At 47.6% G+C, this 52,957-nt stretch overlaps 1 protein-coding gene and 3 long non-coding RNA genes across 10 annotated transcripts; 2 read left to right on the forward strand and 2 right to left on the reverse strand.

The window, feature by feature from the left end:
• Window positions 1-17,248: 17,248 nt before the first annotated feature.
• On the forward strand, window positions 17,249-18,877 carry LOC147996019 (uncharacterized). The gene is made up of 2 exons (XR_015670564.1): window positions 17,249-17,440; window positions 18,374-18,877. It is a non-coding gene; the product is annotated as an uncharacterized LOC147996019 (long non-coding RNA).
• Window positions 18,878-19,507: 630 nt separating this feature from the next.
• On the forward strand, window positions 19,508-22,993 carry LOC108349927 (uncharacterized). 2 transcript variants are annotated; one of them, XR_015670566.1, is made up of 3 exons: window positions 19,508-19,558; window positions 20,317-20,362; window positions 22,794-22,993. It is a non-coding gene; the product is annotated as an uncharacterized LOC108349927 (long non-coding RNA). The 2 variants fall into 2 exon arrangements; XR_015670565.1 differs by having other exon boundaries at window positions 19,544-19,651.
• Window positions 22,994-24,954: 1,961 nt separating this feature from the next.
• On the reverse strand, window positions 24,955-38,006 carry Tmem171 (transmembrane protein 171). Of its 4 annotated transcripts, none has more exon segments than NM_001401800.1 (4): window positions 24,955-25,237; window positions 31,137-31,272; window positions 35,236-35,952; window positions 37,973-38,006. In NM_001401800.1, coding segments are annotated over 3 exon segments (969 nt in total). In that variant the 5' UTR covers window positions 35,873-35,952; window positions 37,973-38,006; the 3' UTR covers window positions 24,955-25,041.
• Window positions 38,007-40,631: 2,625 nt separating this feature from the next.
• Window positions 40,632-46,427, reverse strand: LOC147996020 (uncharacterized). 3 transcript variants are annotated; one of them, XR_015673800.1, is made up of 3 exons: window positions 46,349-46,427; window positions 44,310-44,447; window positions 40,632-41,204 (listed from the first exon to the last, which is right to left on the reverse strand). It is a non-coding gene; the product is annotated as an uncharacterized LOC147996020 (long non-coding RNA). The 3 variants fall into 3 exon arrangements; XR_015673799.1 differs by having other exon boundaries at window positions 46,300-46,409; XR_015673801.1 differs by lacking the exon at window positions 46,349-46,427 and adding an exon at window positions 45,469-45,861.
• Window positions 46,428-52,957: the final 6,530 nt, after the last annotated feature.

The raw sequence follows: 52,957 nt of genomic DNA on the forward strand, positions 1-52,957 counted from the left end.
CCAGCTTAGCACTGCAAAACTTGGAGTCAGCTCCACGTTCAGAAACAAGAGGAGCAGGTGGAAGCTGTCGGCCACCGTTGAAGTGGCACGGTGTGAAAAGGAGCCAGGATTGCTGGAAGTAGCCATGTTGATCCTCTGAAAACAGAAGCTGGTAGAGCCATGTGTAATATGCCCATGCCTCTAGTCACCCAAAGCTTCCGTCAACAATCCTAATTAAACCAATTGGTTAACACACACTCATGTGAGCGCACACACACACACACACTCACATGTGCATGGACTCACACATGCATGTAAAACAAACACACATATACAAGGCGCACACACACAGGCACACACATGCATACACATGTACATGCACACAGGCTCGCACAGTATGCAAGTGCAAGGCGCTAGTTAGGGAGAGGAGAGGGTGGGTGGGAATGGGAAAGGACACGGGAGGATAATGGGGATGAATATGACCAAGACATGATTACATGTGTGAAGTGTGGTCATGAAAGCCATTGCTGTGTGTAATTAACATATGCTAATAAACAAGCCCAAGGGCAGAAACTTTAACAAGAGGACACTAGTAAACACAGACCTAGTTTTGTTCAGGAACTAGCTGTATGCCTCCATGAGTGAGCGTGCAGCTGACAGGCTACGTCTCTCCAGTTCTCCTCTGTGGCCTGCTCATCACCTCTTACACGGAGCATCCGCAGAAATGCCACCATTGTTTTCCCATCTTTTGGCCCAAACAAGGCTGAGCAGCGTGATTATATTTTAGGAAAGCTGGCTTTCCACTACCTAAAGACTATACATGGACTGACCCTGGACTCTGACCCCATAGGTAGCAATGAATATCCTAGTAAGAGCACCAGTGGAAGGGGAAGCCCTGGGTCCTGCTAAGACTGAACCCACAGTGAACTAGTCTATGGGGGGAGGGCGGCAATGGGGGGAGGGTTGGGAGGGGAACACCCATAAGGAAGGGGAGGGGGGAGGGGGATGTTTGCCCGGAAACCGGGAAAGGGAATAACACTCGAAATGTATATAAGAAATACTCAAGTTAATAAAAAAAAAATAAAATAAAAAAAAAAAAAAAAAAAGAAATACTCAAGTTAATAAAAAAAAAAAAAAAAAAAAAAAAAGAAAGCTGGCTTTCAGTAGCATCTTCCTTTAAACCACCGTGGCCAATTTCAGATCCTTACACAGACACTTTCCAGACGCTTCTGTTTGCCATTGCCACACTCTCTCTCCCGTTGCCAAGGGAATGGTCACAGGGGAAGGCACTTCTTCTGGGAGCACAAGAGCTCTCTGATGCTTCTTATTTTCCAAGTTAAGAAGAGGCATAGGACAAAGTCCAGCTTCCTCGGGAATTTTGAACTGGAAGACCCAAGAGTGACCTCAGTGACCTCTGTGAGTCTTTGATGGTCATGTGGCAGCCATGTGGGGAAGGCTGTCTGTCCCTCGTGGAGGTGCCATGGAGAGGCACATATCTCTGGGCATACCTAGGGACTATCCTGTTACACCACAGTAAACTTGATCAATTCTGTTCCATCTAGTGTGTGTGCATATTTTCCAGGTTTTGCTCTGGCAGCCTACAAATGTTGGTAACAAAGTGCCTACTATGGCAGCCACCAAAAGAACTTGCTATTGGCCCATGGCTGAAGTAATGATGGGTCCCTTCAGCCTTCAATCTGTGCCATCTCCAGATTGAAAAGCCTTGGTCCAGAGTACATGTTAGAGCATCCTATCATGGTGGCTAGAGCACAGCATACTATGCTAGTCCGCTTTCCATCACTGTGACAAAATACATGGGATGAGCAACTTAAGAGGTGAAAGATTTTGTTTGTGCCAGTTTCCGTCACAGTTGCTTGCTTGTATTGCTTTTGGTCCTGAGGCAAGGCAGAACTTTGTGACTGAAAAGCGTGGTACAAGTGACCTACTCATGGGTAGCTGAAAAGGAAAAAAAAAGAGAGAGAGAGAGAGAGAGAGAGAGAGAGAGAGAAGAACCAGGTACCCAAAATATCTTCCAAGAACACCCCCAATGACTCCCTTCCATTGATCCTCACCTCCTAAAGTTTTCATCAACCCCCTCCCAAAAGTGCCACAGGTTGAGGATCTTGTCTTCGACACATGGCCATTGGAGCCATTGGATGGCCCTGGGGACCATCCAAGAAGGCCATGAGGTTAAGCACATTCCAGCAAGGTGCTTCACCACAGCCCAACCTGCCTGCTCATATGCCTTCTGTGTTTTGTCCCTTCCACTCAGTGAAGATGGAAGAAGAGGAGGAGAAGGAAGAGAGAAGGTAGAGGAGGTGCTGGGGGAAGAAGGAGGAGGAGGAGGAGGAGGAGGAGGAGGAGGAGGAGGAGGAGGAGGAGGAGGAAGAACAAGGACAAGAACAAGAACAAGAAGAGCAAGAAGAAGAAGAAGAAGAAGAAGAACAACAACAACAACAAGAAGAACAAGAAGAACAAGAACAAGAAGAAGAACAAGAACAAGAAGAAGAACAAGAAGAACAAGAAGAAAAACAAGAACAAGAAGAACAAGAACAAGGACAAGAACAAGAAGAACAAGAAGAACAAGAGCAAGAACAAGAAGAAGAAGAAGAACAAGAACAAGAACAAGAAGAACAACAACAAGAAGAACAAGAAGAACAAGAACAAGAAGAACAAGAACAAGAAGAAGAAGAACAACAACAACAACAACAATAACAACGACAGCAACAGCAACAAGAGCAGCAACAAAAAGGAGGAACAGGTTAGTAGTGAGGAGGCTTTGAAGAAATTTTACATTTAGTCGCACCTTTGTGTCATCTTTGGAGGGTGAACTTGTACATACATGGTGAGCAGTAACGCCTCAATATTTCCTTCTCCCACTTATTATCTTGGGATGTTGTGAGGAGTCGTTGAAAAAAAAATCAGAAACATTAAAAGTGTAATCAACACTTATATTCTACCATCTTGAACTTACCACACTTGTTCCGTGTGTGTTTATGCACACAGCCTCCTTGGTATGGTACCACTTTATGTACGAAACTATTTCCAAGTAGCTTGCAAGCGTCTTAATATTTTATTAAGTTGGATCTTAATATTTTATTCCTGAAGATGGATCTACCAACAGTAGAAGGGAGATGCTTCTATTTAACCCACTACCATTACCACACTACAAAGGTTAATAATACGTCTATAATATTATTTAATAACCATATCACATTAAAACATTCTCAGTTGGGCCTGGAGAGGGGACTCAGTAGTTAAGAGGATGTGGTGAATGAGAATGGACCCCTTAGGCTCATGTGATTGAATGCTTGTTCAGAAGTTGGTAGAACTGTTTAGGAAGAATTAGGTGTGGTCTTGATGGAGAAGTGTTGATGGGCTTTGAGGTTTTAAAACCTCGGGTCATCCGTGGGATGGATATAATCTCTTAGCCGCTACTCTGCTGCCATATTCCTGCCATGATGGTCATGGACTCACCTTCTGGAACTTTGAGCCCCAAATTAAATGCTTTGTTTTATAAGTTTTCTTGGTCACAACATCTCTTCAGAGCAACAGAACAGTAACTTAGACAGAGTACACACTACTCTTGAGAGAACCTGAGTTTGATTCCCAGCACTCACACAAGGCAGCTTACAACCATCTGTAACTCCAGATCTCTCTCCTAACACTGAGGGCCCAGGCACTCAAGGGCAAACACTTATAGATGCATAGTTAAAATGTAATGAACTTAATCTTTAAAAAAAATTCCCAAGCACCCTAGGATATGTATCGATTTGTTTGTACCAAAGCAACATCAATTAGGGGCCACAAATTGCATCAGGCTATTTTCTCTCGGTCTATTAAGGTTTTCTTATCAGCCAAAGTCAGCGTTCCGTTTAAGGTAGTAAATTTTAAGTGTATGGTTCAGTGGGTTTAAAATTCTCTTATCATCTTTATTACTACCACCTTCACCAAAATATAGAAAAAAACTCATTCATTTTCCTTTTATAACCCACTACTCCCTCTCTTCCCACACTCCCACCTTAGGCAAACACTTACTGACTTTGATGACTTTAGATAGCTTTGCCAGCTCAGAAGCTTCATTAGTACAGGAGTATAGGTTATACTTAAAAAGGGAGGGAGATCTATTGTAACCCTGGTCTACAATTTGCTAGTAGTCTAAGATGACCGTGAACTTCTGGTTCTCCTGTCTCCACCTCCAGAAGATGGATAGCCAAGGCTTACTATATGGGTAAGCATTGTACCAACCGGGCTGTAACCCTGGCCACAGGGTCCCCTTTTAGGCCTTCCTTTCATCTCTCGTCATATTCTGGTGATTCATCATTGTTACTGCGTGCAAGTGGTTCAGTGTTCCATCGTATAGAGAGACCTGTCACCATGATTGATGTTTGGATCGTTTTCTACTTTAAACCGCAAGGGACTACATCTGCTAGGAGAAGTCTTTACTATATAATCCTTTCTGTAAAGCTATCTTTCTATTATTCTTTTTTTAAAATATTTATTTATTATGTAGTTATGTAGAAGTACACTGTAGCTGTCTTCAGACACACCAGAAGAGGGCATCAGATCTCATTACAGATGGTTGTGAGCCACCAGGTGGTTGCTGGGATTTGAACTCAGGACCTCTAGAAGAGCAGTCAGTGCTCTTAACCGCTGAGCCATCTCTCCAGCCCCTTTCTATTATTCTTAAGTAAAAATTTGGAAGATTTCTGGATTACATAAGTGTATTATATGGGTTAAAGAGTAAACACACACACACACACACACACACACACACACACAAGGAGGGTCTATTTAGGAAAGGGGACAAGCGAAAGGAGAGTAGGGTAGATGTGTGGATAAAGACAAAGCATGATGTGTGTGTGTGCCTTTAATCTCAGCACTGAAAGTCAAGGGCAGGGGAGCTCTCTAAGGACAACATCACCCCCATCTCGGTAGCAAGATACAGCCTGTGTTAACACACACACACACACACACACACACACATACACACACACTATATATGATATATGATATTACTATAATTCATATAATAATATCATATGTCATATATCATATATTATATATTTACCTATAAGGATATATATATATGTGTGTATGTATGGAAACATAACAGTAAAATCTATCATTTTATATGTTAGTTAACAATTTTTAAAAGGGAGAGCTGGAGAGCTGGCTCAGTAGTTAAAAGCGTGCACTGCTCTTGCAGAGGATCCAAATTTGGTTCACAGCACCCATGTCAGGTGGCTCACAACTGTTTGCAACTCCAGGGGCATAAACTGATTCTGGCCTCTGTGGGTACCTGCACTCACACGCACACACCCACACAGAGACACACATATATGCATAATTAAAAATAAAAATAAAATCTCTTTTACACTGATAAAATGAATATGTATGCTTAACATGTTGATCTTGAGTATTGAAAACAACATTCTTATGTATTTCACATTGCAATCCTATATACCAACACCCAGACAAGAAATACTTGATTTATGTGTGTCAGTTTTATAATCTGTATCTCCTTTGTGTTCACTCTCTCACCTTTTTTTGGTTGTTGTTTTTACTATAATGAAGCACCTGATGCTAAATACTTCTTAAAGCAAAGGTTTGCTTATCCGACAATGCTGGAGGTACTGGCACCGGTTTTTGGTTAGGGACTTATAGTAGATGGCATCATATGGTGGGAGCACATGAAATGGAGGGGGAGAGGTGGAGGTCACATGATGAAAGCAAGAACACCAAACTCAGCCTGCTCTGAAAGTGACTGAGTTCCAAGGGCTCTTTCAGCTACTCCAGCAAATAGTCACTAATCTGTTGCAATGGTTATGGCCCAATAACCTAATCACCTCCCATTCACCCTCTATTACCTTGGGGGCCAAGCCTCCAGCACATGAGTCTTTGAGGAGCATGTATTGTTACTTTGGTTCTTGCGGTGACCAAATGCATGTCAAGAAGCAATGTAAGAAGGGAATGGCTTGAGGAGGCTCACGGTTTGTTGAGGTACAGGCTGCAAGGGAAGCGGAGGGAAGGGAAGGCAGTAGGGAGTAGCCCAGAGCTCTGTTGATGAAGGTTTACAGCATGCTCTGCTCACATCTTGGAGAGCCAAGCCAGAAGCACATAGTGACTTAGGTGAGAGTCAGAGCCAAGATGTAACCCTCAAAGCCCGTTCTATCTGCAGTCTCACTCCGTTAGGCAAGACTCTACGCCCTAAAGTTTCCACAGCCTTCCACAACAACGCTACTCAGCTGGATAACAGTGAATAACAGGAGAAAACGGTCTTCCTGGTTTTAGTAGGAATTTAGTAGAATTCCTGAGATTGTTACGTGTTTGAAATCACACCCTACAGCTTTCCAGAGTGAACATTTTTGCTTTCTTTTTACTGGCTCTTGAGACCATAACCCAACATTGAACTGGACGGCAGAAGAAGACCTCTTTCCCTGCCTTGACCTGGAGCGAAAACATTCAGCCTCTCACTAAAGAATGTGAGGTTAAAGGTTTGGAAGAACAAAATTCAACATGCTCTTAGACTCAAACATTGAAGGCTTCTATTGTTCCCTTTGAAGAGGGTCTTGTGTTGTTCTGACAGGCAGACTATGGACATGTGGTTCTTCTTAGCCCTCGGCAAAGCAGCTCTAGAATGGTCTTGATTCCAAGCTGGTTTAATCCTGACCTGAAACATGGTCTTTTTTGTCACTCTACTCAAAGCTGTTGGTGTTCAGTGAAGTCTATTGACTCTGGTGCTTAAAACACAGGAGTCTCTCTGCTTTTGAGTCTACACAAGAACATCAATGGGCCCACTGACAGTCAGGCATGGAGGAAGGCTTAGTGGCAGGTCCAGTCTCTCACTTTGAACTATATTCCCTCTGACAGATTCTAGGGAAGGGGGAGTCAGTGCCTTCAGATGTGTGCCCACTGGTAACTCTACCAGACTCCAGTGGAGAGTTCCAATCCAACGCTCACAACAGATACTGAGGTTTGGTCTTCTGCTATCTATTATAATGGTCAAGTGCAGGCCCCCAAGACCCAGTTGTCCCAGAGAGTCTTAACATTCACCTTGGCCAAGGTATTTCTGATTGGTAAATGAAGATGCCAATAGCTGGGCAGGAGAGACATAGGCGGGGTTTAGGTTGGAGGGGGCAGGGGTTGGAGGAGAACCACGAGAAGAAGAAAGTGCAGGTGGAGGAAGGAAAAGCCGCCATGGGTTAGGTGAGCCATAAAAATGTAGCCCTGAGGGCTGGCCAAAAGGAGTTAAGAGCAGCCAAGATGAAACATAGAAAGTAGTAAGTAATAATTTGGGGTTATCGATAGGAAAGTAGATTCTAATAGCAGAGAGGGTAGATGTCTGCCCAGCTCTTGTGCTGCTTAAGGCACAAGATAATATACAAAGGTATATATATATATATATATATATATATATATATATATATATATATATATATATATATATACCTTTAAAATCCTATATACCTATATACCATATATATATATATATATATATATATATATATATATATATATATGGTTGAATATATCTTTTGTTCGAGAACTAAATGATCTAAGGCAGGGTAGAAAACCTGGGTCAGGATTAACAAATTTCTACAACACAAAGATGGCCCCAATTAAATTAAATGGGCCACAAAACAAACCCAAGTTCTGAATGTAGGGAAGGGATTGGTAGGAATCTGGTGGTGTAGTGGTGGTGAGGTAACAAGGATAGGAAGGAAGATAAGAAAGGATGACTGTATGAGGAAATTGTCTGCTTCTGGAATAAAACATCATGGCTAAGACTTACAGAAGAAAGAATGGATTTGGACTTACGGTTCCCGATGGATGAGAGTGTGCCTTGGCAGGAAATCATGACAGCTGCTACAGCCAAGAGCTCACCTCTTTAACTGCAAGCAGGAAATAAGAGAACTAGCTAGGAAAGGCAGAGAACTTGAAACCTCAAAGCCCACCCCCACCACGTGCTTCCTTTCAGAAGGCCACACCTCCTAAACTGACCAAACAGTGCCACCAACTGGGAATATTCAATATTCGTATTCAAATGCCTGAGACTATGGGGAACATCTCATTCAAACCACCACAGTGTAAACAGTAACAATCAGCATATATTATAGATGTGCATGAAATTATCAAAGAACAAAATTAATCAGTAAAAACAAAATCCAGACTTTCTCGACCCCTCGTGAGCTCCGTGGCCATTCAGTTTCCTGGCTCCTGGAAAGTTTCTTCCCTGACAGTTGTGGCTTCATCGACAGGTCTTGTGGTGTCTTGTCCTACAGAGCTTGGTTTAACTGGAGATTTCATGGGAACCCTGCAGTTCTGAGTTCTTTTGCTATGTAGATTCCACTTTAGCCTCCCTGCCAGAGCCACCTAGGAGAAGCTAAGAGCTGGCAGGTGATTTTCCTGAGCTGGGTCAACCATGGACTAACGCCTATGATGGAATTGCTTCTCTAGGCAAAGCTGACTACATTACATCTGAGGAAAGATTCCTACTATCGATACGCTTTTCCTGGTATTACTAAATATATAACAATCGCTAGCTATTGACTCTCCCTTTTGAGCAGATATCTGCAGATCTATGAAAATGTACTGTTTGGTATGTACTGTTTGGTAGTGATGCCATATAGACAGATAGATAATAATTCTATAGGATTCCTGACTCAATTCAAATAATTTTAGGAAGAAAGTTTGAGATGGTCTTAGTAGCTAGAAAGATGTAATAAAGTTAGAATTTGCCCACTCCCCAGAATAGTAAGTAAAGGCTGCATAATAAGGAATACAGGGACCTTTCATAATTACACTAAAAAGACAAATAGACTTGGGACAAATTTGCGCTCAAGAAAAAAAACATTCAGGTGCAAGGATAAAGCCACGGGTGTGCACTAAAATAAGGCAAGACCCTGTAAAAACTGTGGCGGAACTTACAATGAGCATATTATAATCAAACACTGCTTTGAACTGAATATTAACATCCTTCTGTCACTCCATTCTGTGTAACATTTTATCTACATGCTATTGTAGGTAATTTTCTAAAGAACTTTTTGTTTAAGAAAGTATAAAAGACCAGAGAAAAGAAATGAAGCTGTTGGTTGGATGGTTTGGCTTGGGGAGTTTTGCCCCATCCACCCACCCATCCATCCATTCATCCACCCACCCATCCACCCATCCATCCACCCACCCACCCATCCATCCATCCACCCACCCACCCACCCATCCATCCATCCACCCATCATCCATCCATCCATCCACATACCCACCCACCCATCCATCCATCCATCCATCCAAATGTGTATGTTTTTTTGTCTATATGTTTATGTGTAGGGTATATTATGTAAGCATGCATGAATAACTTGTGGTGTTGATTGTTACAGAGGGTCTGGCCCAGCCAGAGTGTGGATGTATGAATGTTTGCATGTATGTGTCTGTGCATATTTGACTGTATAAAGCATCTTAATTCTTTTCTTCCCTTCCTCTCTGGTTCACAAAGAGTTAACCAGCTTAGCCAGAGAGGCTTCTGACTGATTCACCACAGAAAGGAGCACCAGCAATAAATCCCTTTACTTAATCCCCAGCTGTTTTACTTTAAGGTACTAAACACCAGAGACTGAAGTTTCTGGCCTTAGAGGAACTCAGGCAGGTCAGCTAACACTGCAAAGTAACTTAGACTTAAGACAGGTAACCCCTATATAAAAAAGGAAACCCTAAATATCTCACAAGACCAAGTCTCACTGCTGCCTGCTCTTCCCCCTCTGCTTACCTCAAGAGAGAACCAATAAAGATGATCTGCCAGAGTTGGCTCCCCAGAGATGGTTTAGATAGGAAACCGCCAAGGACTGATGCAGGTGAATATTTGACCAATAGGAAATGGCACTATTAGGACATATGGTCTTGTTGGAGTAGGTGTGGCCTTGTTAAAAGAAGTGTGTCACTGTGGGAGTAGGCTTTGAGGTCTCCTAATCTCACACTACAGTCTCCTTCTGCTGCCTGAGAATCAAGATGTAGATCTATCAGCTCTTTCTCCAGGATCATGCTGCCCCCATGCTGTCAAGCTTTCTGTAGACTAAACCTCTAAAACTATAAGCCAGATCCAATGAGATGTTTCCCTTTAGGGTTGGAGAGATGGTTCAGAGGTTAAGAACTCTGGCTGTTCTTCCAGAGGACCCGGGTTCAATTCCCAGCACCCACATGGTGACTTAAAGCTGTCTATAGTTTTGGTTCCATGGGCTCTGACACACGGGCATGTTGTATCATGCAGATGTGTGTGCAAACACCAATGCACATAAAATAAAAATAAATCATTAAATGTCGTCCTTTATAAGAGTTGCCCTAGTCATGGTGTCTCTTCACAGCAATGGAACCCTAAGACATCTCCCTCCTTCCCTCCCTTCCTCCCTAAACCCCAACATCTGTGTTTTCAGTCCAGTGAGACCACTGACTGGTGTCTCTTCCTTGTGATGGAATAGGCATGTGTCTCTAACAGAGTGCGGATGACTGAAAGGCTCACCTTAATTGTAACCTTTGGCCCTGTGCTGCTGAAAATAGTTATTTAATGCGTTAATATTCTATTAGGTTTCTAGATATGTACATCTAGTACTACTCATTATACAGAGAAGGAAAGTTCTTTTTCCCACTTGTTTCCCACAACACAAGCCTTTTTCCACCACCCCCTATCTTCTTCTTCTTCTTCTTCTTCTTCTTCTTCTTCTTCTTCTTCTTCTTCTTCTTCTTCTTCTTCTTCTTCTTCCTCTTCTTCTTCTTCTTCCTCTTCTTCTTCTTCTTCTTCTTCTTCTTCCTCTTCTTCTTCTTCTTCCTCCTCTTCTTCTTCCTCTTCCTCTTCCTCTTCCTCTTCCTCTTCTTCTTCTTCTTCTTCTTCTTCTTCTTCTTCTTCTTCTTCTTCTTCTTCTTCTTCTTCTTTGAAACTGGGTCTTTCTCTCTATAGCCTTGGCTGTCCTAGAACTCATTATGTAGACCAGGCTGACCTTAAACTCATAGAGATCTATCTGCCTCCGCCTCCCAAGTGCTGGGATTAAAAGTATGCACCACTGTTGTATGTAGTCTCTAATACCCCTCCTCAAGCTCCAAGCGGACCACACTACCAGCCCTATCCAAGTTCCCTTGGATCCATGGATGAAACACATACACACACACACACACACACACACAGAGAGAGAGAGAGAGAGAGAGAGAGAGAGAGAGAGAGAGAGAGAGAGACTAGCTTAATTTTAATATGCTTTTAGCTCAATGACCGGACTCTTCTAAGTCTCTCTCAGCTAGTGTGCCCTTCTCTTCACTCCCAGCTCAACTCTAAATCTACCATCAGCTCAGCTGCCCAGTTACCTTCTCCTACTCAGCACCCTAAATCTGCCCTCAGCTTAGTTATGTTTCTAATTTCTAATTTCCCACCTGCTACCCCAGGTCAAGTCTCACATGCTCGGTGGCTCTCTCCCTCCAAAGCATGGGGGATGCTCTCCTCCTGCTGCATCTGCTAGCCTGCCTGTGGGAACCTGGAAGTTCCAACTCTTCCATCCAGTCATTGGCCTCTAGCATTTTTATTGATCGATCAAGAACCAACTGGGGAACAGGACCTTCAGTGTTCACATGCCGATTCCTGACCAGAGCATCAGAACCACTCCTTACACACCACCAAGCCTAGCATCAAGCTTTTTTTTTAGAAAGTAGATAATACCCAGGGTGAGAGCTAACCTTGGTTGTCAACTGACTGCATCTGGAATCAAAACTGAAGCTCCGAACACTCCTGTGAGGGATTTTCTGGATCAGATTATTTGAAGCAGAAAGATTCCCCCTAAATGAGGGCAGTACTCTCTGGTGGCAGCACAGATAAAAGGATGAGGAAAAAGGAAACTGTTTTGCCTACTTGCCCACATGCTCACGGCAAGTTCATCTACTGTGTTGCCAAAATATTCCTTCACTAGTATTAGAATCAACTTTTCCAGGATTCTGATGTAGACTGAAGCCAGCCACTCTCCAGGAATCTTCTAGAACTCTAGTGGTGGACTGGGGCTGCCGTGACACCCAGCCTCATGGACCACAACTGTCAGTCAGAGTCATATCCTTTTCAGTGTGAGCCGGCCACTATTGGACTACCCAGACCACATTCTGTAAACTACTCTAATAAATTTAAATCCCTTTTCTGTTCCTTTAGAGATGAGTATGCCTCTCCAGTACATCCAGCTTCATTGACTCTGTCACCATACACTTGAGAGGAGAAGTCATTACAGACACACCTAAGTCATTACAGCTCAAATGCTCAGTGCTGACTCAGACGACAGCACACCTGTGAGCAGGACTCTTTTAATCAAAACTATTTGCATAGACAAGCAAATGACCTGCCAACCGTAGTTCACCAGCTCCTTCTACGTGACAATATCCTCGCCCACTTTTGCCTTACAGAGTGACTATTTCAGGACTCAGGCACCTCATGGAATCACCCCAATTCTGGATTAAATTAATCCACAATTTATTAAATCTGGATTATATCTCCAAGATGATGTGTAGTATGCCTCTTAATTTCTGTGTTGAGGTTTACCGGAGAGGTAGACATGCCTCAGCAGTTGGGTGGGGGTGGGGGCGGGGGCGGGGAGGGGTAGGCTGGGGTACCCTTTGCTTTCAAGAGGGAAAGCACCATAGCTGCAGAGTCTGTGCTGAGTTAAAAAAGTGTTTGTGAATAAATTCCTTGTGACATTGGCCTTCTAAAGATAAGGCTAACTCCTCCTGACTATGAGCCGGATTTTACCTGCTTCTAATAGACCATAGAAACAAGGGAAGGTGAGTGATGCTAAGACTAGATCTTAAAAAGCAATGCAGCACCACACACACACACACACACACACACACACACACACACACACACACACACACTCAATCTCTCTCAAGTCTCACTCAGGAAATCAGACACCCTATGAAGATACTGCAATGACTGGAATAGAGCGGAGAGCCTTGCTACCAGCCAACACCAACTTGTCAGCCATGTGAGTCCCTTCAGGCTTCTATGACAAACACACCCGGACTACTGGCTTTCCTCCATGTCTGAAGACTAGGAAGACCACTGTCAAGGTGCTAGAAACGTCAATGTCTGGTTGGGACTCCCTTCCTGGGTCAGAGGCGGATGACTTTATATTTTTGCATAGTAAGAGAGGTGAAGGACTTCCACCCCCATGACTAAGCACTTCCAAAGATGACATTTTGATTCAATCCTCATCATATTGCGGATTAAAACCCAACAAGGGAAATTACAGAGGAACACGTTAAGTCAAACAGAAACTCTCTTGGAAGTAGGTCTCTGTTCTCACTCATGTCATCGGACAACAACGTCTTGGCTGATATCTCTCACACCCTCACCACTTTCATGAAATATCCACCCGTCAAGCAAGTCCTGAATTCCTGAAATTCGAGAGATAACAGTCTACTTCCTTAAGCCCTCCTTTAGAGAACAATTTTCATGCAACAGTAGATAACTAACAGGGACTTTGCACCCTGTTAGAGTTGTGGCTGGGATCACATGGGGAGGCTCACCTCCCTCCATTTGAGGCATCTGGCTTGAGATGAGCACAAAGCAAAGGTCTGCTCCGTTTCCTGCTTGGCACATGTGTCTGGCTGATGGCTGCTGACCTCATAGAGAAATTCCCATGCAAAACTTAGCATTGGACCCCTAAAGAGCCACAACCTGGGACACCCACCCCCTGGGTAGACAACATTTGGAGATGACGCCACAGCCCATCCCTCCCCACAAAGTATTCTTTTGAGACCTCTGTCTGCATGTGAGACAGCTGGGGGGGCCCCACTACTTGCCATGGAACAGCCTTCCCCATGTAGCCAATAGCACATGTGGCTGTGCAAACTGCAATCTTTCTTTCATTAACACCATGTTCCAATGAAACCAGGGGATTGGCCAAGATTCTAAAAACATTAAGATGGTAAGTTGTTGCCAAAATGCTCCAGTTGATTCAATGGGACCTATAGAGAAAAGTTAAATATTAGGAGCTTTCTAATAGACAAGAACTTTCTGCTAGACAAACTTTAAGAGGGAGGGCTCTGTATTTCCCTATTGATTTTGATTGGCATTTGATATATATTACATATATTATATATTACATATTATATATTATATCTATGGCTACCAGAAATACATTAGAGGGCAGAGGCAGAGGCAGAGACAGAAGAAGAGGCAGAGGCAGAGGTAGGGGGATTTCTTTAAGTTTGAGACCAGCCTGGTCTACAAATCAAGTTCCAGAATAGCCATGGCTATACAGAGAAACCCTGTCTTGAAAAATAAAACAAAAAAAAAATAGGCTATAACTTAGTAAACTAATTAGTATAACTAATATACAATATATAAGTAACCTGTTAGTCAACTAACAAGTAGTTCACAGAAGAGTCAAACAACTTTTAACACTGACAAAATAGCTTAGTCTCATAAGAGTTAGACAATTGTCCATTAGAAGTCTCTTGAACTGTGGCTTCTTAATTGTAACATTGACAGAAACTGAAGCTACGAAAAAGTAGGCACTTGGAGTTGGGGATTTAGCTCAATGGTAGAGCGCTTGCCTAGCAAGTGCAAGGCCCTGGGTTTGGTCCTCAGTTCTAGAAAGAAAAAGAAAAGAAGTAGGAACTTGTACATATTTCTAGTAGAGATACAGAAATGGCCCTCAGGGATGGAGCAGTGGTCTAGAAGCCGAGAGCATTGACTGCTCTTGCAGAGGACCTGAGTTTGGTTCCCAGCACCCACATGGTGGTCCCCAAACTGTAACTCTACTTCCAAGGGATTTGATATCCTCTTCTGGCTTCCACAGAAACCTGCATGCACATGGAACACATACATACATTCTGACACACACACACACACACACACACACACACACACACACACATTTAAAAAACGTAAATCTGGGCTGGAGAGATGGCTCAGTGGTTAAGAGCACTGACTGCTCTTCCAGAGGTCCTGAGTTCAATTCCCAGCAACCACATGGTGGCTCACAACCATCTGTAATGAGATCTGATGCCCTCTTCTGGTGTGTCTGGAGACAGCTACAGTGTACTTACATATAAATAAATATTAAAAAAGAAAAAAAGGGGGCTGGGGATTTAGCTCAGTGGTAGAGCGCTTACCTAGGAAGCGCAAGGCCCTGGGTTCGGTCCCCAGCTCCGAAAAAAAGAACCAAAAAAAAAAAAAAAAGAAAAAAAGTAAATCTTTCTTTCTAAAATGGCTTTCAAGGAGAAGTCATTCACCCTTTAAGATAGCAGTGGTGCGCAGACAGGAACCTAGAATAACTCTTCACGTCATAGCCACACAGCGGGGCGACTACACCATCATGCAAAAGAAACAGGGAGGTATGTGGAATGATGGCCAGGAGATAGTATTAGATTGAAAAGAAAAAGTTAGACCAATGTGTATGTATACATGTGTGCATGTCCAGAAGAAACACAAGGGAAATAACCTATGTGAAAAAAATAAACAAAGTAATGATGACCGACTGAGGGACAAGCAATGGGTAGAGTTCCAGAAGCAAATGGAGCAAGACTTCATGTATCCTCTACTCTGTGTACTCAATGCCTTACATGTTCAAATTAATCCAAACTCCAAAATTAACCTTAGCAGGTTATTTAAAAGAACCAAATGGCTCTAACTGTGTGTCACGTTATTAATGTAAAAGCAAGCAAACAAAATTACTCCTCCGGGGCTTGCAACCCAATCTGATGATCTGAGTTTGATCCCCATGTCCTCGTGGGGACAATCCCAAGATTCACAGGGTGGGAGGAGAGAAAGTTGTGTTCTGATCTCTACAGGTGTGCTGTTCACCATTCACATACATATGTATGATGGACAGACAGACACACACATGTGTGTGTGCTCAGGTGGAATAGAATGTTTAAATATGAAAAAGCAAAGATGAATAATAACGGAAACGCTTTGGGGCGTATTATATTTACTGTATGAGCATAGTCAGATATTTTAAAGATGCTTTTAAAATCCAAAACAATAGTGCTTAATCCAATAGTTTTATTGGCATTAATAATATTAGACTATGTAAATAGCAAGACTCTTTTGTGTGTTGTATAATAAATCAGTACGTAAATGAAATGGGCATTTTCTTATTTAGGGTTCCCATTGCTGTGAGCAGACACCATGACCAAGGCAACTCTTTATAAGGACAACATTTGACTGGGGCTGGCTCACAGGTTCAGAGGTTCAGTCCATTATCATCAAGGCAGGAACATAGCAGCATCCAGGCAGGCATGGTGCAGGAGGAGCTGAGAGTTCTACATCTTCATCTGAAGGCTGCTAGCAGAATACTGGCTTCCAGTTTGCTAGGATGAGGGTCTTAAAGTCTACACCCACAGTGACACACTTACTTCAACAAAGCCACACTTCCTAATAGTGCCATTCCCTGGGCCAAGCATAGAAACCATCACAATACACACAGAAGAAAACAAGCAAACCTAAACACAAACAAGAGTTAAAGGGTAAGAGACAAGCTATAAACACAAAGCCAAGGCGAAAGAGAACGGGCTCCTCCTTAAATCAAAAGTGGGAATGCTAACATCAGCTGTGATTATAGGAAGCCCTGGTTCTACTGACCTGCTGAGCACAGGAGTCTGTATGTCTCCAGATTGTAGCCCAGCCCTGAAGAGATGTCATTCCTTTGGCTCTGGGGTGGGGGAGGCACAGGGGGCAGTGTGGGTAGCGGGTGCCAAAAAGCCAGGGAGCTAGCAAAGACACTATGGAGACATAAAACATCTCAAAAGATTGACCAAATGTGGGACTATTTGAACACACAATTAAGCATTGAATCAATTAGAAATGAGCTCCACAGGTTGGTAGGAGACACATGGAGAGGGAGTGAGGGTCTCATTTGCTCTTATTAAAGAGATGTTTGGGCTGGAGAGGTGGCTCAGTGGTTAAGAGCACTGACTACTCTTCCAGAGGTCCTGAGTTCAAGTCCCAGCAACCACATGATGGCTCACAACCATCTGTAATGGGATCTGATGCCCTTTTCTGGTGTGTCTAAAGACAGCTACAGTGTACTTGTATAAATAAAATTAAATAAATAAAGAGATGTACACACAAGTACACACAAACATTTGTGCAATGGAGACAATTGTGTCCCAGAATTCGCCAGTTTCACAGGTTGGGACCTTAACCTCTATATGGCTGTGGGGGGAAGGGTCTTGGAAGACACAATGATGAGGAAATGAAATCATAAAGGGGGTGACCTTGCAATGCTACAGGTCATGAGAACTTCCCAGAGGAGGAAGCAATTATCAAGAGTGTGATCACGAAGAGAGGCCATGTAAGGACACCATGACACCATGAGATGCCAGCTACCGCAGCCATGAAGAATTTTCCTAAAACACCAGCCCTGCCAGCCCTGGACCTTGGACTCAGATCTTCCAGGGTCATGAGGGGGAAAAAAATGAATTTCTGTTGTTTGAGCAGGTCCGTGTGGGGGATATCCTGCTTTGGTAACTTCACAACTCAATACACTCCAAGTCTACCACTGCAAATAAGGAATGGGTCCTTTATCTTGTCTCTGGGTAGGGGGACAGTTGAGACTTAACCTCTGGCTGAGCAAGTCATGAAACTACCAAACAGGTCGAGCAAGGACTATGGATGGAGCCATTAGGTAGAGCTTTGCTGGGGAACCACAGATTTGCCCTGTCCCAACTGTTTTTCCAAGCTTTCGCCACCACCATCTTAGGATTCAAACGTCAGATACCTAAGATGATCCCACCTAGGAAGGTGATGAAGTGTGTAGCCATCGCGGCCCCTCTGAAGTGCTCTTGTTTCTGTTTAACCGCAATCTTTTCTAGCTTCTAGTTCCAGTTTCCAGGAACACGGGAAACCATAGATCATATCAACTAAGACTACACATAGACAAGAATACAAGACAACAGACCACTGGCCAGTCCGTTAATGAAAAAACCAGCTGAATTTTTTTTTTTTTTAAGAGTGATTTCTGGGCCAGTTACAAGGTTCCGTGGGTAAAGATGCCTGCTTCCAAGGCTGGCAACCCGAGCTCCATCCCTGGGACCCATGATGGGAGGAGGGAACCAAGTACGACGCACAAGCACAGTCCCAAGCCCCTAAGTTCTCAGCCAATCATATCTCACCACACCATCACCATGCCCCAATGAAAGCCCTGACAAATGAGGTTCCTCAGAAGGAGGTGGCGGAGGTTGGCGGTGGGGGAGTAACATGTTAGAACTTCCGTGAGGATGGAGGAAGCAGTCACCACCCTGGCCTCGGTTCCTTTATGTGTCTCACCCGCGTCCCGGCAGCCATCTTAGATCTACTGTGTATGACAGACCAGGACTCTCCGAGGAAGAAGCCTGGGGCGCCTCGCTCTCCATCCCACTTTTTCCTTCGCAGGGTTGACCGCCACAGGAAAGAACATGACAAGCGTCTCTGATGATCCTGATCCTTGTGCGGCTTCATGAGCCTTTGTGTTTGGCGAGAGGGATCCAACAACTGAGGGAGCTTTGCTGGTCTCCCTTCAATGCTGTCTGTGTTTGCCAATGTGCTACATCAAGAACAACTCCGTGTGAGAAGGTCAGGCTGGAAAGGCAAGCGGCTTGACCTCCCATATGTCAAGAATCGTGGGGTTGGGGAGTTAGCTCAGCGGTAGAGCGCTTGCCTAGCAAGCACAAGGCCCTGGGTTCGGGCCTCAGCTCCGGAAAAAAAAAAAAAAAAAAAAGAATCGTCTGTGCAAGGTGGCCAGGCGGCGGCAAGAACTCACGACTTCTCCCCTTGCTTCCCACCGTTTATTTACAGACAGCAACCTAAATGTCCCAGAATAAGAGAATGGATAAATGTCATTGAAACCCGAACATTGAATCACTAAACTTTGACTGTCACTAAACATCTCTCAGCTAACTAAGCTTCCCAGAAGGTTTTTACTTCTCACACAGCCACAGGCCATCCCTTCTGTGCTGCAGGAGGGGCCATGTGCTAGGGACTGAGTGGACTCCCATGAGCATCTGGTACTCAATACATTCCCACAGGGTGTTACTAGTATAGCGAGCTCTCTTCCCATAACAGAACCCCAGAGTGCCTTCCCAGTAGCAAAGGTGTCCTTGGCAGCTTGTCTTAAGGCCTGGAACTGGACCTGAAACCTGCCTCTGAGGCCCTGATGTCCACATTAGCCCTCACACTGTTCTAGCTCCATCCAGCCTGATGGAGCTCAGTTCAGCCAGGATTCCAGAGAGGAAGTTTCCTCAAATCAGTAGCCTACTCTGGAAAAAGATGAGGGACCCTCTTACAAATCTAGGCTGTAATTCTCATCCCTTTCCAGAGTCAAACGGATGGACAGACGGCTGCCTGATGGGAGAGTTGCAGTTTTCTGCTCACACAAACTTACAACTTGCATAACAGTGAGGATCTGGTCTCCTCCGGGTTATGCAGGAGGCAGTGCTGTGATTGGTGCTACACGCCTGGGCCATCCCAGCACATCAGGAAAATGCACAGAGCTCACAAAGAGGCTTTGTAGCACCTCAGAGCAGTGTGGTCATACCATGGACCAGGCAGGCTGCACCTCAGAATCCCTGGGCAGCAAAGGTATCACAGCAGCGGGGTGGTCCCCAAAACTCTACCGTCCTCACACTCAAAGGAGGAAAGGAGACCTCGGGCTTAAGAAACAGACTCCACGAGGTGACTTAGCACCCTTGGGTCTGACCGAAGGGTCCTGTACCACAGCAGCTCCTGAGGGAAAGCAGTACTGCCTGGGCAGGGTCTGGAGATGCAGGAGGATGCTAAGCTTGAGAAAGGGTCAGCCTGCACAGTCTGGCCTAGGGAGACCCTAGACACCACCCTCGTCCCTCATGTTTCTCCAGAAAAGAGCCACCCTCCCCCTTGGTGATTAGATATGCTACCTGGTTCAGCCAACACCAGTAGGCAGGACTCGGTGATAAGGTCAATGACCTTTAAGGAACTGCCCTGTGAGTACTTTGGCATGGCATTGGGCAGCTGAAGGAACTCAGCCATCCATTGTGGCTTTCTAAGCTGCTCATAGCCCAGCGCTTGCTGCCTAGCCCAGTTTCCTGTCTGTCACCTCCATCCATTCAACATTCCCACACCACATGCTATGGGTGGCCCCACCTCAGGCAGGGCAGTGCTCTGGTGTGGGGTAGAGAGCACAGTAGAGAGCCAAACCACACAAGCTGCATCTAACCAGAAACTCAATATCCCTTTCCCTGTTCCCTCTCCTTCCCTGCCCCCTTCTGCTTTGTGTGTATGTGTGTATGAGAGAAAGAATGCATTCCCAATTAGTGAAAGCTTCATCCTTCACTCTCTTCCTTCACCATTGCTCCTCCCAGGGGACTTGGGCTGGTGGCAGCAAGCTTGATACTCCAGGAATGCCAGGTATGCAAGATCAATCCCAGGAGGGCTTCTAGGCAACCATGCATGGTTCCCCTCTGAATGTGCTTACCTCCTCTTACCCACCGCCTCCACGGTGTGCCTCATGACCTCACCCTGCTCACTGCCGCTGTTTGGGAGGCCCAGAATCAGGGTTCGACCAGCAAAACCCAGCCCAGCTCCTTGGGAAAACTCATCTACCTGATTCACCAGGGGCTGGCAGGGACAGGCCGGCCGGAAGAAACCCTGCCTGGGACCTTTCCATGCTGAGTCCCACTTGGGCAACCTCAGGTTGTTTTCATTTGAATCCATTTCATTTCTCCACCTCTGCTTTGACCAGCTCTTGGCCTCATAAGAGATGAGAAAGATGAAACTACGCCTTCCATGGTGGAGGAGCCCAGGGTTTCCTACCTGGGAGGCTGAAACAAGGAGAGAGTGGGAAGCCCCCCAACAACCCTGGGGGCCCGTCTCTGACCCCACAGACCTCCCCTCAGGGTTCCTCAGTACCAGCTGGGAATGTGAGCAAGACTTCCCAAAGTCAGAAGAGGCAGGAGGAGATTGTCCAGATGTGTATTGTCTCTGCTGTGTCTAAGAGGCTGTCTTCAGCCTCTCTCACTGATAAACATGGCTTGCGCTCACTGGATGGAGGGACTTTACGCCGTAGCAGCTGTTCTAGGTGGCTCTTGCCTTCCTGGACCTGGGGACACACAGCGCATGCTGCTTCTGCTTTAGTCCTGAGAATACTCTGTCTCCTGCTCTCTGTTTCTGAGGCCCACTCTAGAATGATGGTCCTCTCAAAGGAGAAAGGCCACCAGGGCCTGAGCCCCCTGTGCTACATCTACACAACAAGGTCACACTCATAGGGGGACATCAAGGGACCCCCATAGGGCTTCCCGCCCTCTCGCCACCCCACTCTAAATGCTGAGGTGGAGATTAAGGACTCTCGTTCTCTGAACTCCTTCTTCCCCTGGCTTCGCCCATTCTTCCTCACTCAGGTGTTGAAATACCAAAAGGAATGACTACCTAATGCCTTGCCTGGCTCAGTTGCACTCAATCCTGTGTCTTCCACAACCCCAGAAAAGCAGCTCATGGACCATGAAGCCAAGTTCAGCCACCGTCTCAGGGTGGAGCCTCTAAGGTGTGATTTCACCCTTAGGACCCAGGGCAGTTCAGGAGAATCTTCTATGATGGTGCTGATCAACTGATTTCTCAGTCACAGCTGTGTAGGATGATATCATCATGCAGGTGAAGGCCTGTCATTGGATGAGAAGGAAGGGTGGGCGGGAGAAAAGTTTTAGAGAGAGAAGAAGCTGCCAGGAGAACATCGAGGCTGATGTTAAGATTTCTGTCTGCACATTTACAGCTTGTTATGAATGTTCTTAAGGGATGGATTGTACAGGGCTTTGTATGTCTAGGTGGGCAATTGTATCTTATCAATTGGATCAGAGGTTATTGTGTTGTGTGTCTTTCATGTGGCAATTTAAGTTCAAGAGAGTTCGTGGTGGAGAGACACTGGTCCACCACAGAATTGGGACGTATATTTCTGGCATGGTGGCAGCCTGCCTTGGGAACTGGATGGGTAGAGAGATTGCTGCCAGGCTCAGAGAGAAGCCTTTGGCAGTGTGATAGGGAATGGAGCACAGCGGGTGAAAGGCTTTGCTGACTGAGATGAAGACATCTACCAGATATCTTCGGGCACTACCATGCTGGATCTAGAGCAGGATAAAAGACAGCATTTTTTTTAATAAATTTACAGCAACACAGCTGCTTCTTCAGCAGCCTAAACCCTATCCTGCCTTGAAATTGTCCAGACAAATCAATCCGTCATCTTCAAATTCATCTTTGTTCAAGTTCTCATGGCAGGAGCAAAATGAAACCATATTCTTGGCCAAAAGTTTACTTACAAATGGCCTCTAGCCCAGATCCTGAAAGAGCCCTCTGTCCCCTCTGAAAGGTCACTAGCCAGACCTCCACAGTCTGTAATTCTCTCAGCATCTTTCTCTCAAGCTCCCACCAGAAGGGGCAGTTAAGCTCTACTCCAGCACACCGGAACTTTTCTGTCCCAGAGAACCACATTCTTCCATATTCCAGCCACAAAACAGTTTGAAAGACCAAAGAATCACCCACTCGGGTTCCTCGCAGCAGCAACCTCCCTTCTCAATATCAACGACCATCATAGTTCCTTGTCCTGTGATAAAACATTCTCACCAAATCAATTTAAGGGAGAAAAGGTGTACCTGGCCTATGGGTCGGCTCACCACAGCAGGAGGCACAACTGTTGGTCATAGTCAGACAGCACGGGGGTATGCATCTCTGTGTTCCGCTCACTTACCTTTCCATTCCATTCACAGTAACCGATACTACGCATATGAGTTTTCTAACCTCGATTGACCCGATTAAGACAACCCCTCACAGACATGTCTGACTCCCTTCCCAGGTGACTCCATATCCTGCCGAGATGACAACCGAAATCAGCCCTCACAGGACTCAACATCATTAGTCACTAGGGAAATGCGAGTCAAAGCTACAGTGAAATACTACTGTACGTCGTGGGCTGGAGATTGGCGTTAATGCTTTGACTCTGCATGTCCAGATGCATGGTTTTTGATCTGTCAATAAAGATGTCAGCAGCCAGTGGCACTAGGTGGGACACTGAAAGTTTAGAGGGTAAGATACAGGGAGAATCTGGAGACTCGGGAAGAAGAAAAAGAAGGGGATGTGGTAGCCACAGAAGATAAAACCAACCAGCCATGGGAATTTTCAGGGAAGTGGCCATTGGACCTGGGGTTGCAGGGGAAGGTTTAGGGGTGCACAACTTTGAGATATTTTAAAATTAACTGGCGTGTGTGTGTGTGTGTGTGTGTGTGTGTGTGTGTGTGTTTTCCAGTCATGGATCCCAGGTAGCTCCTGGGTGGGTACCTGGGCAGGTCTGTGTGTGCAGCCAGGCAGGAGCACAAAGCAATGCAGCCAAGACTCACCCCAACAGTCACGTTGGAAAGCTGTAGTCTATTCTTTTTAAAAAAGGAAAACAAGCATTGGTGAGGATATAGAAAACCTCGAATTCTCATACCTTGCTGGTAGTAGGGTGAAGCGGCATGTCAGTCATACCCTGTAACTGGTAGAAACTGGGATGCTGGGAGAACCTGACAGCCAGGTCCACTCTGATATGTTAAAGAGTCACCTTAGCCACTTGTCCGTGTGTTTGGGACATGATCCAGCCCAACTCTCCCCGCTGCCTTCGAAGTTCTGCAGTGGGATGCTCACCTAAGGCCAGGCCTCTGCTGGGAGGCCAGAGCCTCTGGCTTCACTCCCCAAGCGACCACAAGAGCTGACGGGTTGGAACAGACCTCCATGACCACGAGGTCAGACTTACTCCTGACCATTCCTAACCATTTGCCTGGCTTTACAACCACATAAAAACAAAGCCCTCAATCACAAAATCCAACTTCGAGCCATTAAACGGGCTCCGGGTTATAAATAAAGACTTGTAACTGGAGTAATTCTACCTAGAAGTCTCAGCTTGGCCATTTTAAACAAATAACCACAGAAGGAAGTGGCCATAATTCATGCTTTGTTCTGATTTTAAACTGTGAATAATTAACTTTACAGGAGGAAAAAGAAAAACGCGGACTTTTAAGAGCAGTTCAATCCAATAAATGTCCAATTTGAAAACAGATTACAACTACTGGCCCAAAAAGCCACCCTGATTTAACACTGTGGCAATTCACAGGTGATCAGTCAGTAAGGCAGACAAACTTCCCAGGCCCACACCCCTGCCCTCAGTCCTCAGACACTTGAATGCTAGATGACACCAAGGCTTGCAGGGTTTGTAGATTATAGAGAAGGCACGAACACACACATACACAGAGAGAGAGAGAGAGAGAGAGAGAGAGAGAGAGAGAGAGAGAGAGAGAGAGAGAGAGAACAAAAAGCATGGTGGCCTATAATCCCAGAACTCTGAAGGCTGCGGCATAAGGAACACAAGTTTGAAGCTAGCCTGGGCAACATAGCAAAATCCTGTCTCAGAAACAAAGCAGATCAGAGCCTCTGAGGAAATTACACACGGGCTTATTCAGAGGCTTCAGTGTGAGGCTTCTGAAGCAGGGAGATGGTGTGGGAAAGGGGAGAGGGAAGGAATAAGAAGGAGGAGGTGTGGGCTGGGGATTTAGCTCAGTGGTAGAGCGCTTACCTAGGAAGCGCGAGGCCCTGGGTTCGGTCCCCAGCTCCGAAAAAAAAAAAAAGAACAAAAAAAAAAAAAAAAAAGGAGGAGGTGTATACACAGACAGACAGACAGACAGACACACACACACACACACACACACGCGCGCGCGCGCGCGCGCGCGTTCACAGTTCCTTCATTAGAAGTTCTGTGACCTTGAAGACAGCCTTTAGTTTCTCTGAGTCTCTGGTTCCTTATCCACCAGTACAAACAAGGCCACCAGCTCCCAGCATTGTAGGTCTCAATAGGCAAATCCCAGGTTGCCTGACAGGATCATGTCACACCTCCCCTGTGGCCTGAAGCACAGACAGTAGGGTCTAACCTGAAATGTGACTCACTTCCTTTTGGTGTGATAGCAGAAAAATGGAAACACAGAAAATGTTATTGTATTTTTTATTAAAAAAATTAAATAAAAAACAATCCATGATATATATAAAACTGTCCATCATCTGCCTGAGTCCATAGCTCACGGTGGGGATGACTCAGAAGGGGCACCCAAGGGTGTGGCTGGAGCAGTCTCTTTTTCTTCATATCTCGGGGGCAGGTCCAGCGGAAGATGCCCAGTGTGTGAACTCTCGGAGGATGAACCTGGCCCAGAAATGGTGTATATGACTTCCCGATCTCTCTCAGAGGCTGCTCCCTGGTTCTCAGGAGTTGGGGTCCTGCTGGAGAGAGAGAGCAAGATCATGAGGGGATCTGATGAAAATGTGCCAGCCCCTAAGCCCTGGGCTTTTCTGAGTGTCATTCTCCCAGGAGCCTTGGCCTAGGCTAGCTGCCTCCTGGATTGGCTTTGTTGTCACTGCTGTTGTTGGACAGGTTCTCTCCATGTAGTAGTCCCGGTTGGCCTAGAACTCACAAACATCTGCCCATCTCTGCCTCCCGAGTGCTGGGATTAAAGGTGTGCGCCTCTGTACCTGCCTATCTTGCTTTCCTTCCTTACCTCCCCCTTACTTTTTCTTTTTAAAAGGCTGTGTGGGGGTGGGTCATGGTGCATGTGTGGAAGTTAGAGGGCAGCTTTCAAGAGCCGGTTCTTTACCATGTAGGTCCCCAGGATTGAACTCAGGTCATTGGCTTGGCAGCAAACATTTGGACCCAGTGAGCCATCTTGCCAGACCCTTATTCTTTATTCTTCTTTATTCCGGCTGAGACCTTAAGACAGCCTGTTTCCTGCTGTTGTTGCCTTTGTCAATGAAAAGGCTCTAAGTGGAAAGGTACACACATCATATCTGTCAGCACCGGGGCACACATCCTATGTGCCAGCACCAGGGCAGGCACAGTCACTGTCTTCCAAAGGGGATACAATAAGGTATGTGAATATGCAAATAGATCATTAAAGCCCTAAACCAAAAGCTTGACAGGAACACTAGTCACCGGAGAGGCTCCAACGGCAGGGGACTGACATTTTCATTCCACTCTGCTGCTTCCTCAGTGGGCAATCTTAGACACACAATTCGCCCCTCCTGAGCCTCTGCTCCTTCATCTACAATATTCTGATGAAAATCAGAAAATAACACAAGCCAAGCCAGATCCAGAGGTACACTACACTACAGCAGCTGCAAGCCAGATCCAGAGGTACACTACACTACAGCAGCTGCAAGCCAGATCCAGAGGTACACTACACTACAGCAGCTGCAAGCCAGATCCAGAGGTACACTACACTACAGCAGCTGCAAGCCAGATCCAGAGGTACACTACACTACAGCAGCTGCAAGCCAGATCCAGAGGTACACTACACTACAGCAGCTGCAAGCCAGATCCAGAGGTACACTACACTACAGCAGCTGCAAGCCAGATCCAGAGGTACATACACTACAGCAGCTGCAAGCCAGATCCAGAGGTACACTACACTACAGCAGCTGCAAGCCAGATCCAGAGGTACACTACACTACAGCAGCTGCAAGCCAGATCCAGAGGTACATACACTACAGCAGCTGCAAGCCAGATCCAGAGGTACACTACACTACAGCAGCTGCAAGCCAGATCCAGAGGTACACTACACTACAGCAGCTGCAAGCCAGATCCAGAGGTACACTACACTACAGCAGCTGCAAGCCAGATCCAGAGGTACACTACACTACAGCAGCTGCAAGCCAGATCCAGAGGTACACTACACTACAGCAGCTGCAAGCCAGATCCAGAGGTACACTACACTACAGCAGCTGCAAGCCAGATCCAGAGGTACACTACACTACAGCAGCTGCAAGCCAGATCCAGAGGTACACTACACTACAGCAGCTGCAAGCCAGATCCAGAGGTACATACACTACACTACAGCAGCTGCAAGCCAGATCCAGAGGTACACTACACTACAGCAGCTGCAAGCCAGATCCAGAGGTACACTACACTACAGCAGCTGCAAGCCAGATCCAGAGGTACACTACACTACAGCAGCTGCAAGCCAGATCCAGAGGTACATACACTACAGCAGCTGCAAGCCAGATCCAGAGGTACACTACACTACAGCAGCTGCAAGCCAGATCCAGAGGTACATACACTACACTACAGCAGCTGCAAGCCAGATCCAGAGGTACACTACACTACAGCAGCTGCAAGCCAGATCCAGAGGTACATACACTACAGCAGCTGCAAGCCAGATCCAGAGGTACACTACACTACACTACAGCAGCTGCAAGCCAGATCCAGAGGTACACTACACTACAGCAGCTGCAAGCCAGATCCAGAGGTACACTACACTACAGCAGCTGCAAGCCAGATCCAGAGGTACACTACACTACAGCAGCTGCAAGCCAGATCCAGAGGTACACTACACTACAGCAGCTGCAAGCCAGATCCAGAGGTACACTACACTACAGCAGCTGCAAGCCAGATCCAGAGGTACACTACACTACAGCAGCTGCAAGCCAGATCCAGAGGTACACTACACTACAGCAGCTGCAAGCCAGATCCAGAGGTACATACACTACAGCAGCTGCAAGCCAGATCCAGAGGTACACTACACTACAGCAGCTGCAAGCCAGATCCAGAGGTACACTACACTACACTACAGCAGCTGCAAGCCAGATCCAGAGGTACACTACACTACAGCAGCTGCAAGCCAGATCCAGAGGTACACTACACTACAGCAGCTGCAAGCCAGATCCAGAGGTACATACACTACACTACAGCAGCTGCAAGCCAGATCCAGAGGTACACTACACTACAGCAGCTGCAAGCCAGATCCAGAGGTACACTACACTACAGCAGCTGCAAGCCAGATCCAGAGGTACATACACTACAGCAGCTGCAAGCCAGATCCAGAGGTACACTACACTACAGCAGCTGCAAGCCAGATCCAGAGGTACACTACACTACAGCAGCTGCAAGCCAGATCCAGAGGTACATACACTACACTACAGCAGCTGCAAGCCAGATCCAGAGGTACATACACTACACTACAGCAGCTGCAAGCCAGATCCAGAGGTACATACACTACACTACAGCAGCTGCAAGCCAGATCCAGAGGTACACTACACTACAGCAGCTGCAAGCCAGATCCAGAGGTACACTACACTACAGCAGCTGCAAGCCAGATCCAGAGGTACACTACACTACAGCAGCTGCAAGCCAGATCCAGAGGTACACTACACTACAGCAGCTGCAAGCCAGATCCAGAGGTACACTACACTACAGCAGCTGCAAGCCAGATCCAGAGGTACACTACACTACAGCAGCTGCAAGCCAGATCCAGAGGTACACTACACTACAGCAGCTGCAAGCCAGATCCAGAGGTACACTACACTACAGCAGCTGCAAGCCAGATCCAGAGGTACACTACACTACACTACAGCAGCTGCAAGCCAGATCCAGAGGTACACTACACTACAGCAGCTGCAAGCCAGATCCAGAGGTACACTACACTACAGCAGCTGCAAGCCAGATCCAGAGGTACACTACACTACAGCAGCTGCAAGCCAGATCCAGAGGTACACTACACTACAGCAGCTGCAAGCCAGATCCAGAGGTACACTACACTACAGCAGCTGCAAGCCAGATCCAGAGGTACACTACACTACAGCAGCTGCAAGCCAGATCCAGAGGTACACTACACTACAGCAGCTGCAAGCCAGATCCAGAGGTACACTACACTACAGCAGCTGCAAGCCAGATCCAGAGGTACACTACACTACAGCAGCTGCAAGCCAGATCCAGAGGTACACTACACTACAGCAGCTGCAAGCCAGATCCAGAGGTACACTACACTACAGCAGCTGCAAGCCAGATCCAGAGGTACATACACTACACTACAGCAGCTGCAAGCCAGATCCAGAGGTACATACACTACACTACAGCAGCTGCAAGCCAGATCCAGAGGTACACTACACTACAGCAGCTGCAAGCCAGATCCAGAGGTACACTACACTACAGCAGCTGCAAGCCAGATCCAGAGGTACACTACACTACAGCAGCTGCAAGCCAGATCCAGAGGTACACTACACTACAGCAGCTGCAAGCCAGATCCAGAGGTACACTACACTACAGCAGCTGCAAGCCAGATCCAGAGGTACACTACACTACAGCAGCTGCAAGCCAGATCCAGAGGTACACTACACTACAGCAGCTGCAAGCCAGATCCAGAGGTACACTACACTACAGCAGCTGCAAGCCAGATCCAGAGGTACACTACACTACACTACAGCAGCTGCAAGCCAGATCCAGAGGTACACTACACTACAGCAGCTGCAAGCCAGATCCAGAGGTACACTACACTACAGCAGCTGCAAGCCAGATCCAGAGGTACACTACACTACAGCAGCTGCAAGCCAGATCCAGAGGTACACTACACTACAGCAGCTGCAAGCCAGATCCAGAGGTACACTACACTACAGCAGCTGCAAGCCAGATCCAGAGGTACACTACACTACAGCAGCTGCAAGCCAGATCCAGAGGTACACTACACTACAGCAGCTGCAAGCCAGATCCAGAGGTACACTACACTACAGCAGCTGCAAGCCAGATCCAGAGGTACACTACACTACAGCAGCTGCAAGCCAGATCCAGAGGTACACTACACTACAGCAGCTGCAAGCCAGATCCAGAGGTACATACACTACACTACAGCAGCTGCAAGCCAGATCCAGAGGTACACTACACTACAGCAGCTGCAAGCCAGATCCAGAGGTACACTACACTACAGCAGCTGCAAGCCAGATCCAGAGGTACACTACACTACAGCAGCTGCAAGCCAGATCCAGAGGTACACTACACTACAGCAGCTGCAAGCCAGATCCAGAGGTACACTACACTACAGCAGCTGCAAGCCAGATCCAGAGGTACACTACACTACAGCAGCTGCAAGCCAGATCCAGAGGTACACTACACTACAGCAGCTGCAAGCCAGATCCAGAGGTACACTACACTACAGCAGCTGCAAGCCAGATCCAGAGGTACACTACACTACAGCAGCTGCAAGCCAGATCCAGAGGTACACTACACTACAGCAGCTGCAAGCCAGATCCAGAGGTACACTACACTACAGCAGCTGCAAGCCAGATCCAGAGGTACACTACACTACAGCAGCTGCAAGCCAGATCCAGAGGTACACTACACTACAGCAGCTGCAAGCCAGATCCAGAGGTACACTACACTACAGCAGCTGCAAGCCAGATCCAGAGGTACACTACACTACAGCAGCTGCAAGCCAGATCCAGAGGTACACTACACTACAGCAGCTGCAAAAGAGACTTATTTGAAACCTCTAGACAATGGTGTTTAGGTTTGGGGAAGGAAAAAAAAATACAGCACTCATTATTAGATGTCTGTCTCCAATTGTCTGGTCTTTCTCACGGTGCACCAACATGTGCACTAAACACCCTGGTCCCCAGCTCCCTATGTGACACGAGCCTGCTCTGTCCTCTGTCCACCTCCTGCCCCCTCTAATTAGAGGACCTCTCCCCCGACTTTTGTGGCAAACAGGGAAAACTTCATGCTTTTCTAGAACCTTGAGGAAGGGTACCTGTCTTTGGTCCCTTCACACCTGCTCTATGTGAATGTTAAGGCTCTCTTTGATCCTAGGGGAGGAGGGGGCTCTTGAGTGATGACAGCTATGGGCACCAAGTCCCTAAGGTCTAACTTCTCCTCTAAGATAGCCAGGGCTACACGGAGAAGCCTGCATTGTTCTCTTCGGTGGTTCTTCAAAGCTCTGAGGCCCAGAGGCAGCTGAACATGGAGGAAGGAGTCTGGCCAGGCCAGGTCAAGGCCTCCTCCGTTGGAATACTGAAATCCTTCTGAACATGTTGAAGGTCCTCTGGGGCCTTGAACCTCTCCACCATTGGGACCATCAAAGCTCACAGAGCTGAGGCCTCCAGTCCTTGTTGCAGCTCCCAGTGGACAGCGGACAGAGGGGAAGCTACAGGAATGATAAAGATGCTCAGAGGTGTCCTAGCAACCCCTCATCACTCAGCCTCCGAGCTGTCCAAGGTTTCCTGGCTCAGTGTGAGCGGCAAGGCAGGCTCTCTGACATGCCACCAGATATACACAAGCCTTAAAAGTGACACTGGCCTGGATTCACTGGCCTGGGATGACTACACATGCCCGCAGGTGACAGTTGAAGAGGAGTCTTACCTGAGATTAAAAAGACTGGAGTAGGAAGGTGGGTTTTCGATCCGGTGCAGGCTGTTAGCCCCAGGAGAGGGAGCTGCTGCTGAAGACTCAGCAAAGTAAGGTGGTGGAGGGGGCGGGAATATTATCACTGAGTCACCTGGGGAAACACGCAACCGCAGGTTAGAAAACAAAATAAAACAAATTTAATGACATCCTTCTTGCCTCCCCCATAAAGGTCAAAACACTCTTAGTGCGCTGGGATAAAGAAGTGGGCCTGTGACAGTTCCATGTCAAGTAAAACAGGCTGTGGCTGGGAGGGGACTGCTGTCTAACAGGTGTTTCGGTTTGGGGTGATGGGAAGGTTCTGGAAGCTGATCTTGATGATAGTATTACGGTATTTTGAGTATATTTAACAATGTCACATTGCAATTTTGGGGGGGTTTTTTGTTTGTTTGTTTGTTTGTTTGTTTGTTTTGTTTTTGTTTTTCCAGACAGGGTTTCTCTGTGTAGCCTTGGCTGTCTTAGAACTCACTCTGTAGACCAGGCTGGTCTCAAACTCTGAGATCCGTCTGCCTCTGCATCCTGAGGACTTGGATTAAAGATGTGGGGGCTGGGGATTTAGTTCAGTGGTAGAGCGCTTACCTAGGAAGCGCAAGGCCCTGGGTTCGGTCCCCAGCTCCGAAAAAAAGAACCAAAAATAAATAAATAAATAAAAATAAAGATGTGCGCCACCAACTGGCACATTTATAAAGCAGTTAACATAGGGCTGGGTGCAGGGGGTGGGGGGTGGAGAGGGTAACTGGGATGGCTCAATCAGTAAAGTACCAGCCTCAGAAGCAGGAGGACCTGAGTTCAAACCAATCCCTGGACCCCTGCAAGACACTGGGCAGATGGTGTGGGGCTGTGATCCCAGCTCTGGAGCAGTAGAAACAGGAGGATTCTTGGGGTTTGTGGCTGGGCAACCTAGTCAAATCAGCAAACCTTTGGTGGCAGCTGGAATCCTCATCTCACGTCGTATGACTGAGAAAGATACCAACATCAGCTTCTATCCCACATGTGCGCGTAGACTCACACAACACAAAATACATGCAAATTAAAGACGGTTAAGTGAGTATGTTTTTTTGTTGTTCTGTTTGAGACAGGGTCCCACCATGTAGCCCAGGCTAGCCTAGAGCTTGCTGTGTAGGCCAGGATGGTCTCAAACTCACAGAGATCCACCTGCCTCTGCCTCTTGAGTGCTGGGATTAAAATATGTGGGATTAGAAACTGGTCCTAAACTTAGTGGTTCCTACAGGTCACCACATTTTTAAACAAGCTGGTCTATAACTCTGAGTTTTCTCCAAGACAAAGTAAAGCGTCTGCGAGAGTCAATTCGCCACAGATTCCCAGTGGTATCTTCTGCCAAGAAAGCTCCTCTTGCTTTCTCTTGAGAGTCTTAATTCATCAAAAGTCAGCTGCTAGATAAAGTGCAGAGTTGCTCAAAAACCGGACTCATGGCCACATGCCACACTGTGTCCGTCCTTTACCCGAGCTGCGTGGGGGGCGGTCAAACCAAAAGAAAGTTTGGGGTTGTATCTGCTTACTCTGAGCAGAGCCCCTGTATTTCAAGGAAGAGGGACAAGGGACCAGAAACCAGCTCCAATTTGTCCCCAAATTCCAACCCCTTAGAATTCCAGCTCATAGCACCATGACTGCCACCCAAGAGTGATCTAGACAGGAAGCAGCACTCCTAACATAGGACTGGGGAAGGGAGGATTCTGATAGGCCAGCCCCACCAGTTAACAGTGGGAGGAAGATGTGGAAGAGAGAACTCTACTTCCCTGTAGGGAGGAGACCAGTTCACATTAGTGGCAGGGCCTTTAAAAGCCATTTGCCAGGAGGCGGGTGGGTGCAAGCCCGTGTGGCCCCAAGCAAACCCAGAATTCTCTGGCTCCAGCTCCTACAGCCGTCAGCTGCAGCTGAACAGCACCTGCCAGGAAGGACAAAAAGGACAGGAAGTAGCCACTTGTGTCCAGTGTTTAAGCACCACTTCACAGAGCAAACCGCTCAGCCTCTCACACCTGGTGAAGGTATCTTCATCTTCATCACCAGCTAAGAGCGTTTATTTGCCTAATGAAGAAACGTTTCCGACTGGTGCTCTCTGCCCTGGCTTCAGCCATCCCCCAGAGGCCACAGCGATGCCCAGAAAAATGAATGAATCCGTGAAACCCTGCTCTCCCTCGCTTGTTTATCACTGGTGGGAGCCGACCCACGGGAGAGGCTCCCTTTGAACTCATCTTGTTGTCAGAGGATATTGGCGGTTGGCTGCAGAGATGGCTCAATGACTTAGGGGAGCGTACTGCTCTTTCTAAGGCTCCTAACACCAGCGTCAGGAGGCTCACAACTGCTTATAACTCCAGCTCTAGGGGGTTCAACATTCTCTTCTGGCCTCAGGAATTCCTGCTCATGTATATATGTACACACACACACACACACACACACACTTAAAAATAAAATATATCTTAGCTGGGAGTAATAGTGGCACACGCCTTTAATCCCAACACACAGGAGGCAGAGGTAGGCAGATCACTGTGAATTTGAGGTCAACCCGGTCTACAGAGTGAGTTCTGGGACACCCAGAGCTGCAGAGTGAGGCCATGTCTCAAACAAACAAATGAACAAAATCAATAAATGAAAAAATAAATCTCATTTTTTTATACAAAGAAGATCTTAGTGGACCTAGGAACTGGAATTGAATATTCACTTTAACTATATACTACAGTATATAGTAGAAGGCCTGTAAAGTAAGCCCACAGTGCATCCTGTAACGTGCTTTCACTAAAAACAGGCCTCTTGATGTGTGCTCACGTGTCCAAGATCTAGCATTGAGCATGTCTACAATGGAACAGTGTCAAAACCTGTAGACCCTCTTCCACAACCTCAAGGAGAGAGCTCCAGAAGCTAGGGATTCATAGGTGAGATGGGCACCAGAGAGAAAGTAAACCATGCGTTTTAAAATCTGCAACTTGAAAGGCATGCTAGGACAAGGGTATGTGTTCAGGAGCACCCTGGCTCTGTCCCCAGCCTGCACCAGATTCCAGTCACCTACTAACAGGGAAGTCCCCTTCTGGTGAACCCTAAGAACACATCTCAAAATACTCCCAGACCAGTGGAGGAGCCCCCATCTCTGAAGCATTCGTTACTTCAGAATTAAACATACATAACAGATATGTAACACTGGGGGAGCTCTCCTTGTATCTCCCAGAGTGTCTTCTAACAAGACCTGTGGCTAGTAAAATACCATCCCATCTGTGAGTGCTGGGGAAGGCTCTCTGCATAAGCTGGTCTGTACGTGGCTGTCATCTGGCTAGCTCCTGCCTCTTGCTCCTTTGTAACCTTGGGTCCCTGTTTCTTCCCAGTCAGGCTAAGCTTGAGGAATCTCAGACAGTAAGCTCTTTAACCCTAGGGAGGTGTTTGACCCAGGATTAGGTCCTCTGTGAGTGCTAGCTAGTATGAGACTTGCTTTGTTACTATAAACATTTATAGATACAAATAAATGATCCAGAAAGTTTACATCTGCTCAGGAGACCAGAGGCCCAATGAGTTCATTCCCTCCACCCACCACCAGTGAAGGGCCAGAGGATGTCCCAAACATCAGGCACGTCTCGCCTATTTGTCCCTTCTCTGTACCTCCACACTTTCGAACTCAGGAGGCTTCATTACCCAATCCTTCTATGTCTGAAGGTGATAGGCTGTGAGGGGAACCCCAAGAGTATCCCTTAGCTGAAACTGCTGCTCCATCCCAGCATGAGAAGAACTGGAGAGATGGGAGTCACTTGGCTGGTTCCTAAGATAACAAGGTTCCAAGGCTGCCTTCATCCCCAGTCAGGGTCACTACTCACTGCCTTAATGCTTCCGCCAGGGTATACCACAGAATGTGTGTGTGGTGGTGGTGGTGGTGGTGGTGGTGGTGGTGGTGGTGGTGGTGATGGTGGTGGTGGCAGGTATCCGTGTGCTCAACTGTGTACACATGTATGAGACAGAGAAGTTGAGAAAAGGAATCTACACAGACCCAGGGAAGTCTGGTTAAGTCTGCAACATCCACTGTGACCTGAGAAAGTGCACAGTGACAGACACTTACCCACAGTGATGTGGACAGGTTCTGTACTGTGGGTGTGTCCACCTTCGATTTCAGAGGTATCTCGGCTTGAACTCAGGTTGCTTTTCTTCTTAACATGGGCCACCACAAAGAAACACAATCCTACGAGCACAATCAAGGGCCCCATGATCTGCAGAGAAAGGAAGCTGCAGATCTGGGGTTCTCCTTCTCCACTGTTTGTCTCGTTCAGTGGTTCCTGTGCCCAGTCTGAGCCACATCCTGGCACCCAGATACCCAGTATGCTAATGAGCATGCCACTGGTCAGAAACAAGAACCCAAAGATGAGACACTGGGCAAACTGGCGGCTCTCTCCACAGAAGAAGGATTGGTCAGGGTCCTGATGGCCCTGCCGCTGTCGCTCCCTCAGTTGCAGGCGTGCCCGGGACCGGGCTAGAATCACAGTTCCCAGCCCCATCACTGCACAGGAAGGCCCAGCAATCTTTAGCACCATGCTGCAGTGTGAGAGAGGCTTATATTGGCATGCCTGGTACCCAAAGATGGAGATCAGGACCCCCACACACAACAGGACTGCACCGAAGACAAAGAGGAAGAAGATGAGTTTGCTGACTTGTCGGTCCCTCTGGTCTCCGTCTGGCTCAGCAGTTCCTACAGAAGACATGGCCAGAAAAGAAAAGGCCTCCTCACTGCTCCCCGATGTGAAAGAGGAATGTGTGTCCTTCCCTCCGACAGTTGCAGACTCTGCAAGCAGTAATACATGTAAAATTACCCTGAGTACAGGAATCTCTGACCAGCTCTGACCTCTTGCTGGCCATTGCAGAAATCACAGAGGGGTGACCTGTCAGGAGGCGGAACTCCTCGCAATTGGTCTACCATAGAACAATGACTTGGCCTATGAGTCAGGTGGACTGGCATTCAGAGACTCCCAAATGTGTGATTTCATGAATATATCAAAAAAAAAGAGGAAATTAAATTACCATGTTTCTGAGATAAGAAAATCTTTTTAAAAATAAATAAAATGACGGCCGTGTGGGTGTGGCTTTTCCTGTCCCCAGACCTACAAACTCATTTCTCCAGGCAAGAGAAAAAAAAACATGGCAGATAAGGGAAGAGCAACAGGGATAGCTTCTGAAACGACTGCCTGGTATGATGTCAGAACTGCTCTGAGCACTTTGGTAAATTCTTGCCCAATTTACTAACTTTCCACTTCCTGTTTAAGACTCCAGCAACTTTTCATTTCCCGCCGTCTTGTAAGGTTGCCTTGCCACACGACCCAATGTCTCCATAAAACAAAAGGGTGGTTCCGAAAGACAGTGGGTTTGTGGGCTTTTACGTTAATTCTGTCAAAAATGTGACCCTTGTGTTTTCAAGAAGCAAACTCTGAGGCTGCCCAGACACCCTGCCCCCGACTGGCTGCTCAGTTTCAGGACACTGGCATGACCTGAGAGGATCTGGCCCAACAGGTAAAGTCCAGCCCTATCGCCAAGGTAGACAGTGCCCTCAGGTAGGCAGACAGGCCACAGCAGGTGGCCATCAGTCACCCTCCTCCACAGTGCCACCTACTTCCACAGGGGCTTAGAAGCAGCGAACAGCAAGTAACTACAGAACACAGAAGGCTAACAAAACTTGCTGGAAAACCAAAAGTGGAACCAAGTGGAAAAGACCTTCCACAAGGCCACACAAGGTCATGGTGGCAAACACCTTTAATGGGAGACAGAGGTAGGGGGATCTCTAAGTTCTAAGTTCAAGGCCATCCTGATCTACAGAGTGAGTTCCAGGACAGCCAGGGCTACATGATAGAGAATATTAGATCCTAACCTCGGCAAGCAGCGGTTAGAGGGCATGTTGGTTCACATGGCATTGATCTTTGAACCACTGATCTCACTCTGGTGAATGAGAGTAGCACTCAGGAGCACAATCTAAAGTCAGGCAGAACATATTCAAACACAGAAAAGCTTTCAAACCGACCTTGCCGTTCACACTCATCATCATGTGAAAGAATTCACCCTGACAGGCTCATGTGTAAGGAAGGTGTTTGGGTGATGGAAGGAGATAGATGCTGCTGCTGATGTTTTCCCAGGGAGAGGGCGATAGAATCAGAAGTGGAAGAGGGGGGGAAAGGAAGCAAAGGGGTGAAGGAAGCATTTCTCTCGAATTTGCAAAAGCCACATTCCATGAAGGTGCTGAAATGGAAGACTTAAAGCATCCTGCTACTTTTAAAACTCATCTTCCCCTGAATCACATAATCCCACAGCTGCTTTTCCAGAGAAGGACCGCCAGTTCTGTCAGGAACTCACTGTGTTCTTGGGATCTTCGGCTTTGCAGCCAGTCGCGGGGCTTCAACTCTTTTAAGGCAAACTTCCAAACACCGACAATACAAGCCGAGGAAGCACCAAACTAGGTTTGTAGTTTCTTTCACTCAGGGACACCTACTGGCACATATGTTAGTTCCTGATCCAAACTAAGGTGAGGAATACTTCAGCGGCCCCCTTAAGGGTGCACTCAAAACAGGGACACCTAGGGACGTCCAAATAGATGGAAAATTACATAAGAAACTGAACCTTTTTTTCTACTTTAAACTCAGTTTCCTCACAAAGCCAAATCCGTCCTAAGTATTCTTTTGCTTATTCCAAAAGCCAGACCCAAATCAACAGCACATCTCTGAGTCCAAAGCCCGGAAGGGTTGGCAAGGCCAGGCCAGGAGAGGAGAATGTCTTTGCGGGGACTCGGGAGCAGCTGTGGTTCCCGGGGAGCGGCTTACCTGCCTTGGTCCTGGGACTCTCCGCCACACCCCTGGCTCCACGCACACCCTCTGCGCGTCCGGGCGCAGAGGGCGGGCCTCCTCGGTGTGCAGAGGGCCAGGCAGTGCCGGGCTCGCGGGTGCGGCGGCCAGGCGGGGCAGGGCAGGGCTGGCCGGTGGGATCTGGCCGCTGCCGGGCGCTGCCCTCCTGGGGCACCGGCGCTCCACTCCGGAGTGCGGAACTAGGGTCAACTTCGCGGCCCTGGGACCAGAGGATTTGTCGGTGCGAGCGAGGGATCCGGCGTGGGGTGAAGGCAGATGGGCTCGCTCCACCAAGTTGTGGGTACCAGCGAGTCCAGATTGTACCCACTGGCAGCCGGGGCTGCGTGCGGTGGCGACACGGAGGCAGGCAGCTGAGAAAGGAGCTGGTCCCTTCGCAGGCTAGGTGCAGAGATCCGGGAGGGGGAGGGGGCCTGCTGTGGGATAGCCGATCCCTGAGCAGAGCAACAGGGAAAGCCCAGGGCCTCGGTCTGTGGCTGAGCAGGGATCCCTGTCGTTCTGACGCCACTGCCAGTCGAAGGCAGATGGTCCTTCTACTGCTCTGAGACCTTGACAGGGTTTCAGGACCTAGAGCCTCACAGGGAGCTTTGTATAAGAGAATATGGGGACCCCCCCCCCGGGACCCATGGAGAATAAAACCCGTGGAGACCTCGTGTGCTAGCATTCAACATGACAGCCTAACTCCTAGACTGAAGCTTATCCCCAGAGGTCCTGTGGTGGGTCACCCTTGTCCCTTTCTGGTCATAGATTTGCATCCAGCCCTCCTATGCCATAAAACACCCTTCCTGGTGCTCCGGAGATTAAACTGTTAACTTTTCCTGCCCTTGAACAGTGTGTCTGATGGGTTTGCTAATCCCCATGCTATTTGTAACCTGCCCCGTGACACTTGACAACTATCCAACTGTGCTAGTTTCCACACCAGAGGTCAGGCCTTTGTGAGAGGTGAGTCAAGTGTGCTCTGGGCCCAAACACAGAGGCATTGGGAGCTCTGGGGACTTTCCCACCCTTGCTTTTTCTCCCTAGCTTCCTGTCACCTTGAAAGCCCATCGGTTCTTGTTAGCTTCCTGATGGATGAGTTAGACTTGGTAAGAAGAAGCAGAGAAAGGGGTCACGGTGGGGTCAAAACGGTTTTAGGGCTGGCGGAGTGGGAAGGGTGAGATGGGGACTGGCCACAGCCGGAAACACACAGCCATGGGAATGTGGCGGCGGCACTGGTCTAGTGGGTCCGATGTGGGCTTTCTCACAGCCAGGGTGCTCTGAGCACACAGTCTCTAACACGGTAGACTTACATCATGGTTAATATCAGTATTCAGCACGCAGCCGGCTCTTCAGGGCGTTCCTGACTTCCCCAGCAGCCCACGGTTTCCTTCTGTGTGTCTCCAGCTCTCTGAAAAAGCTGGGGTCATGAGTGGATGGGGACAAAGCAAACCAGTTCATTCAGTGAAGGGACTGAAAACCCAGGGGTTGAAATGATCACTATGGCTGCTTCTACCTGGCCAACAGCCAGGGGTTCTGAAAGCCACAATGTTCTCTGGGTTCGCCTGTCACCCAGAGAACACACATGCTGTGGACTTAGGAAATGCTTTTATTACATAGTCTCGTGGTGCTAGGGAGAGACCTGTACAGATCCATAAAGCAACTATCCTAAGGACATTGTAGTCATCCATGTCTTGGGTGGGGATATCTTGGTCAAAGTGTCAAGATATCAGCTCTGGATGGGCACCAAGGTATGCCCAGTTAGTGGGCAGAGGACGAATAGCAGCTGTTGCACACTATTAGTGAGCCCTGAGCTTTCTAAGAACTCAGGCAGTCACATAGGATCAGCCCCCTCTGACCCAGGCCTGCTAACATCTCTGCACTGTATGAGACGGGTTCTGTACCCATCACCCATCCTTCTTCCTCTCCCTTTTATTTGAAAGTCAGTCTCTGGCTGAGTTCTGTGTGGGCCTGTTGATACAGCTGCCCCTCCAGTGCCACATGACTGCGGGCTCGCCACCCATGACAGACCTGAATGTCCTGGCACCAAGGACAATCAGATTAGCTTCCCCTTGGGATAGCCACTGTTTGTGTCTTTTGGAGCCAGCTTGACTGTATCAAAGCCTTGGAAACCGATCATCTGTCAAGTATGACTTCAAGGTGCTGTCTTCAAATCAGGCCTGGTCTTGGGAGAGAGACGTTGAGGGGTAGCATGATCCAAGGCTGGGACTCCTCCCCAGCCTTTAGGTGGTGAGAAAACATACACACAGATGGCACTAAGAACAGCGTCAAAACAGGATTTTAAAACTGTATGAAGTCGTTGGGGATTTGGCTCAGTGGTAGAGCACTTGCCTAGCAAGCTCAAGGCCCTGGGTTCGGTCCCCAGCTCCGAAAAAAAAAAAGAAAAGGAAAAAAAAAAAACTGTATGAAGTCAGGCACAAGAGTGAAGGCCTTTAATCCTAGCTGAGGATCGTGAGTTCAAGGATAGCCTTGACTACATAACAAGTTCCAAGTTAACCTGGTCTATGTAGTGAGACTCTATCTTGTAAAACAAAATGATACTGCCCCCCCAAATACTGGATACACCCCAGATCCGTCCAGTCTCTGAATACAGAAGAATAAAACAGGCGAGTGTTCACTTATTCACCCCGCAAATATTTACTTAGCATTTATAGAATTCAGTGGGGAGACAAAGATTAAGAAAGCTCAGGAGAAGAGCACATGGAGGAGGGGGATTGGGGTGCTCTTCTTAGTGGTGTGAGTGCTGGAGGTGTCTACACAGGTGGCGGCATGACACAAACTTGACGGGAATGAGGAAGCCACACACTGTCTATTATTGTATAACTAACAACCCCAGAACAAGAAACTTCCTCCCACAGTTCCTGAAGGTCATAAAGGAGGTCAGGTTGTGGGAGTGGCTAAGCTTGGTGGTTCTAGTTCGGGGTCTCTCCAAAGGCTGCAGGTCACCCTGCAGGAGCAGGGTCAGGGAGGGAGGTATGTGTAGGTGTGGCTGGGGCTGGGGTAGCAGCTTCAAGGTGGCTCATGCACTGTTGCCAAGAGTCACTCCTTTCAGAGAAATCAAAGAATGTCCTCACAAAGGAGCAGCCGGCTTTCCCGGAAGGAACCAGGGGAGCAGAAGACGCAGGGTCTTTCCCGGAGTAGCCTCTGAGATTCCATCATCTTTCTCCACTTCATTCCAGCCCTCAGGATTGAGCCGCTAAGCCAAGGGGAGGAGAGATTAGGTTACACATCAAAGGATCTGCAGACAAGCTTTATGATATGAGAAAAGAAGGAAAGACCACTTTAAGCAGAGATAACAGCAGCGGTGTGAGAGCTAAAGAAATGGCTTAGCACTCTTCCGAAGGACACAAAGTAACGGTTTAGTTCCCAGCGCTCACACTGGGCAGCCCACGAAGACGTGAAATTCCAATTCCGGGGGATCTGACGCCCCCTTCTGGCCTCTGCAGGCACCAGACAGGGGTGATAGATGCACGCCTGAACACACACACATAAAGAAAGTAGAAATAAACCTTAAAAGCCGAGAGGGAACAGAGAGATGGTTCAGCCATTGGTAGCAGTTGCTGCTCTTGCAGTCGTCCCAGGTTCAACTCCTAAGGCCCATAACTGGTTTCAGGGGATTCAATGCCGCCTTCTGGCCTCTGCTGGCACCGGACATGTAGCTGGTGCTCAGACATATATTAAGGCAAATTATCCATATGTGTAAACATTCTTTTAATTTAATTAAAATGGGGGGGGGCTAGGGGGGCTAGGGGGAGGCTAGGCATGGTGGAACTCGGAAATACTGGGGAGGCAGAGGCAGGCAGATCTCTCTGAGTTTGAAACCAACTTGGTCTACATAACAAGTTTCACAAAGCAAACTCCAGGACAGCTAGGACTCTGTTACACAGAGAAATCCTGTCTGGAAAAAACAAAACACACACACACACACACACACACACACACACACACACACACTAGCAGAAAAGCTCTGAGGTGGGCATTTGTGTGTTTGGAGATGGGCAGGAGGCCAGGGTAAGTGAGGTAGGTGTGAGCAAAGTGGTCAGGACGGTAGAAGAGAAGAGATGCACAGGACACAAACTGAGCGCTGGAAAACAAACCCTGACAAGGCAGACCCAGCAGGGGCTCAGGAACACCTGGACTGGGGGAGAGGGAAAACCTGCCAGGGGCAGGCGGGCGAGCAGGCGAGCGTCTCAGTGGAGGCAACACCATGGGCTGGCTCTTGAACCTGGCATACAATCTGATTTGGTTGGCTGGTTGGCTGGTTGGCTGGTTGGCTGGTTGGCTGGTTGGTTGGTTGGCTGGTTGGCTGGTTGGTTGGTTGGTTGGTTGGTTGGTTGGTTGGTTGGTTGGTTGGTTGGCTGGTTGGTTGGTTGGTTGGCTGGTTGGTTGGTTGGCTGGTTAGTTGGTTGGTTGGTTGGTTGGTTGGTTGGCTGGTTGGCTGGTTGGCTGGTTGGTTGGTTGGTTGGCTGGTTGGCTGGTTGGCTGGTTAGTTGGTTGGTTGGTTGGTTGGTTGGCTGGTTGGCTGGTTGGCTGGTTGGTTGGTTGGTTGGCTGGTTGGCTGGTTGGTTGGTTATTTACAGATGAGTTCCCGTGGGCAGGTCTGGGGCATTTAGGTACTAGGATTGAGTGATTCTCCTGCCTTAACCTTCTAAGAAGCTAGGGTTGCTGATTCATTCATTAATTCATCCATTCATTCATTCATTCATTTACTTAATATTTAATTTATTTGGTAATGCTAGATAGCCGTCTCAGGGTCTTGCTCATACTAAGCAACTGCTCTAACCTGAGCCACTGCTTTGAAATTTTTAAAAATAGAGTGTGTGTGTGTGTGTGTGTGTGTGTGTGTGTGCGCATGCACGTGCGCAAGCTGTAGGGTTATGTGAACATACACATGCAGTGTCCACAGTGGCCTGAGGTGTTAGGTCCACCAGAGTCACCGATGGTTGTGAGCCACCCAACATGGGTACTGGGAACCGTGTGTCAACCCTTCCCCCGAGACTCCCGGATACTCCTCTGAAGCTGCCTTGCTTAATCCCACAACCCAGCCTTGCAGCAGATGCTGCCAGTGTTCCAGGGGCTTTTTTTTTTTTTTTTTAATTTCTCCTCAACCCAGGAGACATGGGGAGAGGTTGACTGACCAGCAATTTAGAATGTAAGGTTCGGGCTGGGTACCTCAAAGGCAACCTTACACAAAGGCAACCACAGTTCGTAGTCGTTTTACAGCCTGGGTGGTGCTGTTGGCCTCACGTGGCTGATAACAGCTCTGCCCAAGTGCCTGGTAGCCAGGACTGTGGAATGTATGCCTTTGTTTTGGGAAGAGGGAGTTTGCCTGGAGCACTTGTGGTTTTACTGGGGACAACATTTCTGTACTTTGTCAGGGGAGAGAGACACCCTCAACACACACGAAATGCTCTGAGGGTTTAGAAGAAATGAATTTGTTGCAGGGTCTGAGGGTAAAATGGTGGTTTCCCCGCATCTTGTTCAATTCTCTGCTGCCTACGGGACCCCAAAGGGTAGATGACTTCTTCCCAGCATAAAAAGGGGATCTGCTAGGCTGAATTTTGATATCACCTTTGCCACCTTACTAATTACAGGTCTAGGGCAAGTAGCATGTTCCCTATGCCTCTCAGCCCTCCTTCATCAGATGGGAATAACAAGACCTACCAGAAAAGCTAAGCGTATGTCAGGTGGAGGACATCAACAAATGATAGATAACCTCAGGAGAGATGAGGATGCTCCCCGAGACCCAGCCAGATCACGGTGTTGCAATGGCTTGAGCTAATCCCTACAGCAGCCCTCTCTGTCCCCTCTGGGGTTGGGAGGATTGCATGCCTCAGGTGGTTGCAGACACGGGCATGTCTACACAGTCACCCTGTGCTATCGGTCCTGTGTCTCCACCTCTGTGGTATCTACGTTTATAGCACTTGTAAAAGGTGTCCAGCTGCCGCTGGTTTCCCCAGAGGGACATGTGACCTTCCAGAGGTGATCTTACAGCCAGTCCACGGCCTGGGCTCAGGTCTACCTGCCCCACTTCTCCCAGCTCCTTCCCCGTTGGTTGCAACCCAGACTCTGGATTCTCTCTCCAGCCCCTCCACTCTGTGGGGGCCGCTGCTGACTCCAAGATGGAGTCAGATCAGTTTACTATGCTCTGAAATTACAGCCCAGTGAAGTACCTTGGCCTCCTCCGGAGAGGCTGTGGGCAGGGTGATGGCAGATAGAATCCTTCTGATTTTACCCGCATAGGTGACTTGCCTGTTTTAGAGAAGCTTGTGTGAGGGAGGCACTTAGGGATAGCTCTCACCATGGCTTGATCCAGAGACCTAGGTAGGACCCCCTGCCTTCCTGAAGTGCTGCACGACCCAGGCCACAGGTCTGGTGGGTTTAGGGCTCTTCCCAGGTGTGGCTAGAAACCCTCAACTTCTCCACAGTAACTTCTGGCCTAAAAAACAAAACCAAAAACCATTTTTTTTTAAAGTAATAAAGAGTCTAACACCTGAGAGCTAGGAGGGTTTGATTAAATAAAAAGGCAACTTGGCAGGAAGCCAGCCCAAGTGCCCCACATTTTAACAAAGGGCTTTTTGTGGAAATCACAGAGTACAGGTAGAGCTGGAGCAGGAGGCCTTGTCATATCAGCAAGGGTTGTTTTTTGACCTCGTTCGTAAGGTTGGCTAGAGAGGTAAGCGTACGCAGAGAAGGACCAGTCGTCCTGTGTGCTGGGTATGATCCTGGAGACACAGTTACCTGAATTCTCTCAGCACCTCCCTCTACCCACGGCCAGCCTCAGCTGGCCCCCTGCAAAGGTGTGAATGCCTTGTGTGTGCTGAGTGGACTAGGAAGTGGGTACAGCTGAGATGGGACCGTCCCACAAGTGCAGACAGGTGGCCACCTGTTAGGTACCTCCCAGATTCACTGACCGGGAACCAGCTCAGTGCTCTGTAGGGGACCCTCTGCCTCCACCTGGAAGCAGTCATGATTATTAATCAGCTTTGAGTCAGCCGGGGACAGACAGACTCCCATTCATCCTTTACAATCGCGGCTGGGTGCTCTTTCCCAGTGAGGCCTTCTAATCTAATGGGCCCTGGTACCTATGCCACCTGTGACTCTGTATTTACAGAACATCTGTTTTACAGTCAAGGCCCTTACCTGAGCTATTATCTTGTTCACAGCTACCCACACACATACACCCGTGGGGTCACTTCCTGCCCTTCCATCACCATTGGTGTTTTGGAGTTTCTTGGCGTTTAGCATCTGGCTGGTTCCTGTCACTCCAAATCCCACCTTCATCCTGCTCCTCTTTAGCCTCTATATGGTGGCCCACCAGGAGCCCAAGCCTTGTTATCCAAGTCCTCCGTGTGCCTCAGCTACTACCATCTGCCTGCTTAGCCAGGACCAGTGGTGCCAAAACCGCCCTCCTGCCAAACGGAGGCTGCTGCAGCGTCAACCGCGCATGTGCCACATACCCAGCGGTTCCCGAGGCATCTGCTGCCCTTCCTTCGCAGGCGCCACCCTGTTGCTTCACCTTCAGTTGCCTCCTAATCTAGTTCACAGCCTGTTCTGTGGCCCAGCAGTTCAAGCTTCTTCCTCGTGAGTAGTGTTGGCTCTGTGGCCAACTACCAGCTCAGGACAGTGGGGTCACCCTAATTTTTGTTCTGTGTCTTCCGGTTCCCATCTGGTATAGTCATTGCCCATCGTGTTGGTTAGCTCTCTGGTCCTACATCAAAATGTCCCAACAAACCAAAGAGCAGAGACTGGTTTGGGCTCAATGGTTCATCCCTGATCACCAGGCCTGGGCCTGAGGCAAAGCGTAACCTCACTGGGGGAAGTGCAGGGCCAGTGTGGGCCAAAGCAAAGACAGGAAGGAGGAGGGGCCACAGCCTCCATATCGCTTTGAAGGGCGTATCCTAAGGCCTCACTTCCTTCTTCTAGGCCTCACCTCCTCTTAGTACCACAGGCTGGCCACCAAGCCCACCACGCTTTAGCACATGGTCTTTGGCGAGCATTTAAGATCTGAACCTTAATACCCAGAACCTCTGCCTCAGTCCCTGAGTTCTGCTGCCAAAAGAAAAAGGCAACTCAAAAGCCCACTGCCACTTTTGTGAATCACCATCTTCTCAGCTAAAGCGGGGCCTCAACAATGTCTGGCCAACACAATCCCCGGCTGCTCCTGGACTCACAGAAGATTGTGAAGCTCACCAAGCCCTTTCCTGTGCCCAGGTGACCTGGCTGGCTCAGGCCGCAAAGATCTTCCGACCAGACAACATGCAGGTGAACCTCAGCCAAGCATACCCTACCTGCCGCGTCCCTGGCTTAGATCCAGGCTGCTCCTCAATTTGCTATTACCTGCTGGGCTCCCAGAGCACAATGGCTGCCAACCACAACTGGTGACTTCCGGTCTTAACCTCCTGCTCTGGCAGCGCTCTCCCCACAGGCCGCCCCCCCCCCTTTCCCCGTCCCAGCGTGGTGACTAGACTGGAACCGGCGTGTCCGTGATTTCATCTTCCATCCTGTCACAAGCTTTTCCTCAAACGCTTTTGCTATTTCTTGCAAATGGCCTAAGCGGGAACTACCTCTATCTCTCCACAGGACCTAAAACAGGTTAGCAAGCTTCTTGTGTCGTAGGCCAACAGTAAATGCTCCAGCAAGGCCGTGGGCCCATCCAACTGTAGTCATGGGCACTGAAGTTAGAGTTTCATGTAGCCTTGGCACCACAGAATCTCCTTTTCTTTTCTTTTTTTTCTTTTTTTTTTTTTTTTGTTGTTGTTGTTGTTGTTCTTTTTTTTCGGAGCTGGGGATCGAACCCAGGGCCTTGCGCTTCCTAGGCAAGCGCTCTACCACTGAGCTAAATCCCCAACCCCCAGAATCTCCTTTTCTTTAAGTACTCAATTGTCCTTAGCTCCATGACCATACAAGAAAAAAAAAAAAAAGATGACAGCCCAGATGGGACCTTGGATGGTGATTTGCTCACTCCTGCACTAATCGGTTAGACTTTAAAAATGAAGTATTCCAGAGGACCCAAGTTCAGTTCCCAGCACCCATATCAGGTGACTCACAACCATCCCCAAGGGACCAGTGCCCTTTTCAGCTCCCCTAAAGGTACTTACACACACACACACACACACACACACACACACACACACACACACACACGGGAAGGGGGTGGGTCCAGGAAGACAGTAATAAAAATACCACCAAAAACCTACCCTCCACTTAGAAGCTACACTAGTGCCATCTGTCTGAACTGACAGACAGTCTGAGCTGTCTGACGGCTCAGTGCTCAGATCTGTGAGGGCTCAGTTTCCAACAAAAGAAGGCTTGGACAGGACTTTACGGTTGCTCTTTGTCAATTTGGGGCCTTAGCATAGTAGCGGCCCCTGCTTCTCAGCCACATGCCAAGTGTCTATGCTGTTCCCGATTGCATGAAGTATTCACACACAGTTTAGGGGAACTTTGTGCTTTTCTGATCAGGTATTGCTTCCCCATCTCCAATTTAAAGAGACAGTGCTCTTTCTCCGCTCTTTCACGATCTAGAGAGCTATGCGTTAAAGCCTACGGCATGAAAAAGGTATGCCTACACAGGAAAGGTTAGAGCGTGGTCGTGGTTGTACATGTCCAACAAAATACCTGAGGAGTCCAAAATCCACAGGGTCCTTCAGATCCACAGCACATAGACAGACAGTCACCGGGGGAGAAGCAGCCTCACAGGCATGACGGTGTGGCTCAGTAGAAGAGCGCTTGCCTAGCATGCACGAGAACGTGGACTTGCTCCGAAGTAGAAAGAAAAAGGAAAGAAAGAAGAGAAGAAAAGAAAAGAAAGAAAAACCCAGTAAATCCTAGGAGAGTGGAAGCTACTGCCACTTTACCACAGGATTAGGTTCAGTGTCCAATTACCAACCACAAAAATCTCAGGGCATACGAAGAGCAGAGTATGGACAATTCAAAAAAAAAAAAAAAAGAAAACTAAACAAGTCAACAAAGACTCCCTCGGAAAAAAGCCCAACGTCAAGTCTCCTATACCAGTGGTTCTCAGCCTGTGTGGATCGTGTGTGACACAGGGGTCTCCCAAGACCATCAGAAAACACAGATACTTATATTACAATCCATAGCAGTAGCAAAACTACAGTTATGAAGTAACAGCACATACGTTTATGGTTGGGGAATACTACAAGGTGGGAACCGTCCTGAAGGGTCGCAGCGTCAAGAAGGCTGAGGAGCACTGTGTTAGGCGCCGGTGCTCACAGGTCCTCCTCTTCAAGAAAGATGTAGAGAGAGTCAAGGCGACAACGTAGGCACAAAATAGAAGCCAAAAAAGGAGTGTGGGAGCTGAAAAATGCAGTAAAGAGAATGAAATTTTCTCTGGGGAGATTCAAAGCCAGATTTGAGCAGACAAATGAAGTATGGGTAAACTGGAAGATTGGATCACAGGACAGAATCCTGGGTAACAGAAAGAGGTGAGCGTGGCCTATGGGACACCAGCCATGACACACATCATAGCAGTCTGGGACAGAGAAACAGGGACAGAGATAATCTACAGAGAAAAAAGCAACAGTGCCCAGAAAACTGTCAAGTGACATATATATGTCACTGGAGCATAGTCAGACTCTCAGGGGCCTGCCCTTGAGTAGAACTGAGTCCTTCCCCTCCTCCCACACCTCTGCCAGAAGCCATCAACTGTGGAGAGCTTCACTTCAGCATCCACATCACCCTCTATAAGAGTTCCCAGCTATACCTCTCCTGGGCACATACCCAAAAGATGCTCCAACATATAACAAAGACACATGCTCCACTATGTTCATAGCAGCCTTATTTATAATAGCCAGAAGCTGGAAAGAACCCAGATGTCCTTATGGAGGATGGATACAGAAAATGTGGTACATCTACACAACGGAATATTACTCAGCTATCAAAAACAATGACCTCATGAAATTCATAGACAAATGGATGGAACTAGAAAATATCATCCTGAGTGAGGTAACCCAAATACAGAAATACACACATGGTATGCACTCATTGATAAGTGGATATTAGCCCAAAAGCTCAAATTACACAAGATACAATCCACAGACCACATGAAGTTCAAGAGGAAGAATGACCAAAGTGGATGCTTCAGTCCTTCTTAGAAGGGGGAACGAAAATATCCATAGGAGGAGATATGGAGACAAAATTTGGAATAGAGACTGAAGGAAAGGCCATTCAGAGCCTGCCCAACCTGGGGATCCAGCTCATATACATTCAGCCACCAAACCCAGACAATATTGCTGATGCTAAGAAGTGCATGCTGACGGGAGCCTGATACAGCTGTCTGCTGAGAGGCTCTGCCAGAGCATGACAAATATAGAGGCAGATGCTCGAAGCCAACCATTGAACAGAGAATGGGACCCTTGTTGGAGGAGTTAGGGAAAGGATTGAAGGAGCTAAAGGTGTTTGCAACCCCACGAGAATAACAATACCAACCAACCAGAGCTCCCAGGGACTAAACCACCATCCAAAGAGTACACATGGACAGATCCATGGCTCCAGCTGCATATGTAGCAAAGAATAGCTCTGTTGGGCACCAATAGGAGGAGAAGCCCCCCAGTGTAAGGGAATGTCAGAGCAGGGAGGCGGGAAGGGGTGGGTGGATGGGTGGGGGACACCCTCATTCATAGAAGAAATGGGAGGGGGATGGGATAATAGGAGGTTTGTGGATGGGCAAAGGGGATAACATTTGAAATGTAAATTAAAAAATTCAAAAAAAAAGTTCTCTTCAGTGGCTTCCTGTCTAGGCTGTTATTTGGGGGTAGGGAGGTTGTTACTGAGGCCTTCCATGTCTCTCCCTCTCAACTGTGCATCTGCAGTCAGCGATATCACAGCAAAAGTAGACTCCGTGCTCTTCGCAGTCAGCAAGATATGGGTCTCCACATCATTTCTGGCAAAAAACACAGCCCACTAACACAGCCCCCTGCTGCAGTAGGACCATGGACCCAAAGCTCTCGGAAGCTGCCCAGATCATGGACATCAACATGGCCCCTGGGTTCAGCGCACCCTACAGACATTGAGGTGGGTTCAAAGTTACAGCACAGACCATGGACATGGCTCTGGGTGGTAACGCCACAGTTATCAACACAGGCACTGGCTACAGGAGGACCATGACCCAAACATCACCATGGCCTCAGGTGGCAGCACAGGACACTCAGATCAGTTTGCCACTGGAGGTGGCAACACCGCCTATGGACACTGACATGGCTTCATGCTGCAGCACAGAGCATGAGCGTCTGCAGGGCCCTCAGTGGTAACATGTGCCACAGACATCATCCTAGTCCCCAGCAAGGCATCACCGGCCTGGCTGGCTCACTGGGCTGCTGGTGGGTGCAAGATCCAGCTGCTCCGGGATATATATATTGTATGTGTGTGTTTATGTGTCATTCTCAATTGCTCTCCAGCTTACTTGTTGAGATAGTGTCTCTCTGTGAAACTGTAGCATACTGATTTTGCAAGACTGGTTGGCCAACAAACTCTAGGGACCCTCCTGTTTCTTCCTTGCTATGGTTGGAGTTGCAGACATACACCACCTAACCTACTCTTTCTGTGGGCAACAGGGGCGGGTCCTCATGCTCCTTGTACTTTACCCACTGAGCCATCTTCCCAGCCTCCTGTCCTTCAAACCATACCTTGTCCTATAGCATTATTTTATACCATGGGTAATGTCCTCTCTCCTTGCTCAGTTCTGCTCTCCATGCACACCCAGGGCGTTCTCTGTATTTGTAGCTTTGTCTCTGGTGAGGGAAAGAATATAGACATTATTCAACATATAGATTTCTCTTTTTCAGGAAATAAAATGATATGTTAACTTCTGTTTGTTTGTCTGAGACCAGGTCTTACTGTGTAACTTCAGCTGGCCTGGAATTAGACCAGGCTATGATGTAGACCATGGCCTAGATATAGACAAGGCTATCCTCTATCTCACAGAGCATTGTCTGCCCCCGCCTCTGTCTCCACCTCCTGAATGCTGGGATTAAAAAGTGTACTACTTGGGGCTGGGGATTTAGCTCAGTGGTAGAGTGCTTACCTAGGAAGCGCAAGGCCCTGGGTTCGGTCCCCAGCTCCGAAAAAAAAGAACCAAAAAAAAAAAAAAAAAAAGTGTACTACCCCCACTCCCACACCTTTAATTACCCAACTTTAAATTTTATCTTCAAAACAAAACCAAACCAGAAAGGCCTACTAAGAGATAGCTTAGTGGTTAAAGGCACTGGCTACTCTTGCAGTACCCACATAGCTGCTCACAACTGGAGTCCATAACTCTAATGCCAGAGAATCTGTCACCCTCTCTGGCCTCCAAAGGCTTGGGGCACACATAAGATACACAGACATACATGCAGGCAAAGCACTCATACATATAAAAAACTTTTGATGTCCAACTGATGAATGGATAATGAAAATGTGGTAAGTTCACGCAGTTAAATATTATTGAAGTATTGCTAGAAATTAAATTATAAAATTTGTGGGTAAATGGATGGATCTAGGAAGAAAGATCATCCCGAGCGAAGGGTTCTTAACCCAGACTGAAAAAGACAGATAATGGGGTTGGGGATTTAGCTCAGTGGTAGAGCGCTTGCCTAGGAAGCACAAGGCCCTGAGTTCGGTCCCCAGCTCCGAAAAAAAAGAACCAAAAAAAAAAAAAAAAGACAGATAATGTATATTATCTCTTATATGTAGATGTTAGGCTTTAAATCTTCAATGTGCTTGCTACAATCCACAAGATCACAGTGGTTAGATATCAAACAAGGGCTTGGGGGAAGGGGATAGGATCTCCCAAGGAAGGGAAAGTAGAATATAGAGCTATGAATAGATGGGGGTGGGAAGGGGAAAGGAGAGGCAGGTGAGGGGAGGGAACACTGAGAGGGGCAATAAAGACCAAGAGCCATTTGAGGAGCCATATGGAAACCTACAACTGTAGAAGCTTTTAAAAATATATACATATGTGAAATAAATCTAAATGGAGCCACTTAATGATGGGAGAGAAAAAATCCCAACTAGACATCTTACACCGCTGCCTTAGTTAGGGTTTCTATTGCTCCAATGAAACACCATGATCAAAAAGCAAGTCGGGGAGGAAAGAGTTTATTTGGCTTCCACATTGCTGTTCATCACCGAAGGAAGTCAGGACAGGAATTCAAACAGGGCAGGAACCTGGAGGCAAGAGCTGATGCAGAAGTCATGGAGGGTGCTGCTTACTAGCTTGCTCCCCATGGCTTGCTCAGCCTGCTTTCTCATAGAACCCAGGACCACTAACCCAGGGGATGACACCACCCACAATGGGCTGGCCCCTCCCACACCATTCACTCACTAAGGAAATGCCCTACAGCTGGATTTTATGCAGGCATTCTCTCAATTCTCTACTTCCTGTTAAGTTGACCTAAGGCAAGCCAGCATTACCACCAAATGAGACCTCCAGTGCCAGGATCTAGCTGAATCATTGGCCATTGGTGCCAGACTGAGTGCCCCTCCCCCAAACAATTCAAGCTATTGCCAAGGTTATTGATCACTATCCACAGATTGATGGTTATGCTCTGCTGCTGAAGACAGCACTCACATGTGTTACTGAGCACAGAGAGCTGGAACTGGTGCTGTGAGGGCTCTCCTTGGTTGTCACCCTGACTACATCTCCAATTAACAAACACTCAAGAATAAAACAGCAAACTTGTGAGTGATATTTTTTTTTGTCTCATATTACTTTATTTGGGTTCTTTTTTTTTTTTTGTCTTATTGATCTTTTGATTGTATATTATGTTTCTCGATTTTTGTGGTTGTGGGTTGTTTTGTTTGTTTGTTTGAGGCTTTTATGGTATGTGTGTGTTAGAGAGAGAGAGAGAGAGAGAGAGAGAGAGAGAGAGAGAGAGGGAGGACAGGTTGACAGGTGGAGTTAGGTGAGTGGGGAAGTGGGAAGAAACTGAGAGGGGAAAGTGTGATCTG

The sequence above is a fragment of the Rattus norvegicus genome, chromosome 2 (genome assembly GCF_021556685.1).
Source record: "Rattus norvegicus strain SHRSP/BbbUtx chromosome 2, alternate assembly SHRSP_T2T, whole genome shotgun sequence".
Taxonomy (NCBI): Eukaryota; Metazoa; Chordata; class Mammalia; order Rodentia; family Muridae; genus Rattus; species Rattus norvegicus.

Coding starts and splice junctions, on each gene's coding strand:
- Tmem171 (XM_087617379.1), bottom strand. CDS start 35,872: ATGTCTTCTGTAGGAACTGCTGAGCCAGACGGAGACCAGAGGGACCGA. Junction 31,273..35,235: donor ACCTGTCCACATCACTGTGG/GTAAGTGTCTGT, acceptor GTGTTTCCCCAG/GTGACTCAGTGATAATATTC. Junction 25,241..31,136: donor TCCAGTCTTTTTAATCTCAG/GTAAGACTCCTC, acceptor CTCTCTCTCCAG/CAGGACCCCAACTCCTGAGA.